The 64,054-nt window shown below is 48.5% G+C and overlaps 1 protein-coding gene across 1 annotated transcript; it reads right to left on the minus strand.

Moving 5' to 3' along the window:
- Window positions 1-46,203: 46,203 nt before the first annotated feature.
- TMX1 (thioredoxin related transmembrane protein 1) lies at window positions 46,204-57,308 on the minus strand. The gene is made up of 8 exons (XM_054972034.1): window positions 57,140-57,308; window positions 55,758-55,873; window positions 53,980-54,025; window positions 53,017-53,145; window positions 51,377-51,422; window positions 51,183-51,284; window positions 50,997-51,066; window positions 46,204-49,896 (listed from the first exon to the last, which is right to left on the minus strand). Exons 1-8 carry the CDS (start codon window positions 57,286-57,288, stop codon window positions 49,727-49,729), a joined length of 828 nt encoding a protein of 275 aa, XP_054828009.1. The 5' UTR covers window positions 57,289-57,308; the 3' UTR covers window positions 46,204-49,726.
- Between the last annotated feature and the right edge of the window lie 6,746 nt (window positions 57,309-64,054).

Genomic DNA, 64,054 nt, shown 5'->3' on the forward strand with positions numbered 1-64,054 from the left:
CAACAAAGAGGAATGAGCAAGAGCACCCCCATTGCATGGGGGGCTCAGACAAGACAACTCCCCAGGACTGTGCCCTTTGGCTCCCACTGTGGCAAAATTTATTGGCATCTAACACTGAGAAGATAAGGCAGAATATAAATATTTTAAATAAATAACTCCCATATTTGTGGACTGCAGGGTCCCCCTCCTTCCACGTCCACCTCTGTGCTGTCTTCTCTTTCACGATACCGCTGGCCCTGCCTGCCTATCTTCTTCCAGGCCTCAAGATCTCGCCCCCCCCCCCCCCGCCTCAAGCTGCCGTCTTGTACATCTCTGCTTGCTTCTGACTGGGGCAGAAGAGAGCAGCCAAGTTGATCAAAGAATGGAGCCCCTTCTGTGTGGAGCTGGAGTGTAATCCACTGGGGGACTTTCAATCCAAAGAAAAGATTACTTTGAAATGTTCCTAAAATCTATTATTCAATGCATGCAGAAAATTGAGAAAAAGAGAGTTTTTAAAATTAGTAGTAACCTTCCCAGTCTCCCTATGAACTTGATTGGCAGTAAACGTAGGACTGACTGAAGGAAGCCTGTCTCACAATGCATTCTGCATTTATGGAGTTGGCTTAGACAGCTATGAAAGAACACAACCTGGAAGCTGCCAGCTGCTGAGTCAGACCTGCCACTGGTCTCTCAAGGTCATTCCCGTCTACCTCGACTGCCAGGGGTTCTCCAGGATCTCAAACAGACACCCCCACAAGTGCTCCTTGCGTAGGTCTGCCTCCAAGGCAGCCCAGGCATGGCAGTGTTTGCAGTAAAGGCCTGAGAGCAGCTTTGCACACGTCCATTGCATGCTGTTGCCGTCGTCCCTTTTGTTGCAGTGACGGGGAGGGTGGCTGCTACTACTACAGATATTTTTTAAAAATTTTTAAAATATTTTTAAATGTATATCTCCATGTCTCGGGGCTAATAAGGCAGTACACATACACCATGGGAGGGAAATGAATATGGCAAAGGCATTCTTGGGAAGAGGAACACATCCCAGAAGGGGGGATATAACCAGGGCTTCTTTTCTGGAAAAAGAGGAGGTAGAACTCAGTGGGTTGGCCTTGGCGAAAATGGTCACATGGCTGGTGGCCCCGCCCCCTGATCTCCAGACAGAGGGGAGTTGAGATTGCCCTCAACTCCCCTCTGTCGGGAGATCAGGGGGCGGGGCCACCAGCCATGTGACCATTTTCAAAAGGTTCCGGAACAGTCCCACCGCGTTCCCGCTGAAAAAAAGCCCTGGATAGAACAGAGCTCTTTATCCTGAAGCCCTGCACAGGGAGGCCAATTCCAGACCTTCGAGCTCAGCGCCCCAGCAAGCCAGTCCGAAGGGGCTGCCTCGCTTTCCTCCCAAGGACGATGTGCTCGTTTTCATTGCTCAGAGATGATAGCGAGAAACGCAGCACAGGAGCCAGCCTCCTCAGGGGTGGGGCGGCATGACACGTTTTCTTCCCGGTCAGCGCTTGTTTGTGGCTGGCTCCCGCTGGGCACCTCCGAGTCACGGCACATCATTCTTTCATTAAGCTCACTTCTTTCATTAAAGTCGAAATTCCCTTGTGCACTTTGTGCCGCTAGAGAATGAGAAGATGTCCAAAGCAGCTCAGCACAAATTGTGGGCGGGATCTCTGCAGGCAGTTGTAGTTTTCAAACAAATGTCAGCCAAAAAGGGGGAAGGGGGTCACTGGGGAGGGGGTGTCAAGGGCTGCCTCCTCAGGACTCAAACAAAGATCGCACATCTTGTTTCACCCATGGTACGAGACTGCCGTTTGCCTCGTCGGATGTCCAGGGAAGGCAAGGGAAGTTTAACCCAGCTAACAACAAAACAGAGAGCCTAGATCCAAATGTCCAAACTAAGTCATTTCCAGGGCATTGAATTACAGTGGCCTGTGCCCTCAGAATAGGTTTGCCAACCTTTAGGTGGGGTCTGGAGGCCACCTACGGAGCACATGGCAGTTGTGGGGGTCAAACTGGCAGAGTGCTGATTCACAACCCAACCACTATGCTACAGCAGCTCTCAGTTGCCCTGGACAGAACAGCTGCTTTGGAGGGTGGAGTCTGGCGTTCCACCCCACTGAGGCCCCTCCCCTCCTCAAACTCTGCCCTTGCCAGGCCCCTCCTCCAAATCTCCTGGAGTTTCCTAACCTGGAGGTGGCGACCCTACCTCAGAAGGACCCTCCAGCATCTTGGAATTCAGTACCTTAAGAACATAAGAAGAATTCTGCTGGATCAGATAAGTGCTCTGCCTAGTCCAGCCTCCCATCTCACACAGTGGCCAACCAGCTGCTCTGGGGTAGAGTTGCCAACCTCCAGGTGGGGCCGGGCGATCTCCCAGAATTACAACTGGGCTGATTCCAGATGACTAACCTTAAGTCGCTTCATGCCGATATTTCGCATTTTCCCCGTCGCGATCCGGAAGAGGGCAGCATGAAGCGACTTAAGGTTAGTCATCTGGAATCGGCCCTGATCTCCAGACTACAGAAATCAGTTCTCCCAGAGAAAATGGCTGCTTTGGAGGGTGGGCTGTGTACCCTTACACCCTGATGAGTTTCCTCCCCTCCCAAACCCCACCCTTATCACACTCTACCCCCACATCTCCAGGAATTTCCCAACCTACAGTGGGCTGCCCCACTTTAGAGGACACAAAAGTCAAGGGCTTCCGATGATGTTGTCTCCTGGTTCTGGGATTCAGAGGTTCGCTGCCTCCGAATGCGAACACTGAGACTCATAATTGTATAAAGAAAGTTTTAACTTCCCCTCAAGTTCTCACTGCCGCCCAAATATCCTTGGGGTCAAAGGGACACCTAACATACTTACATCAGGGTGGAGGTGGGAGTATGATGCCATCATACATACATAACTTTGGTCACATCATGAGAAGACAAGATTCTCTGGAAAAGTCAATAGTGCTGGGAAAAGTAGAAGGCAGTAGGACAAGAGGAAGACCTAAAACGAGATGGTTTGACTCAATAAAAGAAGCCACGGCCTCCGGTTTGCAGGATCTGAGCAAGTCTGTTAATGATAGGACGTTTTGGAGGTCTTTCATTCATAGGGTCGCCATAGGTTGGAGGTGACTTGACAGCACATCACACACACACACACACACACACAACCTCCCCTCCCTTGCCTTGGCAGCAGCAGCAGCACAGACATTCAGAGATGGAGGCGACTAACCGCCTGGCCACAGCAAATGTCCGCTAGCCTCTCCAGGGACGGAAATGCAACAATAGGCTTGAAGCCACAGCGAATGCTCGAGGAGTAGACAGGAAAATGGCAGGTGAGAAGTACGAGGTGTGTGAAGTGACGCACTTTGGGACAAAATATTTCACACTCCACAGTGATCTGCTGTGGACTGCCTGCTAAGGAGATATTACAAGTGTGCTGTTTAGACCACTGAAAACATCGACTTTGTCTGCAGCAGTGGTAAAAAGGGCAAATTCCCATGCTACAGATTGTTAGGGTTGGAAGGTACCTCCAGGGTCATCTAGTCCAACCCCCTGCACAATGCAGGAAATTCACAAATACCTCCCCCCACCACACACACACACACACACACACACACACAGTGACCCCTGCTCCATGCCCAGAAGATGGCAAAACAGCATCCTTTTTCGTCCAGTGGCCCTCCAGGTGCCCCCAGAAGCAGGGAACAGAGGCCGGAGCCTCCACCTTGCCGTTGTCTCACAGAACCAGTCACGAGAGGGATACAGCTAGTAGCTAGTAGCCATTGCTATATCCTGTGGCAGTGAGATCCACAAAGGAATTATGTATTGTGTGAAAAAGTATTTGGGGAGGGGGCTACCCTGTAGCCAAAATTATAGAGCAGTGGAGAATTACAAGGGAGAGAAACAGACTGAGAAAAAAAGCCATGTCTCTCCGTACCTTTTCTCCTCTCCATTCAGAATTCTATCAATCCTTGCCGTGTGTCTTCCTAGGCACCCCCCTACCTGCCCCCCCCCCGCGCCCTCTGTCTAAATTAACTCTCGCCTTTCCCGAAGGAACATCCCATGCACTATGGAAATCACTGACATTCGCCGCCTTTCATGAGATCCTCGAGGAAGTTCTGCCTGCCACAATGGCGACCCTGCAGCCACTTGGGATTTGCACAAAATGAAAACTCTGAAACGGAGATAAGTGGCTTGCCTGACAATGCTCAGAAATGCATGAAATGAATGAGAAGAAGTGCTCTCATTGTTTCGTTATCTTGAGCTCAGGCTAAGTTGGCAAGGGAGAAAGGAAAGGAAGATTTTATGAAATTAAAAGAGAGGGTGTTTTTTTTCTCTCCAGTGCTTTAGATAAATATCACTCTCAAAAGGGACTTTTGAATAGCTTTGAATAAGAGAGCCAAAAGTGAAGTGAAGGCAAGACTCTTGGAGCAGGAAGATGGCACAATGTTGGCAGGCAGACCGCAGAACTGCCGGAAGAGCCCTGCCGGATCTGATTGAGGGTCCCTCTAATTCAGCCAGCTGCATACAGCCAAAAGGTCAACAAGCAAGAACACAGAGACCCAAGCCTCCTCTAGTGTTGCCCTCCCAGAACCCTCCCAAACGCCCACCCAAACCCCCACATTCAGAGATCCACTGTCACTGCTGAATGTGGAGACATAAAGGGACTGGAGTCCAGCAGCACCTTTAAGACTAATCAACATTATTGTAGCGTAAGTTTTTGAGAACCACAGCTCTCTTCGTCAGATGCACCATCAGACACTGCATTGTGTTCGTTTAATTGGTCTTTTTTTATATAATTTTTTTTATTGGGTAGGCTAACATAATTATTACATATAAAGTCAACTTCATCTTTTTCTCGCTATAGCAATTACTTTACAATTACCAATTAATGTATACATTCCCCACCCTCCCTCCCTCCCTCTCCCTTGACTCCCAACAGCACTAAAACCCTTTTAATTCTTAAGATATTCCTTCTATTATTTCTCCTTATTTTCAAAGGTAAAGTTCATACATATAGCTTGCCCCATTATCCTACACACTTCAATAGTTATCTATAGACCACAATTGGCCTTTTACGTCCCATTTATTTTCCAAGTATTCTTTGAGTTTTTCCCAATCCCTTAAAAATGCATTTGAACTCTGTTCCTTCAGTTTTCTGGTCAACTTGTCCATTTCCACCATATATAACAGTTTTTGTATCCATTCTTCAACTTCTGGTATCTCCTCTTGCTTCCAATATTGCGCATACAGTAGTCTAGCTGCTACGATCATATACCATAATAATGTTCTATCCGTTACATTTACATTTTCCATGTTAAGTTCTAACAAAAACATTTCAGGATTTTTTGGCAAGCTACCCTTCATAATTTTCAACATTTCTGTATACATCTTAGACCAAAATTGTTTCGCCTTATCACAAGTCCACCACATATGGTAGAAAGAGCCTTCATGTTGTTTACATTTCCAACATTTGTTTGACATAGCATTGCTCATATTTGCTAGTTTTTTCGGTGTTAAATACCATCTATACATCATCTTATATCCATTTTCTTTTAGATTCACACATGTAGATATTTTCATAGCATTGGTCTTAATGAAAGATTAAAAATGGCTTTTGTTTAGGATTTTTCTCTGGGCCAATGCAACCATCTACTTTTTCTTTCCCTTTTCCCTTTTTGGTTCCCTTTTTTGGTATAGTGGTTGCCCTCAAAACTTCTTCAAATTTCTCCCTGGTCTTTGGATTCATATGCTACATGGTCTCACTTCCAAAGAGGAACCCGTGAATTTCTTCCTTTTTTGATGTATTTCTTTGTACCTTGTTGATACTCACCTATAATAATAATAATAACAACAACAACATTCGATTTATATACCGCCCTTCAGGACAACTTAATGCCCACTCAGAGCGGTTTACAAAGTATGTTATTATTATCCCCACAACAACACACCCTGTGAGGTGGGTGCAGCTGAGAGAGCTCTGAGAGAGCCGTAACTAGCTCAAGGTCACCCAGCTGGCTTCAAATGGAGGAGCGGGGAATCAAACCTGGCTCTCTGGATTAGAGTTCCACGCTCTTAACCACTACACCAAACTGGCTCTATGAATTGATAAAGCATGCAAAAAGACTGTCTTGATGTGATTGTTCGTACAACTGTTTCAAAGGGTTTTTTTGTCCCTGCGCCTTGGAAGGATGACATACCCCAAGGGGTTCAGATTGCTCCTTACCACCAGCAATGTGGGAAGCAATAGAGGTGGCAGGTGGCACATGGCAGGGAAGGCCAGGGTTGGGTTCCCACTTCAGGGACTCTTGGTATACAAATAAAAGAAGAGCATATCAGTAGACATAAGCTTGTCCCAGCTGCTTTTCTGCAGTGTTTTATCAGTGTAAACATACACATTACACAGAAGGAAGGAAATGAACATGAATTGAAGGAACTTGTTAAACTGGGGTATTTCAGCAAGGAAGAAAGGAAATCCATCCTGTTCTCCTTTCAGCTCACTGCGCTTATGATTCTGACATGATATGTGATCTCTGAGCAGCAGAATGGCTGCACAGGGAAGGTTCTAATCCCAACCCAAACTCAGGTGCCACGAAGGTTTGCCATTAGCTTGTCTGCTCGTCTTCTATGTCGGCTGTTCTCTCTGGCAATTCGATTGTGTGTTGCCCTCTGGGAGATCGTGGCAATTCTAAAATGGTCATTGGTTTCAATTGCAGCCCAATATTTCGTCTCTTCGCCTGCAGAATTGACCTTGGCCCCAATGAGAGAAACGACATCTTCTAACTGTACCAGGAGCCTCTTCCAGAGCAGGTTGTGCCAAGTGTATTTTTCATTCCTGGCTAAGGCAGTTAAACAAACGTGTCTGGGGTGAAGGGACAGCACAGGAGAAGGGGGAGCAAATGAACTGCAGCGGCAGGTCAGCAAGAAGCCAGGAGTATTGCAGACAAATCTTTTCTAGAATCATGGCCTTGGCTGGGGTGGGACTTGTCTCTAAAAGAGCGCCTCTCTCTCTCTCTCCCTGTGCTCCACCATTTCAGCATCGCTCATCCAGACAGGGCTTTCTGCAGGTGCCACACTTTGCAAATGTCTGAACGCTTGCAGTCTGTATAGTGCCCCCCACCCACCCCCAATATGGCACAACCTCCCTGAAGAGGTCAGGCTTTCTGCAAATTGTGCAAAACCAAATTATTCAGGAAGTCTTTTAAACCCAAGCAATAGGTTTGTGCTGTATGGAAACGGTTCAAAGAGACATTTTCTTAAAGGAACAGAGATTGTAGACCGTACTGCTGTGCACTCGCTGTTACTGTCATTTATTGCGTGTGTGTGTGTTACGTACTAGAACTGTGAGCAGAACAGAGGAGGGAATCTGAGCCACGAGGCCTCCCTTCTTGGGAAACCAGAGAGGCAATTCATCAGTCTTGCACGCCTGCAAAATAGAGTCGTGGTTTCTTTCTGTTAATACGCCGGAGCGCCATTTGCACCTGAAAGTGGTTTCGATTGCATCCACTCCAAATAGTGCACGTTTTGTGTGCTCTCATACCATGAAATAGGGGGTTGCACAGCAATTCGGTGTGTGCTTGTGTGTGTGTGTTTCTGTCTTTTTGCAAGGGACGAAGGACATTTGGCTTGCCATTGGTAAGGTGATAAGTGCTATGCAACCGGGTGCCTGTGACAGTCACTCCAATAGCAATCCAAGTCTTTTCTGCAGGACGAATCCAGCTGTGCATGTGGGGAAATGGCACTAGGAGGAACTGGAGGGAAGACTTCTGCCCGCCCTGCCAATGGTGAGTTCTTTGTGTGTGTGTGGTGTGCCATCAAGTCGCCTCTGACCTATGGCGACCCTCTGAATGAAAGACCTCCAAAACATCCTATCTTCAACAGACTTGCTCAGATCCTGCAAACTGGAGGACGGGGCTTCTTTCATTGAGCCCAGTCATCTCCTTTGGGGTCTTCCTCTTTTCCTTCTGCCTCCTACTTTTCCTAGCATTATTGACTTTTCCAGAGATTTATTACATCATGTCAAATTGCTTATGTTTTCTTTCAGCTCTGTCTCACATTTCTGATTGTTTTCAAACTTCTGCAAGCCATACCCTATTGCATTATTTCTCGAATGTTCTGGCTGTTAATCATATCAAATAACACTGTATAATACGCCCCGAGTCTCAGAGGGGAAAGGCAGACTATATATAACTTAAAAAAATAAAAAAGTAATTTTTTGCTAACAAGTTACCTCACCAAAGACTCCTAGGTAAGCTTAGCATTCATGGGATAAGAGGACAGGTCCTGTTATGGATTAAAATTATTTAAACAACAGGAAGTAAAGAATAGGAATAAATGGATGAATCTTGCAATTGAGGAAAGTAAGCAGTGGGGTCCCAAAATTGGTGCTAATTAATTTGTTCATCAACCATGTGGAACTGGGGGTGCACAGTGTACCAAGTCTGAGGATGATATTCATTTATGCAGGATGGTGAAAACCAAAGTCGATTCTGAAGCTCTACAGGAGGTGTGTGGCAGCAACGTGACCAAGGAAGATCAGCGCTGGTAAGTGAAAGGAGATGCACAACTGGAATTAAAAAAGCCTAACTTTAAATATAAGAGCCCCGTGGCGCAGAGTGGTAAGCGGCAGTATTGCAGCCCAAGCTCTGCTCACATGACCTGAGTTCAATCCTGGTGGAAGCCGGGTTCAGGTAGCCGGCTCAAGGTTGACTCAGCCTTCTATCCTTCCGAAGTCAGTAAAATGAGTACCCCGTTTCCTGGGGGTAAAGTGTAGATGACTGGGGAAGGAAATGGCAAACCACGCCATAAAAAGTCTGCCAAGAAAACGCCGTGATGCGACATCCCCCCATGGGTCAGTAATGACTCGGTGCTTGCACAGGGGACTACCTTTACTTTTCTGCCTAACTTTACATATATTCTGTTACATTCTAAACTAGCTGACATCATTCTCAAAAGAGATCTTGGGGTTATAAGTGGGGATCAAAATGAAAATGTGGACGCTGTGTGCAGAACAAGTGAAAGAGGTGAGTTCCACACTAGGAATTGTGGAACAGGAAAAGGATTAAGAATGCAAAAGCCAGTATTATAATGCCCTTGTACAGAGCTATGGTGTGGCCTCATTTGGAATGCCATGAATAATTGCGTATCTCAAAAAGGACATTGGAGAGCTGGAAAAGGCACAACGGAGGGCAATCAAGATAATTAAGGGGTTAGAGGAACTTTCCTATGAGGAAACACTGGAGAGTTTGGGACATTTCAGTCTAGAAATAAAACAGCTAAAGAGGGGTATGATAGAGGTTAATTATGCACAAGGTGGAGAAAGCAGATAGAACTTTTTCTCCCTGACCCATAATACTAGAACTCGAGGTGGAGCAGGGAGGAAGTTGATGGGCAATAGATTCAGGACAAAAGGAAATACTTCTTTACTTAACGCATAATTAAACTGTGGCACCTTCAAGACAAACAGATTTATTCTCGTGGCATAAACCTTAACAGGCAAGAGACAACTTTCACAGATTCATGGTGTGATTCCTCAGTTGAAATACATGTGAGGCGAGGGTGTTGGCCACAATGGAAAAGCCCATTTGTCCATAGGAGGCGAACATCTTCAGATAAGCACAGAAGGAACTGCGGGGATTTCATTCAAAGTCAGCCAGCGTGGTACAAGTAAGATCTCAGGATGCCCCCAGAAAACAAAGGCAAGGGAAATGCCCTTAGAGAAGAGTAAAAAAACATCTTCTCAGACGTCTCTCCAGCACCAAACCAATTACTTCTGGATATTCTTTTTCCAAAGGAGTGACATACAGGAACCCAATCCTTGCTGACACCCAAGGAGAAAGGTAGGCCGTAGAGGCAGGCATGGACTGGAAAATGGACCAAAATTTTGCACGGATTGAGCCGGTTCAGCGTTCATGAACCAGCGGGTTGTGGGAGGCCGATTTTCCACGGACCCATGGACTTTTCACCAGTCCATAGGTTTGTGGTCCGTTAAAACCTCCCAGCACCACTGGCAAGAGGCGCAAGGAGCGCTTTAGCATTTAAATCCCCCCTGCTCCAGCTGACAGGTGGCCGCCAGTCAGCTGGAGCAAGGGGGAGTTAAAGCGCTCCTGGCGCCAGCTCAGACTGACGAACCAGTTGGTTGGCGAACCAGGCTGAACCGTGAAAGGTTCGTGGTCTGTGGTCCATAAAACACCATGGGCCACAGACCCACAGCATGTGGGTTTTTCCCGGTCCATGCCCACCTCTAGTAGGCAGCATTCCCAGAACCAGGCAGAGAGGCAAATTGAGGTGGGGGGAGCACAGGAAACTGTCTGAAGAGACTGGCTCTTGTGGCCACCTTGTTTTGATGCCATTCAGTCCCGTAATAAGGCCTCCTGAGTGGACGCGGGGAGCAGCCAGGGAGAGGGGATGTATGGATTTTCCTAGTCTCTGGGTTTGTGTCATTGTTGGCAGGAAAGCATGTTTCCTAGGACTTGAGCACCTGCGGCAAATGCCAGATACATACACACAGATCCCAAACTCAAATCCAATTGAATACCTTTATTGGCATAACAGCATAGACATGCACAGTCAGCAAGGATACAAAAACCATCCATTACCCCTGCACTTAAACCATTCCTCTCCTCTTAGACGCACAGTAAAGCAATTTAGCCACAGACTCAATTTTTCTCATGGTTATGGGTGGATAGTAAGAGGAGAGTCTTACCATCGTCAGAATGTCCTTCATAATTTTGGAGAATAATAATAACAACAACAACATTCGATTTATATACCGCCCTTCAGGACAACTTAATGCCCCCTCAGAGCCGGTTACAAACTATGTCATTATTATCCCCATGTGGCAAATCGGGGCCTTTCCTCCCACTGGTAGACCCCGCTCTGCCTACCCCTCCCTTTTTGCCTCTGACCAGGCACCTGAAGGGGCCGTCTCCCTCCCCTGTCTCTGGGTAGTTGCTGCCACCACTGTCCCTGAATGGGTTTCCTGTTATGTGGGACAGCCTCCTAACCTCCCTCTGGTTACGTCCCTGTGTATTCCTTGACCTCTCTCTCCCCTCCTAGCAGACCCAAGTGGTTGGGGATCTATGTGGAACAGAGGGTCTTCATTCCTCCATTAATCAACAACATTTATTTAAGCCCATAACTCCACCCAGACAAGTATGCAGTGAACGGAAGACAATATATAACCTAAGGGGGAAAAAACCAAAACCCCTAATATCTCTCCCTCCTTCTCTAGACTCATGCCCTAGCTAGATGTTGTATAGGGCAGGCATGATACTTGGTTACTGGGGGTTAACTCCAACCTACCCCTCCCCTCAGAGCCCTCCCTCCCTCTCCTCAGCCACCAACTGTCAGCTTCCAACCGCCCTCCACCAACTGACTCGCTCTCCCTCCAATCAAATTCCAATCCAGGACTGGCCCCTCCCTCCTGCAGCTCCTAGAGAGTTAAATTCACCCACAGAATGGCGTTTCTCCACACCCCACAACAAAACACCCTGTGAGGTGGGTGGGGCTGAGAGAGCTCTGAGAGAGCTGTGACTAGCCCACGGTCATCCAGCTGGCTTCAGGCGGAGGAGTGGGGAATCCAACCTGGCTCTCCAGATTAGATTCCCGCGCTCTTCCCCACTACACCAAACTGGATCTTTATTTAGAAGAGATTCTAAATAAATTGAGCGAATATCACAATACGATAAGCAGTACAGGAGAACGTGTTCAATGATTTCTATATCCCTCAAACCACAGGCACAAAACCAGGAGGAGCATGGAATTTTCTTAAGCCTCACATGCAATACTGCAGAAGGGAGGACGTTAAAACGAGCTGGCACGAATGCTCTCCGAAGGTGAGAGGAAGTCAGACAAGAAAAATGCTCTGCCAAAGAGCCGTTAGAGGAGATCCCCCATCTCAACGGGAAGCTGCTAGCAGAGGTCCCAAACTCACATCCACAGCTAGGGTCACACTGGCGCTTCCGGCACAAAGGGATTGGCCTCCCGAAAACCACATCCCTCTCCCTCTAGCAGGCTCTCTAGCAGGTGCACTTCCCGCATCACAGCCTCCCTTGGAGACGGTGGGCAGCCGCCGGTGGGGAACGCAAGCGAAGCAGAGCAAAGCTTCTCAGGGCAAAAGATGTTCCCTCGGCCCCCTGCGACATGCTGAAGGAGGCGGCCGTTATCACTCCCAGCGGCTTGCTATTGATAGATCTGTGCCATTCCCGCTATGCTCCAGGCAATTGTTAATGGGCACAGGTATATTTGTTACGACTCGCATGATGTGCCATGTTTTTTAAATGACTCCTGGAAGGTGGGGGGAGGAGAGCAATGGGAAGGGGAGCTGGGCCTGCCCCTGGTTCTGTGCCGCTTCGGACAGGAAATCGCAGGAGCCTGCCGAGGTTCTCTGGGGCGTCCGGAGAGCCTCACTCCCTCCTCGCCTGCCTCGTTCAGTTTCCCCCAGGGAGCCCTCCTGAAAACAACAGCAAAATGAATCCCTTTTTGCCCCTCTGTACTCTGTGCCCATCCTGCACACAGTAAATGTTTACGCACAAGAAACTTGAACAGCTTTTCTTCTCTCTCTGCCTTGGGGGATGAGGCGACCCGAACCCGCACCATGCAGGACCGCAGGTAAAGTTTTTGCCCTCTTTGCAAGACTGTACTTGGTGTTTTGAGGAAGAGAAGCCTGGAGACTGCCAGTGCCCAGTCAGTCTGTTTAAGTATTTGTAGTCCCCTTTTCCCTGGGCATTAATTTCCAAGTGGCTAACTCGGACTTGGTAGCAAGCACGTCGGCACTGGGGGCGAGGGGAGTGGAGCTGGTAAACCAGATAGGCCATTTCCTGGGCACCCGTCCTTTTGTTGGCACTGCTGCTTCTCTTCATGTACCCAGACTGCTACTCTCCGGGACTTCCTTCCGGCTAACTTTCTCATCCTGCTTCTTTGCCTAATCTCAGGCAGACAAGACGTGCTCTCAGCATCTCTCTCCACCCTCGCTTAGATAGTCCAAATGCTTGTTCTCCCTCTCCTTGTTATAGCATGCAGTTCCTTAACAACAAAGGACATCCGTTATTTTTAAGCCACCCGTCTCATGTGGACTGTGTTCCTTGGAGCGGCATTCCCCTCCCGCTGTGAAAGTAGCCTCTAAAGGAATCGCAGCCTAACCTTTATGAACTGACAGAATGAGGCACGAGGGTCTTGTTCTCGTCTGCTCGAGCCCTCAGTGCTAACAGGAGTGCAAGAAAACAAGAACAAAACAGAAAGGATGCCAGCAACAAGACGCCTTGCAAGAAGCGTGCCCTAAAGGACCCAATTCAGCCCTCCAAAACCACTCGAGCAGAGCCCCATTACCAGCATCACCTTGACAAGAGACCTGCTGACAAGCTGCGTGAAGCACAAAGCACAAGGCAGCCTGGCTCCTCTGCTAAGCTATTCCACTCAGTCACTGCAACGGCCAAAAGCAGAGGAAAAAGGGGAGCCATTGGTGAGAGAAGAAGGTGATGACGGGAGGCAGACTAAGAATAAGATAATAATAACATTCGATTTATATACCACCCTTCAGGACAACTTAACACCCACTCAGAGCGGTTTACAAAGTATGTCGTTATTATCCCCACAACAAAACACCCTGTGAGGTGGGTGGGGCTGAGAGAGCCCTGAGAGAGCTGTGACTGACCCAAGGTCACCCAGCTGGCTTCAAGCGGAGGAGTGGGGAATCAAACCCGGCTCTCCCGATTAGAGTCCTGCCACTCTTAACCGCTACACCAAACTGACACCAGACTCACATCCAGCGGTCCGTATCCTCCCGCGGCACTTGGTGTGGGGCTGTTCTTGAAAGCGCCTGGAATCTTCCGGCGGCCCACTCTGCAGCCACCTTTTTGCAACCAGCGTAATCTGCAGAATACGGGGGGGGGGGGTGCAGAATACATGGGGGGTGCTGTTTTCCCAGGCAGGGCTCCAAAGACATTAATGCAGAATTTGCCACCTTCTTATAACCCACAAATTTCTTGGTAACCACAAGGGTTAGTGCATGTTATTGTCTGCTAATTTTAGAGTCAGCGGCACTTGGCAAGAATAACTTTTTAAAGTGCATTGTCTTTATTCCCACTTAGAGCAAAAGCCCGTTTCGTAAATAAATTATTTCCTTAAGTTCCTCCCCCCCACCCTTTGAACATCCTGTTGTGCAGGCAGTCGGAAGTCCTAAGAGGGCATTTTCTTTAGGTGACTAGATAACAAGGTGTGAGTGATTGGGAGCAGGAGTAGGGGGCTGCCTTCAGCCAGAGGTGTGCTGGTTTAGTGTGCAGAGTTTGCCACTTCCGGGCAAACTGAGGAGTTTTAACCAGAAGTTTCCCCATTTTAAGAAGTGGCTGTCGTTCTTCCAATGGAAAATCACAAATCAAAAAGGCTGTTTTTTAAAAAAAAAATCTTCGGTGGGGGAAAGACACTGAAGGTAGCAGGCACAGAGCTTGCCTCCTTCTCCTATCCAAATTCTTGATCTCACTACCTTTTCTAGCTACCTGGTGGACAGAAATTCAGCCAGCAAGACTTCCCTCTGACTGCATTCCCAGGCCAGGAACGTGTGGCCTGTTCTTCTCTGCCTTCCCTACAAGTGTTAAAGGCCCAGGCCCCACCTTTAAAAAAGCCATCCCATTTATTTATCTGCCCAATGGGACTCAAAGCTACTTACAACATCATCCATGTGAGACAGTAAAGAGTCCAGTAGCACCTTTAAGACTAACCAACTTTATTGTAGCATAAGCTTCCAAGAGCCACAGTTCTCTTCGTCAGATGCATTGTCAGTTTTCAAGAACCACAGCTCTCCTTGTCAGATGCATCATCAGCTTTCGAGAACCACAGCTCTCTTCATCAGATGCATTGTCAGCATCTGATGAAGAGAGCTGTGGTTCTCAAAAGCTGACGATGCATCTAACGAAGAGAGCTGTGGTTCTCAAAAGGTTATGCTACAATCAAGTTGGTTAAAGTTGCTACTGGACTCTTTACTATTTTGCGACTACAGACTAACATGGCTAACTCCTCTGGATCTATGACTATGTGAGATAAGTGAGGCTGAGAGCAACTGGCCAAAAATCACTCGGCGTGCTTCTATGGGAGAGAGGGGATTTGAATGGAAGTTTTCTGGATCCTAGTCTGTTACTCCAGCCGCTATGCCGCACTCCAAGTCCATGCTATGTGTGCTCCTCACAGAGTCCTGCTTTCCCTCCCTACACCTACCATTTCTGAGGCCCACTGATAAAGAGGAAGCCACAGACAAGTTCAAACCAGCATCACATAGCCAATGCTCCACTTCAAGCACAGAAGCCATTGAGTTTAGGGCTTGTTTTTTTGGTGAGTTGGCTAGCCAGTTTGATGTAGTGGTTAAGAGCAGCAGGACTCTAATTTGGAGAGCCAGGCTTGGTTCCCCACTCCTCCACTTGAAGCCAGCTGGGTGACCTTGGGCCAGTCACAGCATCTAGGAGCTCTCTCAGCCCCACCCTCCTCACAGGGTGATTATCGTGAAGATAAATAACAACACACTTTGTAAACCACTCTGAGTGGGTGTTAAGTTGTCCTGAAGGGTGGTGTATAAATTGAATGTCATTAATGTTATTCCCCACAAGCCATTTCACCTGGAATGCACCTCACTTGTCCCTCCACTACCGGCAGAGAATCCAGATGACAGCCAGAGACACAGCAGGACATTCTTAGCTGTTTCCCAAACAGAAAGCGCAACGGCAGTGCAAGGCTGCCCCACGTGGACAACCAAAGTGCAGCTGCCCCTCGCCTCCCTTCCCAGCTCTTTTCTGCCCTGGCGTTCCTGGTTAATTATCGGTTCTTGGTGGTGGGAGGGGGGCACTTAAGGACTTCCCAGCCAAGGCACTGTCATTTTAAAAAACGTATATTGTGATTTCCTAATAGCACCATAACAAAAATTAAAAATCAGGTTTTTAATAAATACCCAACACATCAAGAACCAGTAAATAACAACTGATTGAGGATTCGGGAATTGCTGTGGGAAGCCCAGTGATTAATTAGGATGTAGAAACAACAAGAAAGAGAAAAAATGCAGAGAGAATTAGGATTTGATGAATGGGACTTCCTTGTGAGTAAACATTCAATAGGATCTTGGCTCATGGGGGACGGACAGGGCTACATTTTAAGTGGGAATACGGTCCTCTTTTAAGTGCTGCGTGGAACCCCCATTTCAATTCTGCTTGCAACAGATTGCATAAAATAACGAATGAGTAGCCACAAAGAATCCTAGTAGGAAAGCAGCCCAGGAGCCCCAAGGACACCCTTTGGGTAAAGAACTGGCCAACATCTGAGGAGATACTTCAGCACAGCATTCTTCCAGGCCCTGCGGAAGGGGCAGGCACATCTGGCTTACGGGCCACCACACCAGGAAGTCAAACCAGCCAATTTCCTTTCTCCGTACCATGATGGGAGGTGCTCGGGTGCCCCTTTTTCACGAACTTTGCCCTGAGCTGCTGCAGACTGGATTTAAATATAGACAAGCTGGATGTGTCCAGAGGAGGACAATGAAGAGGTTGAGGGGTCTGGAGACCAAGTCCTTTGAGGAAAGGTTGAAGGAGCTTGGAAAGTTTAGCCTGGAGAGGAGACGACTGAGAGGTGATAGGATAACCAGCTTCAAGAACTTGAAGGGCTGTCATATAGAGGAGGGCGTGGAGCTGTTTTCTGCTAGTCGAGAAGGTTGGAAAAGAACCAAGGGGTTGAAATTAAATCAAAAGAGGTTTTGGCTAAACATTAACTTCCTGACAGTGACAGCGGTCCCTCAGTGGAACAGACTTCCTCGGGAGATGGTGGGCTTTCCTTCTTTGGAGATTTTTAAGCAGAGGCTAGATGGCCATTTGACAGCAATGCTGAGTCTGTGAACCTGGGCAGAGCATGAGGGGGAGGGCAGGAAGGGTTGCATCAGGGCTTCGTTCTCGTGGCCCTTCTTACATGCCCAGGGTAAGGCCGATTGCCACCTTGGGGCCAGGAAGCAATTTTCCCCAGGCCAGTTTGGCTGGAGAATCTGATGATGTTTTTCCGTCTTCTGGGCATGGAGCAGGGGGGTCACTGGTTATGTAGTGGTTGGGGGGAGGTATTTGAGAATTTCCAGCTGTGTGCAGGGGGTTGGACTAGATGACCCTGGAGGTCCCTTCCAACCCTAGGATTCTATGAAATACCGCGCTGTCCTGCGGGACTTAGCTCTTGCAAGGCCGCACATTGGAAGTGGGCTGCCTAGCCATAAACCTATTTCCTATTTCCACAAGTTGCCTTCCAGTGGCCAAGACCCCCCAAAGAGTGCTTTTGTCCCAACCAGGGCCATACTTAAATTAAACTTGATGGGGTTGCTAACCTCCAGGTCGGGCCTGGAGACTTCCCCGAATTACAACTCATCTCCATGCTACAGAGCTCAGATTCCCCAAAGAAAATAGCTGCTTTGGAGGGTGAACTCTACAGCATCATGCCCCTCGGAGGTCCCCCCACCCTCTCCAGCCCCCAACGCCAAATCTCCAGGAATTTCACAGCCCAGAGTTGTCAACCCTACTTGATTTCTTCCTGTGGACTTGAACACATTTCCTGGCAGCAAAGCAAAATGGGAATTATGGAAGCTGCTCCGGGGTTAATTCAAACACACTCCAAATCGCATTCTGTGCATTGTTCCAGTGCTCTAGGCATCCAGTTATCACAGGAATAATAGTTGTTTCCATTTGGTCCTTAATAGGGTTAAATTGCAAAATGGTGTTTACATTGTTTGAAAGTTGAAATGTTAACTGTTATTCAATTATATAAACTAAATAAAAAAAAATTGCAAAATGGCGATTGGGGAGGGGGGACAAACGGTGAAGGAAACTCCATCAGGCTGTACTCCTTTCTCCCAGCAGCGTGCTGAAGCGGGAGGTGCAGCTCATTCGCAAAGTTACACTGACATTGAAATCCTTGCACCTTTAACAAACCATAGCTCCTTTAACTGAAAAGTGGCGGTTTTCATGGAATGCTACCCTGCTCATTATTGCATACGTCTCGGATTTAATTTGGCATGGGGCTCATCAACCTTGGGCCGAGGAGCCAAGGTTGGAAGGAAAAGATGCCAGGCGTGGAAAAGAGGGACCCTTGGGGGAAAGGGAAGGGTGGGCTTGTTTTGCACTGGAGGAACTGCCGGGGCCCTGGGAAGAGCCCGCCTTTCCTCTTGGCTACAAGAGATCCTTTGTGTGCTCTGCCCTCTACAGCCACACAAAACTGCCTTATAACAAGTCCCGCCACTGAAGTCTTCCACATTCGGCTATTAAATTGTCTCAGCTCCTGGTTCGCGTCCCGTGTTACTGTGGGTTTCTCACTACAGAGGCAGTCACGGGATGCCACCGCGAGCTTTGTCCGATTTCCCTCCCTGCGCAGATGTCGCGACTTTAATTTACAATCAGCCGCCTAGTCGGGCTCATCCTGATTAATTTTAGTATGGAAAGAATATCTCAGATTTCTCCCCCCTTCTTCTCTGCCTCCTTCATGATTGGTCGAGATGGAAAGTGACGCCCCAAACGAGCGTTGCAACGTTGAAGCGTAACCCCTGGTAACCTTCCTGCAGTTTTGCAGGGCGATATTGGAGTCGCCAGTCACTGCTTTTTATTTAAGGGACACAGGAGGAGCTGGCACAAAAGACCAGCAGGAACCGGGAAATTGATTTATTTTTTATGATTAAAAAGAGTCCAGTAGCACCTTTAAGACTAACCAACTTTATTGTAGCATGAACTTTTGATGCATCTGACGAAGAGAACTGTGATTCTCGAAAGCTTATGCTGCAATAAAGTTGGTTAGTCTTAAAGGTGCTATTGGACTCTTTTTGATTTTGCTACTACAGACTAACACGGCTAACTCCTCTGCATCTTTTTTATGATTGTATCCAAGATTTTTCATGTAGTTTTTGTAAAAATTTGTTAAGTTGTCTCAAGCTGTGTAGGCTTTCCCCAAACATAGTAATATGAATCCCAAGTTCAGACCTCAGTTATAAGCTTTCTCATAAGGAGCTCAGGGTCTCCCTTCTTTATTTTATCTTCTCAACAACCCTGCAAGGTCGGTGATGCTAATGGTGCATGCAACGAGCTCAAGGTCCCACAGGGAGCTTTTTAGCAAATTTGAACTTGGTGTTGCCAGGTGGTAGTGCAGCACTCTAACCACTATACCACAGAGCCCTGAAGGGTTCTTGCACGGGCAAATGAATTATATGAAGGGCATTACACGCTAAGGAAATGATTGATCTATTAACACGACTTTAAAGCCACACAAGGTCACAGGTCCAAAAAGGTGCTTAATCTAAAAAACAAACAAACACCAGAACAGGACCACAGCTGACGCCGTATTCTTCCTGCTGGGGCTTGGCACGGTTCACCAGAGAAGTTCGCCTTCTTCCAGGCTGTTACCTGTAGCAGGTCTGAAAGACAGGGGATCTGTTGGAGAAGAACAAGCTGAATTTCTCCTGCTGAGGACGTAATCCATTAGAGAAGGGGAAAGTGGGAAAGTTTAATCTAAAGCTAAGCTGTCATGTCGCTTTGTACTGCATCACGGCACAGGTCAAGACTCTGGCACAAATTAAAGACGGGCTCAGCAAAGACAGCTTTTACAGAAGTCACCTTAGCACAGCTTATTCTTGATTTAAAAGTGGGGGAGAATGTGCTCCGGCCAAAGGGCAAGGTTTGAAAAGGACTGCGCTGCCGTGCAATCCCTTTCCTATCGAATGCTCTTTGGGGAATTAAAAGTCCCCTGACCCAGAAGAGCCAAGCCTGAAGAGGCCCAATTCTGCTTCCACTGAAAGGGGCTCCTGGATGCTGCACGGCTTTCATTGAGACTCCTTGCCTTTGAAGGGATCGTTTCTCATTTGCTTGGGACAAAAGGCCGTCAGAAAAGTTTTGTCCTGGCCGACAGCGTCAGCCTCCACTCCCGGCTCAGAGTTTCAGCTCATGGTTGAGGGACAGAATCAGGTCACAAAGTCTCTTGTCGGGAGGGGAGAACAAAGATCCCGTGTTTGGTGTAATCCTCAGACTTGGAATTTGAGCAAACCCTCCAAATGATATATCAACTTCTCAGCGCCTCAAGTTCAAATCCTTGCTCAACATGGAAGCAGCACTTCCCCTCAGCCTCCACCCCCATCTCTAAAATGGGACTCATCCCAGTCAACAAGGCCTGGGGACGTGAATGCGATGGGGTTTTTTTTTCCCCCTGTCTACTGCTGGGCATATGCAGTGTGTACTCACTACCTGGCCTACCTGGCCCGCCTTGGAGAGGGGAGTGATTTTAGGTGCCAAATGACAAAGCTGGTGAATGACAATAGCAGGTGTGATTTGATAAGGTGGGATATGCAGAGTGGTGGGTGTGGAGAAATCAGCCTTGGCAATGGGACAGAAAGCCTAGGTCTCCATTCGATCCAGGTGGATGCATTGTCTTGAGCTTCGTTATCAGTTGTAATTCACCCCCCCCTTTTTTTTTACAGGGATGCTTTTCCCGCAGTCAGACAAAGTACAAATGGTGCATTGAAAGGGACAGCCGTGAGGCTTCTCTTCTGCTTTGGCTCCAGGATTCACAGCATTCACAGGTAGTGCAAACAGTGCCGGAGAGGCTGAAATGCAATTTGGGGTGTTCTGTGACAACCGTCTCTGCAGCTTCGGTTTCATCGGAGCATGCCAATCTGAATCTCCAGCCATGCCGGGCACTTGAAAGGCTTGCCTTTCAAGAGAGTCCCTCTTTTCCCTTAAAAATTCCAGTTTCCAACTTTAAAGGGGGGAAAACCAGTGGGGGTCGGTGGTGGCGGGGTCCATTTCTGAATCACTGCTCCACCTTTGTTTTATGTCGCTGTAGATCTCTCTGATTTTGATCATCAATTTTGCAATGAGGTGTTCATTTAGATCGGTTGCCATAGAAACTAGAGGAGCTATGTTCCCAATCCAAAAACACTCATCTCTCCTGCATTTCATTTTTGACATAAAATGGCTACCCTCATATATTTTACATTGTGCCACAAAACTGCATATCAATCAGTCATTTTACAGAGGAAAACCCCTGGCTACGTTCAGGTTTCAGAAGGCCCGGAATAGATCTTATGGATGATTATTCTGTGTGGCCCAGGGTGTTTTAAAAAATGTTCCAAAATACAAGTCACTTTGGGTTAGAATGAGATTTTTTTTAAAATGCTCAAGCTGCAGATAAATGATTTGGCTCACTCTCTTCAGCGAAAAAGACAGAGAGAGGAGTCAGGGTGGAAAGGACGGAAGGTACGGAGTGAAGGAGTAGAATGGTTTGTGAGTGATACAATTAGCAAAGCTAATTTTACACAAAACAATGTTCAGCAAGCAAATACCCCACAAAGTATTTTGGGTCTTAAACCTGTCCATTTCAATGTTAGTTTCAAAAACATCTTGTAGGTTTTAATTCTGTGGTGTGTGTTTTTTTTAACCTTTCATTTTAAAGAAAGGAACTCGCAGAAATTTGAGGGAGAAGTAACGTTTCCCAACTGGCCAGTTTTCCACTGGTGTGACCTTTTTGGCTAGCTGTTTTTTTTCCCCATGAGGGAAGCTGGTGTGGTACAGTCCTACCTCGTCCCATCTCAGAAGCTAAGCAGGGTCAAAACATGGATGGGGGGCCACCAGGGAAGGCTCTACAGAGAAAGGCAATGGCAAACCACCTCTGCTTCTCGCTGGCCTTGAAAGCCCTGTGCCTTAACGGCTCGTACAAACAAAAAAGGCTAAAATATTTAATTCAGAATGAAAAAGAGAGAAATGTCCAGAAGCAGCCCATGCACAGCTGAAGGAGCTCGGTATGTTTATAGTTTTTTACAGTCAGGAATAAGTAAAAGTTCAGGTTTTTTTTTAAATTATGGTTCCCTTCAAAATTGAACTGCTTCCAATCATTTGGAGAATCCCTTCTGATCTCACCAAGAATATTGAAGTCGATTCTCATGACGAGGTAAACAGACAACACTCGGGCGGACGGACTTGGTCACTCCTCCCTCCCCTCCCCTTTTGCCCCAAGGACATGGAATTTGGTTCTCAGACCAGAACAGGCCTCACCACTGGCCAGATTGCGGAATGCAGATGTATGCGTATGTGCTGTGTGAGGAGGGGTGTAGTTGTGAATTTCCTGCATTGTGCAGGGGGTTGGACTAGATGACCCTGGAGTCCCTTCCAACCCTAGGATTCTAAATACCGAGTTCTGGTTGCTTATCACAGATTCCTCAGGCCCTGGCATGTGGCAGCCAAATGCTCACAGTTGCGCTGCTGGATGGAAAGGCTTTGTTGGAGACATGATGCAATGACTCAAACGTGGGCCTATGTGGCATTCCGTGTGGTGGGCCTCCCGTTTCAATGGGGCTGCCTCGTCTAGCTGGGATCTGCTCAGGCATCATAGTGTGGGATAAGGAGGAGCGGAAGGCCTGGCTTCAGGTCAGGACACGGATCAGGTGACCTTTCTTACTTGCCATTGGTTAGCTCAAACCGCAAGAACCTGGCCCGAGTCACAGGCCGTGCTGCCTGCGGTTGACTAAGATGAGGGAAAGCCGCTTCCACTGGGGAGCTGAGAAGCCACAAGGAAAAATGTCACAACAACATGTGCCCTGCCCTCTCCATTCCAAATACTTCTGTTCCGCTCCCATCAGCTGCCTTCACAAGTCCGACGACCTTCGTTGGGCTCTCAAGATCAATTGAGAGCCACTTTTGTGTAGTGGTTAAGAGCAGCAGGACTCTAATCTGGAGAGCCGGGTTTGATTCCCCACTTGAAGCCAGGAAGCCAGTCACAGCTCCCTCAGAGCTCTCTCAGCCCCACCCACCTCACAGGGTGTTTGTTGTGATAATAATAACAACACACTTTGTAAACTGCTCTGAGCAGGCGTTAAGTTGTCTTGTGGGCCCTCCCCTGATATTCCTGGCAATTACTTTGTACTGTGCTCTAAAATGGTAGTAACCTCTGAATAAAGACCTTTAACTCATCCAGCCTAGTCTGATGAAGTGAAGCAGTCTCGGAGAATCCCCTGGCAGAGCTGGACAGGGACCACTGAAGGAAACAGACCCGTTTTATCTGGCAACTGGGACCAAACAAACAAAATCATGAGCAATTCCATTCCATTTGTTTTTTGTAGGTTTTATTGGTGCTTTCCGCTAGAGGTGGGATTACTCATACCTTTTGCAGGACTTCCAGAAATTATCCTTCCTGAGAAGAACCAAAGAAGTCCCTGAGAAGCTAACCCTGTCTGTCCTTCTGGATTTGTTCCCCAGAAAGCACTGCTATTCTCTACCTGCTCTTACAGATCTCTCCTTCAGGCCCCTTGAAACGAGGCGAGACGCTGGGAGATGCATGATCAGACCTTCCCAGGTTTTTGTTAAGCCCCACTAAGGTTGTACGGAGTAGTTTAACGCTTCCACCAAACATGATTTTGTCTACCAAAACTGTCCTCCTTGAGCAAATAGCCCAGGAAGAGAAAAAATGTGGCTAACAGCTGGGTAGGGACCTGTTTTTCCTTTAAGGCCAACAACTGTTCACCAAAAGTGATTTTGATAGGTGAAAACCACGGGGGGCAAGTGGAAAGATTAGACTCTCCTGTCCCCTCCTCATGTGGCTCTGATCCAAATCAGGCATGCACATGTCAGCAATTCAGCTTTTAAAAGCACCAGTAAATTCCCATCACAGATCTCTCCATGTCTCCCCAGTTTCTATCCTTAGCACATCACCCATTTTAGACAGACGAAGGAAGCCGAGATCAAAGTGGGTTACCTACATCCAATTTATTGGGTTGAAAAACATTACAAAAATGTTACATAAACAAGAAAAAAATGACTTTTAACATCACCCTGAAGTTATTCAAGAGTAAAGTTATGGCCAAGTAATAGGGATGATATTTTTAAAAGTCAGTTGATGTTTAAATAGAGTTTCTAATTCTGTTTAATGACATTGATAAAGAGGGATTTTCCCATTCCCCACAGCCTGCAGCAAGTATCATTTATTTGTCTGACTTACCAAAGTCTCAACTATTAGAGCCACAGTGTAACGGAACACAAACCTCTTTGTGCAAAATGTCACGAGGGAGACATTTCAAGATGGGTAGCTGTGTTAGTCTGTCTGTAGCATGAGAAAAGAGCAAGAATACAGTAGGACCTATAAGACTATTTGTAGTAGGGTATTTTGTGTGAGTCACAGATCACTGTTGGCTGAGGGAGACATTGCTAACAGCCTGTTATGTTACCCACGGACATCTCTAAACACCTGGAAAGGTTTAACGGGAGCTGCAGGCATCCCACTGCCCCTGCCCCTCTCCCAGTGACCGTCCATACTTCATCAAAGTATCCACAACTGGCAGAGGGCCAAAGGACCCAGAATGGTTGGATTGCCGGTGTGTCTTTCCCACTGGAATAATACTCTCGAGGAGGCAAAATCGTTCTTTGCATGCTAGGTTCATCTGCGTGGATTTCCTTGCAGGTGTATTTTGTCACAGGTAGTGCTGAAAGCCTGCCCTGTTATCTGCCACTAGAGAGACCCATTGCACTGTATGAGAAGAGCATGCCGTATGGATTGACTCATGAGGTGATCCCTTAAACCGCCCCTGAAGAAGTCCAGCCGACGAAACACCAAGCCCTGTTGCCGGCCCTGTGTTGGGCGGAAGGGTTCCTTGCCCTGGAGGGCAGACTGGCTTTCTGGCATCACCTGCAGAAGGAAACAGAATTAAGACTTTACTCGTTGTGACTTTTGTGGATACTTACCTTGAACGTTTACTTTTTGGTCTTCTCACATCTTCCTCTCAGCTGCTTTGAAAGAAAAAGGATAAAACAGATAGTAGATTTTGCAGCTGGCAATATCTGGTTTGGTGGTTTCATATTGTTTACATAGCATGATCTGTATTTATAAGCACTTTTATACTTATTTATGAATGTATTTAATTAGAACATTGATTACTTTAAATATATTAGAAAACACTTCTTATATCCCTGGCCGTCGTCACACGGGCTTTTATTTAGCGCTAAAATGGCGCTATTTCCCGGCAAACACCCACCTTATTCCAACACTGTAGCGATTTTCTCTCTTCTGCTTTGTGCTTGATAGTCACGCTATTTTGCGCCTCAGTGTGAATGCCTCACATCGATGTAGTTCGCCTCGCAACGCCCTATGCCCTCCCTTCAATCCCAGAATCCATTTCTTCCTGCGACTCCCCTTTTTAAAATTTTATTATGTCCTTATAACGCCGTAACGACATAACACAATGCAAACTTTCTGCTGAAGTAAAAATGACTCAGTCGCCATGGCAGAGTCTTCAGCGATGGGGATCACGTCAGACAGGGAGTTTTCTGCGGGCAAAGGGCTATTTATATAATTTCAAAGTTGGAAAAACAAAAGGGTCGAAATGTTTTGCTCTAACGGAATGTTTATATGCTGTTATTCCGTTATAGCAGAATTTAACGCCAGAATAATTTTTAAAAAGGAGGGGGGGGGGAGCTGCTTCTGCGCGGTTAGAGAGAACAGAACAGAGTGCTTCGGTGTGGACAGCTGGTGGTGCGAAGAGCCGTTAGGTGACCCAAATAAACGTTACTGTGCCGATAACAGGTAGGACGCCATATGCTGTAAATTTAACGGAAGAGATGCCCGTGTGACGACGGCCCCTATTTATTGCTTGACTGTTTTTCCTCCTCCTGTTGTGGTTTTCCACCCTTTTTTTGCTTTTGCCTCCCCCTTAGGCCTGAGGCCTGGTGTAGATTTTGGCTTGGCCTGGGGGGAGTGGAGGGGAAACAGGCCCCAGTCCCGGCCTGGCCAGAGAGCATAGGAGGCCCTGCACAGAGAAGGCGGGGCGGCCAGTCCCTGGAGCCAAGCCGGGGGGGAGGCTGGCGTGGGAGGCCAGCCTCCCCCCTGATCAAGATCAAACTTACGGGACAGGACAAATAACAGTACTTGTACACTTGCAAATAAAAGCAAATGCTACAAAATGCCCTTAGTCTTGAAGGCTCTCTCTGCTCCAAAAGGCAGAGCCTCTGGACCTTGAAGAAGAGGGGTGCGTGCAACACCACTTTGCTTCCCCTCTTGCAGCGCACTCCCAGATCAACAACATCTTGGTCATTCAGGACTCCTCCCTCTGCAGCTTCTCCTGTTGGAGCAAATTCACTTCAACTCGCAAGGTGTCGTGTTCACTGGATGCTCTGGAACGCGTTCCCAGAAACGGTGCATCGTCTGCCCTTCCTGACAAGCCTGAGACAGAGTCAATTCTTCCGCCTTTGGAGATGCCTTGAGCATGAGTCTACCGTGGCTTCCTGGTTGCTCCCTCTCCTCAGGGATCTGAGATAGATCAAGATGGGTAACCGTGTTAGTAGCAGTTATCCAGCAGAGGAATTTCCAAGGGAGATCAGAAAGAGAGACTGCTGAATTGCAACTGATAACGAAGCTCAAGACAATGCGTCCGCCTGGACTGAATCGAGACCTAGGCCTCCCTGTCTCATTACCAATGCTGATTTCTCCACACCCACTACCCCTCTGCGTACCCCACCCTATCCAATCACGCCTACCTTTGTCAGTCACCGGCGATTATTATTCAGGTTGTGTAATCCCTCCACTCTCCAAGATCTAAGGACAGATGGACTCACATTCTAGCTGTATCTGAAGAAGTGAGCTGTGACCCATGAAAACTCATACCCCAACACAAATTTTGTTAGTCTTAGCGGCGCTACTGGACTCTTGCTCTTTTCTGCTCCTCAGGGATCTGTGAGAGATCCCCTGGGCGTCTCCAGGAAATTGCAGTTCCCAGGATTGTTTGGGGAAAGCACCCCACCCCCCACCCCCCTCCATAGGCAGCTTCTTTGGCCCTGTGGAGAAGATGGAGGCTGAGACACGTAACCGTTTACTTCCAGGCTGTCCTGTCAAAAAGAACCACAAAGAGTTGTTTCAAATCTTCTTTGGATACAACACGCCCATCGCGGTCAGAAGATGACTGTATCTCTGAGCTGAAAGGGTCCAGGAGAGGTGGCCCGGCTCATACTTGTGGAGCGCGAAAAGCTCCAAGGATCATAAGGATGCACTGGAGAAGTCCCATCTGGCGTGCCAGACTGTTAATTGCAAGATGTTAAGGTCACGGGAATAAACTGGAGATCACAAAACTTTCCTATACCAAAATGTTGCAAATGCTGTTCCTCAAAGCCCTTGACTGATCGGTAGCCCTTCAGAGAGTTCCTCCGGCTTGTTTATTCAGAATTTGAAACACCGCTGGAGCCCCCGAGCGTTTACAAAATGCAGTGCAGTCTTTCCATCTGCAGCAGCCTGTTGGTTGCTCCTGTCCCTGTAAACAAGTACAAGAGATTAATAACTACGCTTACATACCGCTCTTCTAGACAGATCAGTGGCCCACTCAGAGTGGTGAACAAGTCAGTGTTGTTATTATCCTCACAATACAGCTGAGGAACTGGGCCGAGAGGGGTGGCTGACCCAAGGCCACCTGCTGAGCTCATGGCAGTGGTGGGAGTCAAACCAGCAGAGTGCTGATACACAGCCCAACCACTTAACCGCAAGATGACCCTGAAAAGGACCCGCCTGTCCCTTGACAGCATTCATTCCATGTGTTGGTATTGCCCAGAAGTGATGGAGTGAGTGCAAATAACGCTGCAGAATAAACGCTGTGCTGATTAGAGAGGCAAAAAGTTTTATTTGAGGAAGTTACATACTTGAGAGTAAAGAGGAGAGAGAGATTCCTTGCTGTCTGACTACATCTTGCAGAGAGAGAGAAGAAGTGTGGCAGGAGAGAGAAGAAGCAGGATATTGCCCTGTTTAGCCCAATAGGAGACAAGGAAATGACCCCCAGGAAACAAGAGATGTGCTGCCCTCACTGTCTTAAGTGATCCTTGCTGCCCCCTGCATGGTAGGCTCTTCTTCCTTCTTGCTGCTGCAGGACACCAGACACTGCAATTTCCAACAAGAAGAACCAGGTGACCCTGAAGGGGCGATGGGCATTATCCCGGGCGTGCAAAAAAAGGCCTTGAGAACTGAGCACCAGCTCATCCTTTCCTGCCCTCCCTCTCACGATCTGCCTGCGTTCACACGAGGTTCACATGGGTGTGAAAGGCCTAGAAGGCTGGTTTATTTATTGACTTCATTTATGACCCGCCTTCCTCCCCAGCGAGGACCCCAAGCTGCTTACATCATTCCTCCATTTTACCCCCACAACAACCCTGTGAGGTTGGATAGGCTGAGAGGGCGTGGCAGGCCAAGGAAGCTCCCAAGGCTAAGTGGGGATTCGAACCTCGTTCCCCCACATCCTAGTCAAACACTCCACTTGGCTTTCTTGCTCGGCTGGGCTGGCAGTGCTGGAGGGCATCCAGTCACCAAGGGCTGGGGTGGGCGCCCCCCCCCAAGCAGGGACTAGGAATATCATGCCCCCCCCCACTGGGAGCTGACCCCCCTTCAGCACGCAGGCTGTCTTTCCGCGGCTTCCAGGAGTCCCGGACTCTTCTTGAGCCCGACACACCAGCACACACACACACACCACACATCCTCACAGCACTCCTATGCAGGTTTGCCAGCTCCAGGTTGGGAAATTCACAGAGATTTGGGGCTGGAGCCTGGAGAGGATGGAGTTTGGGGAGGGGAGGGACTTCAGGGGGTCCCACCACTCTCCAAAGTAGCCATGTTCTTCAGGGGAACTGAACTTTGTTGCCTGGAGATCAGTTGTAATTCCAGGAGATCTCCGTCTTATCACCCGGAGGTAGAGCAAGATGTGGGTCCAGAAGTGCCTTAGAGACCAACTAGCTTTCCAGGGAATCTAGTTGGTCTATAAGGTGCTATTGGACCCGAATCTTGCTCTTCTATGACAGACCAACACAGCTACGCACCTGAAACAACATGAAGGTTGGTAGCCCCACTCCTATGTTGCAGATCAAATTGCAGGGAATTTGCTAGACTTTGGTATCTCAGGGCCAAGCTACAAGTGACGAATGACACTTGAACGGCAAGTGTATTTCTCCCTGTTCACTTGCCCTCCACTCAATCCACTTGCCGTTCAAGTGTCATTCGTCATGTGTAGCTTGGCCCTCAGTGAGCTCTGTGGCAGAGGAGAGATTTGAACTCCGTTCTCTACTCAATGAGATTTGAACCCAGTTCTCTACTCAACGAGAGCCATGACAAGAGAGTTGCCAGCCTCCACTTTCAAAATGCTGTTTATCGTTGACCGTTCGTTAACCTTCGTTATTTTTTTCTTGGCTTGCCTCCCCTGCTGGCCTGTGTGGAAAGGGAACGATCCACTCCCCTGACGTTAAAATGTCACCACTTGGCGCTGTGCATCAGACACAGCCTGGCAGGCGCTGTTCCCTGGAGTTTGGGGGCAGCCAAGCCATGGGGCTCTCTCTGCCTGTGCGTGGGGGGGGGCGGCGGCGGCTGCCCCCCTGAACACCCGTTGCTTGGCCAGCTCCTTCGTGAGGGCAGGGTCCTGTCTCACTCAGGGCCTCCATGGAGAAACAAAAGGGGATGGTTGTGGTGGCAGGCCCTGCGAACGCCAATGCTGCCTCCGGCTCCAGACAGGCCCTTAGCTTTCTTCCTCCTCCGTGGAGCAGTGGGGACCTGGAAGCACACAGTCCCAAAGCGCCCCCTAGCAGAAAGGAGAGAAGTAGCCAAGGCACAGAGGAAGCACAGAGTGGCCAGGGGGCGGAAGCCCCCCCCCCCATAGAGAGACACCTGCAAAGTTGCTGCCTGCCAAAACATGGGGATGGGGTCTGTAACACTCCTATGCAAAACCTAAAAGCGTTCAAGAGAAGCCCAGTCAGATTGGAAAGCCCCAGGACGTGGCTGCTGCTATTAGGCCCTATAAGAGGGCTGTCTGCGTGCATGCCCCAGGTTGGGGGGGGGGGTTGGCATTAGAGCCTCTCTCTATCCATTGCAGCCAGGATGGCATTTTATGAGAGACTGTTGCCAAGCTGCAATTTCCCCCAGAAGTCAGGAATAACATGAAAATAACTGCGTGTAAGGCGTGGTGGTGGTAAACGCCCATATAATCAAACACCCCCATTGTGAGATGCCCGGATCAGAGAAAACTGGCTCTCTGGCATGCGGCGAGGGGGCTCCGTCGCAGGTGTGTCCCTGCTTCACAAAGAATCTATACCAAGTTTTTTTTTTAAAAAAAAAATCTTCCTAAAGGAGAAAATCCTGCCCTCTTTTATACCCCCCTGAATATTTAAGTAGTTTTCAAAGTATCATAATTGTGCACACCACTTTCCTTCTCCAAAATGTTCCTCAAAGGAACAAATGAGTTCCTCTAACACCCTCCGAGGGACACAAATGTTTTGAGTTGTTTTGGACACCATTTTTTCTTTTACCGACAACTGGAGCGAATGAATGACCACGTTTGGCAAATGCTGCCCCCCACAATCTACTTGGGCAGGGCTGGGCTGATTAACAGAAACACTCCTGTCCTTATGATGATGATAATGATGATGATGATGATGATATAGTTGGAGCCAGGGAACATGGGGCAAAAAGGGTCATTCTCGGAAAATTGTGGGTGGTAACCTGAGGAGGGCAGAAAGTAGAGTCACCAGGTCCATGTTGGGAAATTCCTGGAAATTTGGGGGGGGAGGTTTGGGAGGGGGGGTTGGGAAGGGGAGGGACCCCAGCTGGGTATGATGCTATATAATCCACCTTCCCACTCAAGCCATTTTCTCCAGGGGAACTGATTTTTGTCACCTGGGGACCAGTTGCAATTCTGGGAGGTCTCCAGCCACCACCTGGAGACTGGCAACCCTAGCAGCGAGCTCAGAATAAAGTTCACTTTGGCAGCAGCTCTGTCCTCCTCTGTAGCTTGGAGCCCAGTTGTAGCTCCAAGACAACTCCAGGCCTAGGGTTGCCAGGTCTGGGTTGAGAAATTCCTGGAGATTTGGGTGGGGCTTGGAGAGGGTGGGGTCTGGGAAGGGGAGGGACCCCAATGGGGTATAATACCATAGAGAGCGCCCTCCAAAGCAGCCATTTTCTCCAGGGGAACTGACGTCCGTCACCTGGAGAACAGTTGTAATCCCGGGAGATCTCCAGCCACCACCTGGAGCGTGAAATCGATAACAGCAAGGAGCAGCCCTCAGAAAGTCAAAACGACACAGCAAACTAGCAGAGGGAAACCACAATAACGGGACGAATCAATTGTATAACAAAAGTGTGTTCAAAACACCTTTTCAAGTGCACAGTGCTACAAAGTTATGAAAGAGCCAGACATCAACATGAACGAAGTATTAAGTCTGAACCATGTCCAACATCAAACGGTCAGCAGACATAATTAATAAAGCAGCGGTAATCTAGTAAGATTTCCATGTCAGTTACACAAAGGGAAGGAGTAAAGCGGCGTCCGCGTTTCGGCATATACAACATTCCAGCAACGGAGATAAGTATACAGAAGAAAGGAAGCAACCGCTAGTAAACATTTCTTTCTTTCTCTTTCTCTTCTCTTTCTCTTTCTTCTTTCTCTTTCTCATCTTCTGGTGTCGTTAAAGGGAACGAATGCCCACGATGACTCAACAAAATGAGGAGCCCGCAACTTACTTGTTTCGTACATTTACTTCCCCAGGAGTTGCTTAACATTAGCACCCGAGTCCAAATGGCCACCATGAAGCTCTCTGGTGGTACATCATAAGCTGCAATAAATCAGCCCCCACATAAATGTACACTGGGCTGCCCCCCCCCCGCCCCCGCCCAGCATCCCTTCCTGCAGGAAACGGGAGGTCAGCTGTGCCACTGCAGGGCCTCTGGGCAAGGGGCCAAGCCCTGGCCCTCTGGGGCTCCTTCGCAACCTGCTGGTGCTGCAGGGAGTGCCAGAGATCCAGGCTTTCCTCCCATGTGCAGGGAGTGGGGTAGAAGAGAGCTGTGGCCGGGAGCCAGGTGTGCTTCTTGTGTCCAGAGCTGAGCAAAGCTAGCTGAGAAGAGGCCCACTTGGCCTCTCTTTCCCTGTAAAGCGCTTACCAAGCCTGTGATAGAACAAATTGGCCAGCGCAAATAAACGGCTTCCTCTTTGTGAGAGGCCTTGGAGAGCAAGCGAGACAACAAAGCGCTGGCGAGATAAGCATTAATCTCCCCTTCATGCATGCCAAGTACAGAAGGGCTTTCCTAACCCCCGCCGCAGAGGTCAGCTGCCGCTGTTGTTGTGCTCAGCTGAACTAACCACATTCAACAGACAGGTTAATCCCGTCTGGAGGAGAACTGCTGCTGAACGAGCAAGTGCCTGGGCTCCAGGAGGTGCGAAGGGGCTCTTCTTTAGCCGGCAGGGGGCAGTACGGGAGGGGCCTGCTTGGGAGCAGAGGCAGGAAACCAGCTGGCCTTGCCCTGCCCAGAACATGCCGGGAGAATTGCACCCCTGGCCAAGAGGTGAAGGAGGCCAGAAGCCAGCAAGCGCCCTGCAAGGTTGGGGCAGGAAAGCAACACGCAGAGACCTCATAGCAGCATCAAGCGTGTTGTTGCAGGCGATGTTATGAGTTCCTGTGACGTTAGATGACTGTTAAAACGGTTACCCACCTTGGACCCCAGACTGTTAATCTGTTAACCGCCTTGGGCTCCAGTTGCCAGCAGAATGGTTGGCTGGGCTTATAAAACTGGCTCAGTAAATAGTGCCTGGTGGTGCCATGTGCTACCAAGTGGCCCTACCAAGCACATCCGGCCCCATCCTCTGTTTCCTGCCACCATTTGGTTTTCTTTTGCTGTGGGAGGCATCAAGCAGATCAGACAAGAGATCCAAGCCCGCCCACCCCCAGCTGCCAAATTAAACCCCCAAAAGGATGTGTAGCATTTCTGTCTTCATGCCCGTGCCCCTGTAGCATCCGGATCCTGCCCAAACCTTCAGGTTCCCTGTTCAAGGTGGCAGCCGACTCAGTTGGTGTGGACTTAAGGAGCAACACAGCTGGCAAGGAAGGGAGGAGCAATTTCCAGCCAGAAGGCAGCAGAAAAAGTTCTGTCACTCTGAGGGCCGAGCGACAAGTGACCAATGACACTTGCCTGGCAAGTGAACAGACTCACGTGTACTCCTCCCTGTTCACTTGCCATTCACTTGTTCTCCACTCAAGCAGAGAGCAAGTGAATGGCAAGTGAACAGGGAGGAATACACGTGAGGGCCAAGCTACACATGACGAATGACACTTGAAAAGCAAGTGTATTTCTCCCTGTTCACTTGCCCTCCACTCAATCCACTTGCCGTTCAAGTGTCATTCGTCACTTGTAGCTTGGCCCTGAGTCTGTTCACTTGCCAGGCAAGTGTCATTCATCACTTGTAGCTTGGCCCTGAGTCTGTTCACTTGCCAGGCAAGTGTCATTCGTCACTTGTAGCTTGGCTCTCTGTCTCCACAAGCCCTTCTCCCATGGCGTCCTCCAGGGGGGAAAGCACAGGGGAGGTAAGCTTGGGGGCTGAAGACAGAGTGGGCTTGAAGAATCCACACTGGAGGAATGGAGATTATCTATCTTTTGGACTTATGTAGAGGCCAGGCAGGCAAAGCAGGAAGGGAAGGCGCTGAGAGCTCAGAAGGGGAAGGGCCAGAGGCTCAGGGCCAAGCTACAAGTGACGAATGACACTTGAACAGCAAGTGTATTTCTCCCTGTTCACTTGCCCTCCACTCAATCCACTTGCCATTCAAGTGTCATTTGCCATGTGTAGCTTGGCCCTCAGAGTGGCTGCAGAAATCCACGCCCTCTCCAGCTAAAATGGGAGGCTGGGGTAGCTGTTGCCAGTCAAGGTACATGACCCTGGACACCACGATCCAGCTCTGCTCCAGAGATTGGTATTAAAGGCCATGGCGCTTGAGCTGTCCCTTGATGCATCGTCCCAAGCCATGGGAGTAATTTCTAGAAGGCAGAACTCTGGGAATTCCTCAGATGGCTTTATTGAGCACTATCTTCTTTGGCTGCAAAAGCGAGCTCCCTGAGGCAGGGCCTACCGGACCGACACCAGGGCCCAGCCCCATGCATAGCTCACACTCCCTTCCCCATCCTTGCCTCTTGTAGGAAACCCAGGCGGCGGCAGCTGCGCCGGCTTGCTGAACTGGGCCTTGCTGCTGGAGTAGCGCAAGGACAAGAACCAAACCACAGTCTTCCCGGAGTTTTCAGTCAAAGATACTACAAAATATTACGACTACATACATTTTATATAAAGTGCAACAAGCGCTCGATTTCATAACGATAAATACATGTCATATAAGTAGCAATTATACCAGTCAATATCGTAAAGTCATTCAATACAATTGTATCCAAAATGGTGGGAGCAACACGCAGCGCATCCATTATTCTATGTCCGCATTTTCCCTGCAGAAGTTGCAACATTTGTCCTTTCACTATGAAAACTTCTGAGGTCATTAATCCCATCACAAATAAACCTTTATATTCATCTTTTTCTACCTGTAAGACGTCCTTTGTTGTTTATTTGATCCAGTGTAGCTGTCCTTTGATAGATAGATAGATAGATAGATAGATAGATAGATAGATAGATAGATAGATAGATAGATAGATAGATAGATAGATAGATAGATAGATAGATAGATAGATAGATAGATAGATAGATAGATAGATAGATAGATAGATAGATAGAGATAGAGATAGAGATAGAGATAGAGATAGAGATAGAGATAGAGATATATAGGAAGCACTAGCTGCCCACTTAAAAGTTCAGATTCAAGAGCATTTATCCCGGATTAAACATAGAATAATGGATGCACCCCTTGTTGAACATTTTTCTTAATACCATAGTGGGCACAAAGACTTTAGGGTTTCAGTTTTAGAGGTGTTGGATACAACTAAATACACTAATGCCCAACAGAAATGGTTACAATTGGAGTCTCAGTGGATTTACCGGTTCAACAGTTTAGCACCTTATGGCCTTAACAGCTCTTTAGATTTCTCTTGTTACTTATGAGCTACCGTTCCTTTAAATTCAAGTATATAAGTCACTTTTGAGCAAAGAGCCACCCAAGGCATTCAGACTGACTGAAAATACCAACATGGGGGTGTGATATTAAGTAAAGCATTTGCTGTAAGTAGATGGGACTTTGATGTTAAATATAATTTATATAAGATTGGTGTGTATGGTACCGTACCTTGTAATATTGTTTTGCTGTATAATAGATACGAAAGATAGGTCTGTGAAGAAGTGATATCACGAAACGGGATGGGATAACATATGCCGGCAAACCCCGTAGGCGTGGCACCTCTGCATCTTTGTCATCCTTCAAGCAACTTTACAGCTTTACATTACCGTTTCAGAAATGGTTGGACTCGTTATCTTTGAGTGCCTGAGCGCACCTATATGAATGAATTGCCCTTATAGTATTCTTGTATGCTGCTCCCACCATTTTGGATACAATTGTAGTGAATGATTTTACGATATTGACTGGTATAATTACTACTTATGACTAGGGATGTGCGTTTCGGCATTCAGAATGCCGAAAGAATGCCGAAACAAAAGTGTTTCGGCTTCTTTCGGGGAATGCCGAAACGTTTCGGGGAATGCCGAAACGTTTCGGGTAGCCGAAAGAAAAAAGCCGAAACGTTTCGGGATTCTTTCGGCTTTCTTTCGGCTTTTCTATGGGAAAATGCCTCCGTCTTCCAGGACGTCTGGAGGAGGCATTTTCCCACCGAATAAGCCCAAAATTGGTGGGGACCTTCCTCTAACCCTTCTCTAACAACCACCCAAGTTTCAGACAGATTGGACTTTGGGGGGCCATGTTATGGCCCCCCAAAGCAGGTCCCCCCATCCTCCCATAAGAAAGCGAAGGAGCAGCATATTGTTAGCATGCTGCTGCTGATCTTTCTTCATTATTTCCTATGGGGAAAAAATGAAGAGGCAGGCTTCCTTTGCCAGGGGTGGCATTTTGCATGCAAAATGCCCCCCAGCCCTCAGGGGCCCTTCTCCCACCCCTCCTCCCACCCCCCACCAAGGCTCAGCCTGCTCCCACTTGGGGGGGCCATTTCATGGCCTCCCCAAGTAGGTGCTCTAATCTCTACCACTGACAGCTGGGGGAGGCTTGTGTTGCCAGGGGTGGCATTTTGCATGCAAAATGCCCCCCAACCCTCTGGGGCCCTTCTCCCACCCCTCCTCCCACCCCCCACCAAGGCTCAGCCTGCTCCCACTTGGGGGGGGCATTTCATGGCCTCCCCAAGTAGATGCTCTGCTCTCATCTCTACCACTGACAGCTGGGGGAGGCTTGTGTTGCCAGGGGTGGCATTTTGCATGCAAAATGCCCCCCAGCCCTCTGGGGCCCTTCTCCCACCCTTCCTCCCACCCCCCACCAAGGCTCAGACTGCTCCCACTTGGGGGGGCCATTTCATGGCCTCCCCAAGTAGGTCCTCTCAGCCCCTAAAGTCCACCCCTTACAGCCCCACACAAACCCAATTCCCCCCCAGCTGCCACACACAGACCCAAATCCCCACATTAGCCCCTCACAGACCCAAATCCACCCCCACCTGCCCCACACCCATAACCCCAGGAACAGGCTGGCAAAGGCCAGCCCTCTCCCTTTGTTCCCTATGCTGGGAACTTCTAAACTCTCTTTCCCTAGGCAATTCTGCACAGCCCAGGGGTGCCACAATGGTGGGCACACTTCTGAGTGCCAGCTGGCCCCTGTGAAAGAGCACCTGAACCACAGACACCCTCCCTCAAATTCCCCCACCACCTACAGAGATGGCTGGCCAGCCAGCCCCATTGTTCCCTATGATGGGAACCAACTGCACAACAAAGAATAAAACAAGAACAACACAAAATAAAGTTTTAAAAAAATTATATTCTCCCTTCCAAAGTACAAGTAGGCAAAGCATTATGACACATTACACCAGCAGTCCCCCACACAGAAAAATTAAAACAAAACTCACTTCACATCAGAGAATCACAAAGCACAATTCCTGTTAAAAACACTTTATTTCTTGAACAGCTTTAGGTTACACAGCAGGGGGGAACACCAAAGGGCATGGCAGCACTATCTTACACAAAAATAACACAACTCACTTAACATCAGAGAATCAGAAAAACACAATTCCTGGCAAAAACACTTTATTTCTTGAACAGCTTTAGGTTACACAGTAGGAGGGCACAACAGGGCATGATAGCAATGTACTGCAAAAAATAATACAACCCACTTCACCGTTTTTGACAGCAATTGTGTTTGTGTGATTCTCTGATGTGAAGTGAGTTGTGTTATTTTTGTGTAGTACACTACTTTCCTGCTCTGTGGTGCCTTCCTAAAGCAGTTACAGAAATAAAGTGCTTTTGACAGCAATTTTTTGGGGTGATTCTTTAATGTGAAGCGAGTTGTGTTATTTTTGTGTAAGATAGTGCTGCCATGCCCTTTGGTGTTCCCCCCTGCTGTGTAACCTAAAGCTGTTCAAGAAATAAAGTGTTTTTGACAGGAATCATGCTTTGTGATTCTCTGATGTTAAGTGAGTTTTGTTTTAATTTTTCTGTGTGGGGGACTGCTGGTGTAATGTGTCATAATGCTTTGCCTACTTGTACTTTGGAAGGGAGAATATATTTTTTTTAAAACTTTATTTTGTGTTGTTCTTGTTTTATTCTTTGTTGTGCAGTTGGTTCCCATCATAGGGAACAATGGGGCTGGCTGGCCAGCCATCTCTGTAGGTGGTGGGGGAATTTGAGGGAGGGTGTCTGTGGTTCAGGTGCTCTTTCACAGGGACCAGCTGGCACTCAGAAGTGTGCCCACCATTGTGGCACCCCTGGGCTGTGCAGAATTGCCCAGGGAAAGAGAGTTTAGAAGTTCCCAGCATAGGGAACAAAGGGAGAGGGCTGGCCTTTGCCAGCCTGTTCCTGGGGTTATGGGTGTGGGGCAGGTGGGGTGGATTTGGGTCTGTGAGGGGCTAATGTGGGGATTTGGGTCTGTGTGTGGCAGCTGGGGGGAATTGGGTTTGTGTGGGGCTGTAAGGGGTGGACTTTAGGGGCTGAGAGGACCTACTTGGGGAGGCCATGAAATGGCCCCCCCAAGTGGGAGCAGTCTGAGCCTTGGTGGGGGGTGGGAGGAAGGGTGGGAGAAGGGCCCCAGAGGGCTGGGGGGCATTTTGCATGCAAAATGCCACCCCTGGCAACACAAGCCTCCCCCAGCTGTCAGTGGTAGAGATGAGAGCAGAGCATCTACTTGGGGAGGCCATGAAATGCCCCCCCAAGTGGGAGCAGGCTGAGCCTTGGTGGGGGGTGGGAGGAGGGGTGGGAGAAGGGCCCCAGAGGGTTGGGGGGCATTTTGCATGCAAAATGCCACCCCTGGCAAAGGAAGCCTGCCTCTTCATTTTTTCCCCATAGGAAATAATGAAGAAAGATCAGCAGCAGCATGCTAACAATATGCTGCTCCTTCACTTTCTTATGGGAGGATGGGGGGACCTGCTTTGGGGGGCCATAACATGGCCCCCCAAAGTCCAATCTGTCTGAAACTTGGGTGGTTGTTAGAGAAGGGTTAGAGGAAGGTCCCCACCAATTATGGGCTTATTCGGTGGGAAAATGCCTCCTCCAGGCGTCCTGAAAGACGGAGGCATTCCCCCCCCCAAAAAACCCGAAAGAATGCCGAAAGAATGCCGAAAGAATCCCGAGTCCCGAATCCCGAAAGAGATTCTTGTTTCGGCTTTCGGCTTTAACGGTAGAGAATCTTGTTTCGGGTAATCCCGAAACAAGAAAGCCGAAAGTTTTTTCCTTGCACACCCCTACTTATGACATGTATTTATTGTTATGAAATTGAGCACTTTTTGCACTTTATATAAAATTTATTTAGTCATAATATTTTGTAATATCTTTGACTGAAAACTCCAGGAAGATTGTGGTTTGGTTCTTGTTCTAAGTCTCCGGAGCAGCCCTCTTAGTGTTTCACGGAGCAGTGCAAGGAGCTGTTACTGCTGCAGCAGCTCTTGGAAAAGCCCAGTCGCGTTTGGCTGCAGAGTTTTGCTGCCACTTGCTGGCCAGGCACAGGCAAGCCAACTTCTGTTGCGGGGTAGAGGGAGGCCCAGTCAGCCTGCCAGGAATCTCAGGCCGGGATTCTGCTTTGTGCATTTCTTGGCCTCCTTCCCAACCATGTCCCCGTAGAACTCACAAGGCCGCTGAGAACTCACTCTGGGCGAAAAGGTTAGCTAGCGCTTTCTTCCTCTGCAGGCAGGGCCCCCAGGACTGGTGCCACGGAAGGACACCCTCAAGAGGAGATGATAAATTCTTAAAAGACAAGATGGAAGCTCCCTTTGTTTGGGCTCTGACTTGTGGCATCTCCAAGCCGTGAAGGTCTGACTTTTACATCAGCACTTCATTTTGACCATGTGTTGCAGGAGAAATCCCAGAACCAGAGAATGGAGGTAATGAGAGACTTCCAAATCAGTGTAATGCCAAGAAGGGGAGGTGAAACTGACAGAGCCTTTGGGAGGCGAAGAGGAAATCAACAAAACCTGCATCCAACCAAGAGAGCTGTGATTCTCGAAAGCTTATGCTACAATAAAGTTGGTTAGTCTTAAAGGTGCTACTGGACTCTTTTTTTTTTTAACAAAACCTCTGAGGACCGATCTTTGCTGGCTGGGTACAGAGGGGATATTGACAAAGCCTTCCGATCTGTCTTTTAAAACTTGGCTTCCCATCGACCATTGCGACTCCCATCACGTGTGCGTCCTCGTGCAATTCATCTCTTGTAGTTTAGCTCTTAGCCACAACAGTTTTAGGCTATGTTTAGTATGTTACAGCCCCTCCCTTCCATAAATTTGCTCAGCCTGCTGCTTGTACAGACCACAACTACTCGTTTTGTTGAACTTTCTGATACTTTGAATGCTTATAGCCTGGTCCCTATAGACACACCACAACTACTCGGTCCTGCTTCGCTTTTCAAAGAGTGGTAAAAGGGAGGGACAGCACGGTGGAGTGCGCAAGCCCTTGTGCCGGTGCGAACTAGTGAGCGGGAGGCAGAGCAACTAGGCAGGACCTCTAAACAGCAACTCCGAAAGTGCTAGACGTACACCCCAACAGGAGAAGAGCAAGACCTGAGCCCAGTGGCACCTTAAAGTCCAACAAGATTGCCGGGGCACAAGCATTCGAGACTCAAGCGTCTTTCATCAGATGAGAGTAGGAATAAAAGATGCTCTTCGGATTTGCGGGTTGCAGCAGTCACTACCCAGAGAGAAGGCGGTTCACACCTAGGATTAAAGGAAAAGGGTGCTGTGGGCTGGGTGGAGAACTGGGATGGGCGCAAGGGCTTTCCGAGCTCCCAGAGCCCAGAGGAGCAGCGCTCATCATGAGTCCATTTCCTTCAGACAAGCTAAGCCTCCCTCCCCTTGAGAGACATTCTGCTGTGCTGTGCCCACACCAGTTCCTAAGGCCAGAATGGTGAGGATGGAGCCCAGATCTGGCTGGAGGGTCCCTGAAGCAAAGAGAACGGAGGCTGCCTGTGTGTGTGTGTGGGGGCCCTCGAGCATATCCTACACCAGCCACCTTGGCCTATTTATTTATGTTTCTTATAGTCTGCCTTTCTCGCTGAGACTCGAGATGGATTGCACATTGCAAGTTATGATCTGCAGATGGGACATCCAATGCAGTGAGGTTTGGAAAGCGTAAGATTTGAAAACAAGCAGAAATCTGATTCCGAGCTAAAACGACGCTGAACAACCATAAGCAATTAAACGACACAAACGATGCAGAAATTACCTGGTAGAAAGCATTCTTCCAGTAACAAACGGTAGTATAGCCTACAGTCCCTATCCCTTTAACCCGTGCTTCTCTCTGAACTATTTCCTTACAGGACAGCCCTATGACCAGTCTAAAAAAGCCCTCTTGAATAATTCAGTTTTGCATAGATTGCAAAAAGCCCAGAGAGTGGATGCGTTCCTGACCTCTTGAGGAAGGCCATTCCTTAAGGAGGGGGGGCTTCTCATTTTGCCCATGTGCAGGGTGGCACCCGCTGAAGGCCCTGTTCAGATGAGCAAAGCTGTTGCGGTGGAGCAAAGGGAGAGAGGCGCTCCCCTAGATATAAGGAACCAAGGCTGTGAAGGGCCTTGTATGTGATAGCCAAAACGTAGGAATGGAGTAACCGCAGAATGGGAGTGATAAGATTCTATATGCATTCACTACCAACTCCTGATAATAGTAGTAGTAGTAGTAGTAGTAGTAGTAGTAGTAATAGTAATAATAATAGTAATAACAACACAACATTCGATTTATATGCCATCCCTCAGGACAAAATTAACACCCACTCAGAGCAGTTTACAAAATACGTTGTCGTCATCAAGCCCTCTTGAATAATTCAGTTTTGCCGAGATTGCAGAAAGCCAGAAGAGTAACAACTTCCCTGACCTCTTGAGGGGGCGCCATTCCACAAGGTGGGGGGTCATTCTGCAACAACTGGAGTCTCTGAGTGGCCTTTGAGGAGAGACCGATGTAGAGCGCGTTACTTTGAATATTTATTTATCTTAATCCCACTTTTCTCCTACAACGCAAGACACAAAGCAGCTTACAACAAACCAAAAAAGAAGCAACAATCTTAAAAGAAAATCGCAATACAATCATGCAATATAAAACCGCAGCCAGGCGGGCAGGCTGAAGAGCTGAAGCAACACAACCCCTGGGGGATGGTCTCGCGGGGTAAGCAGCAGCATTTACAGCAGTGCCGCCTTGATGTGACCATGGCCTGGATCCAGGTGGCCACACCGGCCATAGCAAGGCAGAGGCCCACCTGCTGGGCTAGATTCGATTGCAAGAGGCCCTTTTTGCAGCGGCGTTTACTTGCTCCTCTAGCAGCAATGATGGATCCTGTGAAACCCCTCGGCTAGGGATCAAGTCAGCAAGGGTCAACTGGGAACCCCCCGGGAAGCAAACGGCCCTCCACGATCTCTGCCTTCTCAACTAGCATCCCTTCTGTCTTGTCTGGGTCCAGGCTCAGGTTTTTTTTCGCTTTCAGCCATTTCACCACAGGGGTCAGGCCGTGACTGAGAAGACCTCTATTGCGTCACCAGGGACCTGGAGATTGAGATACAGAGCTGTGCGTCACCAGCATATTGATAACTTCCCATTCCAAATCTACGATTTCTCCTAAAGACTTTAAATAGATAAATTTCTCCTAAAGACTTTAAATAATATGGGGGATGAAATTTTGCCCTCTGGAGCCCCCAAGGTAATTCCCACCCTGAAGATAGCTGGTCTCCAGCAGCAGCCCTTTGAGTGTGTTCCATGAGAAATAATTTACACCAGGGAAAGGCACGTCCCCAATACCTCCTCATGCCTCCAAATGCCTCAACAGGATGGCACGGATCAAGATGGGTAGCCGTGTTAGTCTGTCAGTAGCCGTGGAAAAGAGCAAGAGTCCAGTAGCACCTATAAGACTACCAATATTGGTGGTAGGTGATGAATTTTTGTGAGCCACAGCTCACTTCTTCAGATACATCTAGAATGTGAGTACATCTGTCCTTGTATCTTGGAGAGTGATTACAGAAGCCAAATGACAATAGCTGGTGAATGACAATGGCAGTCGTGATTGGATAGGGCGGGGTATGCAGAGGGTTGGTGGGTGTGAAGAAATCCACATTGGTCACAAGACAGGAAGCCTAGGTCTCAATTCAGTCCAGGTGGACGCCTTGTCTTGAGCTTCGTTATCAGTTGCAATTCAGCAGTCTGTCTTTCTAATCTCCCTTTGAAATTCCTTTGCAGGAGAATTGCTACTTTTATCAACTGAATGTCCTGGAATGTTAAAATGTCCCCCCACTGGTTTTTGAATGTTTTGGTTCCTGATGTCAGACTTATGTCCATTGGCATTGGTCAACTGTCAAAGGCTGCAGATGGATCCAGAAGGAACAAGGAAGCCTGGCCCTTCATCTATATTCAGATGGTCATCAACCATCTCCATTCCATAGCCAAGCCTGAAACTAGATTGGAAAGGGCTTAGAGCCCAACAGCTATCCAATAAGACTTGGAGCTGGACTGGTACCGACTGGGCAATATAGCTAACCTTTCAGGCAAAGTGGGTCAACAGCCCATCGCGAGAGTGTGCAATATTCTGTGAGCTTAGCAAGGGGTGCCTTTCCCCCACCCCTGTGAGTTTGACCCTGATCTGTGTCAATGCTGTGTGCCATTCATTGCACCACAGCACATCCGTTGCAACTTCATGTGTAATTTACAGTCGTGACCGTGATCACATTTCTCTTCTCGCACAATGCTGCCGAAACTGCAGCCCGCCTCCTGGCATGCCTCAGGGCCAGGAGAGCCAACGCTGCAGGGCCACTGCCATCTCCACAGGCCTGAAAGCCTCGGGAACCCATCAGAAAAAGAGCCCGTAATCTAGGATGGAGGACACAACAGACGCTGTGAGGAAACTCAGGCAGAAAGCCGAACATGAAAAGGGAAGGGCCGTGCCTCCGACATGCAGCCAGGCGGCCGGGTTTCTGAGCTGCCACCTTCGCACATCAGCAACGGGCCACACTTGCTCTTCTGTCCTTGTTTGCAATGAGTAACTGGAGAGGCTTTGGACATACCTTTCTCAGTCGTTCTAATGCAGCTTGTCCCAGAGATCCCGGCTGACAAAAGAAAGCACTTCTTGACACAACACAGAACCCACATGATGGCATGAAGCGGTTTTCCGCTGCCCAAGAAGGTCGGACCGGAACCAGCAGGTTGAAATTAAATCAAGAGAGTTTTCGGCTAAACATTAGGAAGAACTTCCTGGCAGTGAGAGCGGTCCCTCAGTGGAACAGGCTTCCTCGGGAGGTGGGGGGCTCTCCTTCCTTGGAGGTTTTTAAGCAGAGGCCAGATGGCCACCTGACAGCAATGTGGATTCTGTGAACCTGGGCAGAGCATGAGAGGGAGGGGGGCAGGAAGGGTTACATCAGTGCTTAGTTCTCGCGACCCCTTCTTACATGCCCAGGGAAATGTCAATTGCCACTTTGAAGCAATTTCCCAAGGCCAGTTTGGTTAGGGATGCTGACGGTGTTTTGTCATCTTCTGGACATCTTCAGGGTTCACTGTGTGTGTGTGTGGGGGGGGGGAAGTAGTTGTGAATGTCCTGCATTGTGAAAGGGGTTGGACTAGATGACCCTGGAGGTACCTTTCCAACCCTGTGATTCTACATCTGGAATTCCCAAGCAGCATAGCAAGGTCACATGTGCAGCACAGACAGCACCTCAAAAGGTACAAAATCAAAAAGAGTCCAGTAGCACCTTTAAGACTAACCAATTTTATTGTAGCATAAGCTTTCGAGAATCAAGTTCTCTTCGTCAGGTATCATGCATCTGATGAAGAGAACTTGATTCTCGAAAGCTTATGCTACAATAAAATTGGTTAGTCTTAAAGGTGCTACTGGACTCTTTTTGATTTTGCTACTACAGACTAACACGGCTAAATCCTCTGGATCAAAAGGTACAGACACCTGAAACTCAGCTGGCCTTCATGTGCAGAGTGGGAGCTGCCCTCCTGTGGCCAAAAGCCCCCACGGTTAACTGCTAAGGGAAGCAGAACTCTGGACCAGACTGACTGGGCCAGGTGTTGCTTTTCAGCCTGGTATGATTTTCTATTGTTTTTTTTTGCTCTCTTTTAAAAGGCCATTTTTATCTCCTGCGCTGCCTTGATTCTCTTTGATATGTATTTCGAGGCCCCCTTCTGATTCTCTCAGCAAAGCCTGATCTGCTGAATTCTGATGCCAGCAGAAAAGACCCCTGCCCACACAAAGCCCCGTTGCAGGACTGCCCCAGAAACAAGACGTGGCAGCCCACAGGGCAGGCATTTATTCTAAACGCCAGTTCTGATGATAATTTTTATGTTTATGTCTGTAAACCCATCCAATAAATTTTAAAAAAAAATAAACGCCAGTTCTAGGAGCCACTGCGGCAGCTTCTGCACTGTCCTTCCCGGCCCACACAGGAACACCCCGTTGGGAGGAAAGAGGGGGGAGGAGAAAGCCTGGGGCAGACCTTCACTTCAGAAGGCACCAGGCAGGCCTCCCATTGGAAAAACGGCCGTGGACATGCTGTTTCAACCTTTGCATGCTCCCACCTTTAGGGAACTCGGCTTGTAAGCCACTGGGCTGAGGAAACTAAAGGAGGAAGACATGCAGCAGAGGGAAGTATGCTCCGAGATGCCAAAAAAGTAGGGGGTCAGGTACATTTTCATCCCCTACCCTCCTTGTGCCCTACTCTAGATAGCCCAGGAGAGCCTGATCTCATCAGATCTCAGAAGCTAAGCAGGGTCGGCCTTGGTTAGTAATTGAGAGACCTCCAGCAAAGCCCAGGGTTGCAGAGGCAGGCAATGGCAAACCACCTCTGTTAGTCTCTTGCCTTGAAAACCTCACCAGGGGTTGCCATAAGTCAGCTAGGATTTGAGGACAGGATTTCATTTCACCCCTCCCCCCCCCCCGTGCACCCAGGTCAGTTTGATTCTTCCTCCCCTCTTTTATCCTTCCAGCAACCCTGTGAGGTAGACTGAGCTAGAATGACACAGGCCTCTAGCATCAGTCAACCTACCAGCCTCAGGTGGCACAACTGACAGGGCACCGCAGGGATGAACGCACGCTGCTTCCCCCACACAAAAAGCTGCTGTGCATCAGCGCGGATGACTGGAGCAAGTGGATTTCCAGAGACACAGAAAAGGCGGCCACCAGCAGGTCATCCGGCTGGTCGTGTATCTCAAGCAAAGAAACTTGGGCGTGGGGGGGGGGGGGGATTGATCACACTCTGATCACAACGCATAACACAGAGAGTGCTTCAGTTCCGCTGCAATTTGCTATTGGGGGGGTGGGGTGGGCAGGGGGGGTGGCTGGAATCTGGCTTCAGGCAGAGAAGCAGCTTCTGAGACAGATGGACTGGTGCCCTGACGTGCCAAAAGTCAGGCGGATTTGAACTCAAGGCCTGAATATCCTGACCCCCATAACCCTCTCACCCCTAAGCAAGGCCCCCACTGTGCCATCACATATATGCGCCGCCCCCCCCTCCACCCTTAAGCTGTACTTTTCAGCTCTTTCAATTATTTTGTTGGCTGCTGTCGTGTCTGCACCCATCCCTGCCATTTATGTATTCTCTGATCTATTGATCTCATGCCTTGCACGTAGAATTGTGCTCTGTCCATATATACTTGTGCTTTGTAATGTAGTCACATGATCAAGTACCGAGGTTGACCTGCCTGAAAACGGAAGTGCCCTCCTCCCAGAACGAGCAACTGTTCTCTCTGGAAGTATGCCCATTGACCTTGCAGCTGTACTGTAACTACTCACAGGGGAAAGAGTTTGAAGCCACACCTGTTTTAAACAACTGAGTGGGGACTCTGAAATTTCCACCCCCAAGACACACGTTCTGCACAAAGAAATGATTCCAGACACAAATCGGCTTTATTGCTTGGAAACGTCTCACAGGTCAGACGCAGGTCTTTAGGCCCTTGAAATGCAGATACAGAGAAACTTGAATGCTAAGCTGCCTGGGATGGGGAGGCAGGAGCTCCTCTGAAGACCCCTCCTCAAAAATGCCCACCGGATCCAACCTTGGAGTGCGGCCTTTCCAGATCATGTGATCAGGAGGAGCTCCACGTCCTCTCCCCTGGAATGGCAAAGCGTCCGGGCTCAAAGCTGCTCCTCCCTTTTCCTTACAGAAACGTTAACCTGGGCTGGGCATGCAGGCATCCTCCTCTCCAACAGGAGCCAGAGGAGGCGGAACAGGCTGTACCACGTCAGAGCTGGGGGTCTACAATGGCCCCCCTTCTGTGACACACTCTGCCCCTGGAAACCAAATGCACCAGGGAACGAGGTGGGCTAAAGCCTCTTTTCTGTGACCCCACCCCAATTCCTTTGGTTTATTCAGAAAGATGGGAGGTCTTCAAAACAGCTTTCTCCACCCCCAGTCTTGAGATGGCAGAGCCCACTCTACTCCGCCTGTAGATCTCAGGCCCTTACAAAACTACTTAGAAGATGGAACTCAAGGTCTGGTCCAAACAGCACAGGATGTCCATTTAGCAGATAACTAAACCCAAGAATTCTCTGCTTAGGGCTTGGGCAGGGGTGGGGTGGGGGTGGGGAGACGCCGCACCAGAAAACGGAAGACTTCCAAGGCCCCTCTCTGCCATGCAGTCAGCAATCCAACCTGCAGGCCAGCAGTTCCACGCCTCTCTTTCCAAGACCACAGCAATTCACATTTCTGTCACGGAAAAGCTGAACCTTCCCTGCTTCTTCACACAGCCAAAGCAAAGCAGGTATGAGCCTACTAGGCCCTCCGTCAGCACAAGAGAACTTGTCTAGTCAAAGGGGAACAAAGAGAAACGCAAGAAGGAACCTCTCAACCACCGGCTGAGCTTCATTACAACGCTGAGAGCAAACACAACACCCCTGCAAGCCTGCTTTCCAACAAACTTGCTTAAAAACCACCAGGCAAACCCAAAAACATGCCGTTATCAACTTACAAGGACAGCAAAATTAAATCATTTGTAATCACAATAAAGAGTTTAGGCAATTGATTTAAAAGTTTGTGTTTATAATGAATCATTTCCAAAATCCAGAAGACACATCCCTTTACGTTGAACTGTTACCTTTATTTGAAAAAAACCGCATTGCTGCATTTGCATGTTGTTTACTATACGAACTCTGGGCAAGCACAGTCACTTTGTACAGGCGCCAGCACTTTGAAATTACTATTGTAGCTATATACAGACTCGTGTTTGAGCAATTCAGTCACCAGCGCTTCGCTTTCTAGAAATTTGTGTCTGTTATCTTCTCTGCATTGCTAGTTTGGTTTTGTTATAAAATCGGTAAATGCTTTCAAGTACTTCTTTAATGCCTGAATGACCACTTGCTCCCAGTGTGTTATGGCTGTGTGCATTTTTGGAAACAATGAGTTATAAACACACACTTAAATCAATTGTATAAACTCTTGATTGTGATTACAAATGGTTTAATTTTGCTGTCCTAGTAAGCTGATCACGGCGCATGTGTTGGTTTCCTGTTGCTTTCCGTGATTCTCTCCTTCATGCCTAAAAACCACTAGGCTGCAAGAGGGGCAAACACGGCAACACAGAGAGAGGCGAATGCCTGCCAGCCCTGTGGCCTGCCCACCCCGCTGGGAAGCCTCATACAGCACCAGCAGCTGGGCCGCTCCCTGCCTTCTACGTCCTCCTGAAGAGAGCTGGCAGCGTCTGTTCTGCAGGGCAGGCAATACGAGAGGGAAAAGATGTCAGAGCGCCCAGCCCGAGAGGGCAACGTGCACTGTAGGTCTTGAGTGGGGGCACAAGATCTTGTCATCCGCCCACGGTCAGATGAAGCAAGCAACTTGCAAAGAAGAACCTCCCACATCCAATTTTGCAGTGGAATGTAACGAACAGCAATACCAAAGCAGGTTCCAAGGTATTGGGGGAATCTCACCAGATCACGGACCACGCTGGCCATTCTTGGTCTCTGCTGCTGTGAGCCAACCTATTTGCTAAATTCACTTTCCAGCATCTAGTCTCGACAGCTCATCTAAACTTAGCAAAAGGGTTGCCAAGGGAGGCGAATTTGGCTGCTGTGTCAAAAACTAGCCTTACAGCCCACCCAGCCCGACCTTCTTTTAAATTCTGTAGCAACATGCAGTGCGTGGATGCAGAGAAGAAAGGTGAAATTACACCAAAACTGCCCCCACTGCTGATCCCAAGGATCAAATGCGAGTACTGGAAAGTGGTCAGTCCCAGATGGGCAGCTTTTCACAGGAGACGGCTGTGGCTGAGAAAGGGAAGTGTGCAACCGTCGGCCCTGGAAAGCAGAGCACAACAGACACATACGGAAATGCACACGGGGTTCAACACTGCTGGACTTCAAGCCCTGGCTGAAGGAAACTGCTGCAGAAGCCAACGTGCTCCAAAGCACGAAAGGGAAGAATCCCGGTACAAAAAGGCACCTGGGAAGAGAGATCAGCACCGTGCCAACAGCACCCGGTCCTTCACTTTCAAGATACTGTAAACAACAACAAACGAACACTATGCAGGTTCGAAGGTGACTGAACTGCAGACTTCACATCCAGCCACATCCGGTCATCCCGCAGTAACACTGCCTGGCCCCATGCCCAGCCAGTGGCACCAAACGGCAGAAGATGGAATTTGGGACACAGCCCCTCTCTGCTTTGTGGGGTCTGAAATCGAGAGATACAGCCTGGGACAGAAGCGGCACGTTGCACAAAGGGAGCCATCTGATGCTTACAGGCAGGCAATGCAAACAAGCCACAGGAGGAAACATGACAGCTGCTTCAGACATGTTGAAAGGCTCGCACGGGACCCCGCGGATTTGGGACATAGTCCTTTGAACAGGAGCCCCTGCCCCACCTGCTAGCAAAACTCATCTCAGTTTCAAAAGCAGTTTGTCACATGTGTGTGTGTGTGGGGGGGGGAGGCTGTCGTTCAAGAGCCACAAGGCCAAAGACCCTCCCCCTTGGGCATCCCCTTTGGCCGGTTTGGTCAGAGCCTTCTACAACACTACAGGCTTGGTAACATTAGAGAATGCAAAGGGAGGGACATCTGCCGGATTTCCATCCCACAGGCACAAGGGGGAGGTTTTCGTTTTGTTTTTACAGAGAAGTCCAGGCTGCAGCTTGGAAACAGGGCCACTGGCTGAGCTGCCCGGCAGGGGTCACGGGGAACAACTCCTCTGGAGACACCACGTTCTAGATACAGGCCCCTTTTACAAACCGCCCCTGGCTGAGCCCAGCGCTTCCAGAGCGACCACGTCAAATAGCAGACTTTAATCCAACGAGTGCCTCTAAGAGGCTTTCCAAGCAGAAGGGTTTCCCCGGACTGTTGCGTCTCTCAGTTCTCCTGGGGAGGAGGGACCCTCCCCCCGCACATCTGACCAACCACTGTACAGTGACGCGGGAGAGCGGGTGGGCTGCTACGACTTCTCCACTTCTGCGGCAGGGGCGACGGCTCGCTGCCGCACTGCATTCGGCACAGGGGTGGGGGCCTCTCGGTGCTTCAGGTCAGCATCCAAAGCGTCGCCCTCGTCTGGCTCGACCTCTTCACCCAGCTGCTTCCAGAGCTCAGCAGACTCAGGAAACTTTTCTTTAAAAAAAGGAAGGAAGGAAGGAAGGAAGGAAGGAGGAGCCATCACTGCTGTGAAGCCGAGCTTTCCTAAGCCCCAGGGATTTGGGGCAGATCTGGACCTACGAGACCAGCGTCAACACCACAGGTGTTTCCAACTCTAGGCGACAACGGCTAAGCACCGGGGCCGCACCTGGGCTAGCCTCTCTTCTTCTCTGCTCACTGAAACAGGTATCAGAATACTAAACCTACCAGCAAAAGCACTTGAGAGTGTTCCAAGCATGTCAACCCCTTTCCCCTTCCAACACCCCAGCAAAAAGGGATGCTGCCATTAGGCCCAGGCACGAGGCAGAGGACACTGGCCAGCACAGGCAGGGGGCAAGCCACGGAGTCTCCCTGCTACCAGTTCCGCCCTCCTCCACTTTGAGTAAGGTGGGCCTCTGGGGCCGTGATCACTGCCTTCCCCCCCCAACCCCCCCCCCCAGGTCTGCAACCCTCTCTCCCCAAAGGAACAGGCAAGATGCAAACTCCCACTGTTTAGATTTACCCACAAACATGGAAGGAAACCCGGCCCCCTCCATTGCCATCAAGGCAAGCCCCCATGCCAGAACACTCCACCTTGGGGGCCTCCCCACAAAGACATCGGCCGGGCACAGAACAGGCCCTGGGGGAAGAGGGGGAAGGAAGGCAGGCATTGCACCCCCTCAACCAGCGGGGCCACCTCAGGCCACCCCTTCTGCAGAGCCCTGATGCTCCTATTACCTCAAGATATACGGTCTCCAGCAGAGGATGGGACTTTCGGAAACTGCCTCTCAGCAAAAAAAGTCTCCAATTTTCCACTTTGCTCTGGCTCATTGGAAAAGCAATGATGCTTACAGAAGGCTAAAGAAGCCCTAAGCTGGGGGGGGGGGGGGTGGAATAGCTTCTCTATCAACGGAGTGCTGGATTGCCATCCTAGCAGATAGTAAGACACCAGAGACCACGAATGCATGTGCACTCCCCCACCCCACCCCCAAGAATCTGATGCTAATTCTTAGTAGCATCTCGAATCAGCCTCCCAAACAGAGGCTGGTTTGGGCTCCCCATCAACGCCATTCGAAACTCGAGATAAATGAGCTTACTTTGGTAAGTGTACGGAGGGGGCCTGGGCCTTTTGGAGGGACAAAGGCAATCGGCCAGGAACACCATCAGCTGAAAAGAGAAAGCACAGCAACTCTCCCTTGCGACGAGGCACAAAAGCATCGCGGCACCGTCATGCTTGAACAAGGCCAACCCCACCCTCACTGCCCACGGACGGGACCACTTACGAGCCCCAGCAGCAGTCCCGAGAACAAGGTGGCAAAGGCGAAGATGGCGTAGGACCCCCAGGCCGGCATGCCGAGGTTCTCCGTCAGATAGTTGTGGCAGTGCTACAAGACAGGGAAGCAGAGGAGAGGAGTCCGTCTGGGGAAAACTCAAGGAGTGCTGAGGCCAGGGGAGGAGGGGGACGTGCGGCACATACCCTGATCCACATGGACAGCTGGAACAGCGCCGACATGCTGCTCATCCTGCAACAGAGGGAAGGAGACCGCATGCAGAGAGCCCGCCGGCTGATGAAACAAAAGCCCCCAAGAGCCCTTCCCCGCCACCGGGGTACCCGTCAGCCCTGAAGGGGTCTGCATGGCAGGCCCTGCTACTTAGTGTGCCAATCTCCCTCATCAGGCTACGGGGCACGGCTGGACATGCCACCCTCAAGGACTGCAGCACCAAGCGGGGGCAGCTTGCAAGTGTCAATCCGCAGTCAATGCAAGAGAGAACAGGGGGGCATTCCTCACCAGCGCAAGGCAACAGCCCTGCCCTGCCTCCACTTCCTTCTTACGGGGAGGGGCTGCGGCTCAAGGCAGAAGGTCCCCCCCCTCAACCCCCAGCATCTCCAGGTAACAGGACCAGGCAGGCAGTGACAGGAAAGACCTCCACCCAAAGCCCGGGAGAAGGTGCCGATCTATGCAGTGCAAGGCCGCGTCAGGGGTTTGCTGGGCAGCCAGCCACAGAGGAAGCCCAGCCAGAAGAACGCTGCCCTGTCCAACAGAAAGGACGGAGGAACGTCCTCCTTAGGGCAGATGAGTCTGCATGTCTGGACACTCAAACCCAGAGGAGTTAGCCGTGTTAGTCTGTAGTTGCAAAATAGCAAGGAGGTCTTGACTAACCAACTTTATTGTAGCATAAGCTTTCAAGCACCACAGCTCTCTTCGTCAGATGCAACTTTATTGTAGCAGAAGCTTTCGAGAACCACAGCTCTCTTCGTCAGATGCATCCAACTGATGAAGAGATGCAACTGATGAAGAGAGCTGTGGTTCTCGAAAGTTTATGCTACAATAAAGTTGGTTAGTCTTAAAGGTGCTACTGGTCTCTGTACTATTTTGGACACATAAAGCAGCCTTCTCCTGATCTGGACCCTTGGTTCATCAGACTGGTAGCAGCAGTTTCGGATCTCAGGTGGAATTCTTTCCCATCACCTGCTGCCTGGTCCTTTGCCGCTGGAAGGTGCCCTAACCCAGGAGCTGCTGCATGGCAAACACATGCTCTCCCACTGATGCCTCATGATGCCTCCTTAGGATGGAAGAAACACCCGTGATGCAGTCAACGCATTCAAGAATTCAGTGGTTCTAGTCCTTAAGGCAGGATACATGGCAGTCAGTGAAAGCTGTGCTTGCTTTTGTGAACTTGCACTGTCTGAGGACTCTACAGCCAAGCTGCACGATCTGCAGTCCCAAGCGAGACACATCCACTGTTGGTCTTTATCACCACGATGCTTCACTCCTTCCCACCCACCTCTACAGGAATCTCCTTCCAGAAGATACAGGCCTCCACCTGCTAAAGAAGTATTTATTCCCTGTGCTACTTCAGAACTGCTAAGGATTTAAAAATGCCCTAGCTGCTTTCAACAACTGTCTCTCCACCACACAAAACTTCACACAAAACATATCCTATAAATGCAGGGGCGCTTGTACCAACACAAACCCCTTGAGGGTTACAGGATGGGGACTTAAGAGCATTGGCTCCTTTGCTCCATAAAATGACAGTATTCACCTCAGGGATTCCAGCTTTGGTATCACCTGATTGTTACACAAGCCTATCAACAAGAAAAAGAAGAGCACTTACAGGAACGAAGATGGACCAAGCCAAGAAGAAACAGGCTCGATGGACTTCCATTCTTGGTCACTGATGAAATTGATGAAGTCCGTTTTAGTCCGTGGACCCTGGTACCGCCTAAATTCTCCATCTTTGCAACTGTTCAGAAGAAGAGCAACCAGTCAATAACTTTTGATTCCTGGCTCAGTACTTGACAATCTCAAGGAGTTAAAAACTCCCATATATTTTGCTTGTTCGCTTTAAAGCAGTACCACAATCAGCAAGGACAATTAAGAGAGTTTGGGGTAGTGGTTAAGAGTGGCAGGACTCTAATCTGGAGAACTGGGTTTGATTCCCCACTCCTCCGCTTGAAGCCAGCTGGGGGACCGTGGGTCAGTCACAGCTCTCTCAGAGCTCTCTCACCTCCACCCACCTCACAGAGTGATTGTTGTGGGGATAACAACAACACACTTTGTAAACTGTTCTGAGTGGGCATTTAGTTGTCTTGAAGGGCAGTATATAAATCAAATGTTGTTGCTGTTATTATTAAACACTATCCCTCCTGACTCCACAGTTCCTGTTTTCCAAACTTCAAGCCCTCTTCCTCCAAATTTAAGCAGAAAGAACTACAGTTCAGTTGCACTCTGCCAATCACACACGCTCACAGCTTTCCTAAAAGACAGTTTTAAATTCGAAGGCAGCAAAACGGGCAGCAATGGAAAATAAACATGCTTGGTTCTAAACAACAGACCTTTGTGCCTGAGCAACTGGTCCCCAAGGGTTTCTCCAATCCTGATCATGTTATTTATTTCACAAAATTTGTATCTTCCCTTTCTGCCCATGTAAGGGCCACCAATGCAGCCAAGAAATTAACACGCACATAATACAAGCACATTTTAAAAACATTAAAACCAGCAAAAGCACAGCCCATCAGAACTCCACCACATCCATCCCATCCTCTAACTACATCATCTTACAGTGTGAAATACTTACTGGTAGATGGTCGGGAGTGCTGTTATGATAAATCGTCCGCTCAGTCCTGAACAAACACAGTGAGGAAACACCAGTTTGAAAAAGCGGATTCCCTCTGGGTTATCTCCCAAGAACACAGATGGGCGCTTTAGGCATACGAAGGCTCTTCTTCCTACACGCCCATGCTTTCGTGTGACCCTCGAACCCCGCTGTAGCTCAAGCCCTCTCCACGAGGTCACGTTCTCCAGCTGACTCTTCACATTCACAGCACTCAGACCCCAAACTATCCTTAATTTCGTTATGTTTACAGTCCATGTTTCTCACTGAGACTCAAGGCAGATTACGCAGTCTAAATCTGTGTGCTTAACAGGATAAGATTTTTAGCAGGGCTTGCTCTCCAAACGCCTCCCACTTCTTAGGCAGACAGTTTTTAGAGATTATACTTCCAGATGGCGCTGAATAATCCACTAACCTGACCACTCCAACCTTAAGGCAGCATCTTTTAAAAGCAGAAGATCAGAGATTTGAAACAGGGTGGATTCAAGGCAACAAGCAGTTCTACAAGCTGAAAAGTGGGTTAAATATGTCCCCAAGTTATTTATTACCCTCGTTATTGCCTACATATGTTACATACAAATGGCAAATAGTTTGCTACCTTCAATTAAAAAAACCTTGGCAGAGTCTTGCGTTTATTCCAAATGCTTTATGTTATATCAAGATTATTACCTTGATCTTGGAAAAAAAGACCAAAACCATTGTCCCCATACTGTCAATGGAGAGCTGAGTACGGTTTGCCAAAGCCACAACCCTGTAAACCCACTAGAGAGAAGATTTGAACCAGGTATTTCCCAGTTTACAGCTTACACAAAAAGCCACTTTTTATTGCACTTGTTTTCTGTCTACAGAACTCCTGCATGGAGCTGAGGATTCCGCATGCCGCTGGTGAGGCCATTGACAACTATGAGCCTGTGCAACTGCGGCGAAACGGGGCCTCTCCCTTCTTTTTTGCCTTAACTGGAAGTCCCCGCTCTGCCCACCCCTCCCTTTCTGCCTCTGGCCAGGCACCTGGAGGGGCCGTCGCCCTTCCCTGTCTCCGGGTATTCGCTGCCACCACTGTCCCTGGTTGGGGTCCTGGTTAGGGGGGACAGCCTCCTAACCCACCCACCCTCTGCTAGTGGGCCCAAGGGGTTGGGGGACTATTGTGGAACAGAAGAGCTTTCTTCCTTCATAAATTCCAAAATTCATGTATTGAACTGCTAACTATACGCAGGTAAATAAACAGTGAACGGAAGGACTAATAAAACGTAAACAGAAACCCCTACTATATCTCCCTCTGCTTCTCTATACTCATGCCCTAATTAGGTGTTGTGTAGGGCAGGGACGATACGTTGTTATCTGGGGTTTAACTCCAACCTACAGCTCCCCTCCCTCAACTGTCAACCTCCTCACCAACCGACTCTCTCCCTCTCAAATCACATTCTACTCCGGAACTTCAGCCCATAGAAAGTTAACTCCACAAACAAGAGCATTTCTCCACAGCAACATTATCCCTTGGCTTCACACGACAGCAAGAGCAGACAAGCTGTTTGTCAGGGAAGCTCATCTTCCACGGCTGCTCTTTTCATTAAGGATTAATTGAAAAGCTTCTGAAGGGGCAGGACAACTCTGAAAGCCACACTTCATTCTTGCTCAGGGAAAACGGCAGGACTACAGGTCAGGGTACAGGGATGGAGATCACCTAAGTCTTACGTGACCTACTTTACACACTTCTCTCCCTTACGGGCACCATTACTACCCACCTGGCTGCTCCGTCACATCCACTTTTGCAACATTAACTTCGAGATCCTCTCCCCACTCAGCGAAGCTTTCCCATTCGGGCTGTAAATTCTGGCAAGCAGGACACCAAGGAGCGTAGCTAGAGAAAGAAACTTGTATCAGTGACTGCTTGGTTTTAACACAACCAGCACCCTAATAATAGTAATAGTAATAATAATAATAATAATAGGCCTCTGGTGGAAACTTGTATCAGTTCAGCAAGGCCAATCAACAATAACACGTGATCTTTATTTATTATTGATTGTGTTGTGTGAAATTTGAATAATAATGATAATAATAAAGATAAAAATGATGGTGATGATGATGATGCTAATACAGAGCACCTGGAATCCATTTTGCTTCCTTCACAGACACACTTCAGGATTCAAGTCTGGTGGCACCTTAGAGACCAACAAGATTTTCAGAGTGTGAGCTTTTGGGAGACAGAGCTCCCTTCTTCAGGTATCTGACTCTCAAAAGATTCACCCTGCAAATCTTGTTGGACTCTTAAGGTGCCACTGGACTTAGATTCTGCTGTTCTACTGCAGACCAACACGGCTACCAACATAAAACTACTTTTGATTGCGTGTTTCCAAGCCTTCTCCAAGAAGATCTGGACCCTGTTCCAAACAGCATGTGCTGCATTGGCTTGCCTTTGGGTAGCATAGGCTCCTCTTCTTGCCCGCTTCCCGGAGATGCCATGAGCAGATCAAGACTAACGGGCTCAGCTTGGGGGGGAGGGTGCGGCAGAGATATTGTTTAGCTGACAAAAAGCTCCATCTTGCTATCCGGAGTCCAAGCTGGGTTATTAGAAAAGGGGGGAGAGCTTGCAGTTATCCCTCTCTGCACCCTGCACAATTGGACGTATCTTTTCAATGATTGACATCAACTAGGTTATATCGCCTCCTTTTTGCAACTGCACAGATTTTGGCATCGGTTTGAAAAGTGGTTGTGAGAACTGGCCGAATACCTTGTTGGTTTCATAGGCTGGCAGCCTGAAGGCACACTGGGATACTAAGCTGTAAGTACAACTCAACAATTTAGAACGGATTAGAACAGTCAGTATAGAACAGTCACTCCCTAACAAGAAGAACAATAGATTCATATATTGGTATATAAGTGCATTTGTTATTATTATAGTGAAAGACTCGTATCCAAGCAGAGTTAAATCCTTGGCTCAGCCTCCAGCTCCGAGGGCAGGAGGAGACAGGGGGTTCGGGGGAGGAGCCTGAGAGGGGCTGGCCCCAGTGCGATGCCACAGAACAGCTGTGATTCCGGGAGATCTCCCGGTCCCGGCTGGAGGTTGGCAAGCCCAGGCCGGACAACCGTTTCCCCCCCCCCCCCCGAGGCAGCGCGGGCGACTCACAACTCCACCATCCACTCCCCGCGCAGCAGCTCCCGCCACGTCCCGTCGCTCAGCGCCCGCACTTGGCTGCGCCCCGCCAGAGCCGGCCCGGCCGCCGCCAGGAGCAGCGGCAGCAGCAGCAGCGCCGGACCCGCCGCGGAGGCCGCCATCTTGGCCACTTCCGCCTTCCCCGGCGCCTCTGCGCATGTCCGGAAAAAGAGCGGGGCAGCACGAGAGAGAGCGGCACCAGGGCGCCCCCCAACCGCGTCTTCGCCTCCGCCCGGTCTTCTCGCTGGCTCTGCGCCTGCGCAAAAAGACGACGGGTCGCGCCCTTGGCGGGAAAAGCCACAGTTGGCTGTTGTGCGGGTTTGGCGCGCATGCGCCACTTAAGATTTCGTTACCAATCTCCAGGTGGGGGCTGGAGATCTCCCGGATTGCTTTTCACTCAGATAGGAGTGCTGTAATGGAAGAAAGGGGACTCAGAGGGCTGCATCGGTGGAGGGTCAGGGGCCGTAGACTGTACCACTAAGTGCTGTTGTGCGCTGTCTGTTGCTTTGGGCATGTCCTCATAGAGTTGCCCATGTGTTAGCTGGAGATCTCCCGGAATTGCAACTGGCGTCCAGGCCACAGATATTAGTGCCCCTGGAAAAAATGGCTGCTTTGGAGTGTGGTCTCTATGGCATTATAGCACACTGAGGCCCCTCTCCTCCCCAAACCTCACCCTCTTCAGGCTCCACCCCCAAAATCTCCAGGAATTTCTCAGCCTGGAGCTGGCAACTCTACCTCCTGGGGAGCTTTGTGCTGTTTAATGTGACAGTCTTAGAATTGCTTTCCCTCTGTTTCAGCATTCCTTCAACTCGGTCTTGGATTTCTGATTCTCAATCTTTGCAAAGTTGGATTTTGTCTCCTATTAAGTTGTTTATTGAAATGCCCTTGAAATTGACGATGCTGATTCTCCCTATGTAATCCGCCTTGAGTCTCAGTGAGAAAGGTGGACTATAAATGATGGAAATAAATAAATCAGTTTGAACAGTGTCAAAAAGACATAGATGGTTAACGAAACTTCATAACAAAACTTCCGCAGATTACAACATACTTACATAAGCAACATAATCTGTAAGGCAACATAGTGGTGAAGTCTCTGGTCCCTAACTCATTAGTGAAGCACCTGAGACCCCATCCCTACAATACAGCCCTCCCATTTGAGTAAAAAGCCTTTTTGAATAGTTCGGTTTTGCATTGTTTACGGAAAGCCAGGAGAGCGGGGGCTGTCTTGACCGCCTCAGGCAGGTCCATGCCATTTTACCCCGCTGAGGTCCGTCCCCCTCCCCCACAAACCCCAGGCTGCACGCCCAAATCTCCAGGAATTTCCCAACCCACGCCAAACCTCTCAAGGCTGCTGCCAGGGGGCAGAGTTCTGTAAGATGGTCCACAAAACGACTCAACAGATAATTAAGATTTCATTGCCTTTGAAACCAGAACTCTTTTTATTAAACCACATGGTGGTTCCACTTAATAAAAACCAAAAACATTTGATTCTGAATATAATCACAGCAGCCAGGATACTATATGCGAAACTTTGGGAAACGACAGCCATTCCAACGCGAGAAAATCTGATTGAAAGGATTCTTGAGACAGCTGAAATGGATAAATTGTCGAGTTTATTGAAAGAGATGGAAAATACAATATATAATGACATTTGGGATTCATTTTATAGCTGGATACAGAGGAAAATCTGAAGAAAGCTAGCTCTTAGTTAGGATGAAGACTTTTATGGACATTATTTAAAATGAATGGAAAAATTTGCAAATAAGTGGCTGATCTGCAGAACAGATTGATGTGACAAGAAATAGATTGAACTGTGCAATGTAGTAGAGTGATATAACATGAACTTCTTTCCCCCATCCCTGTTTATTCTGTATTCCCCTTTTCTTAGTAAAAAAATAAAATAAAAAACCTATTATAAAAAAAAATGCTGCTGCCAGGGCTTGACTTAGCCCCAGTCAACCATGAAATGGGCCTGGGGGGGGGGGGGCGGGTAGTGTGTGCCTCACTTGAGGTGACAGAAGAACCTGGACAAGAGAGAATCTGCATTAAAGCACCCTAAAGCACCCACTGAGAGGCCTTCCCTCCCGCCCTCCCAGTGGCAGGGCCTTCCATGGCTGCAAGCACTTGCTAAAATAAGCTCTGGGTGCAGAAAACAGAGGTCTCGAAAGGGCACCCAATAGCCTCTGTTGTCTGTTTACTGCTCAGGGGCAGCCCAATAGCTGGAGTTCTCTTTGCGCTGAGCAAGACAACCCCGATGCGTGCATTTCCTGGAAACGACCGGTTTGCTTTCATGTGTCAATCCACCACAGCTTAATCCTAGTCCTTGAGCAAAGAAGGTTGCTCTTTATTTTTCTTCCACTTTGCATCAAGTACGGCATGTGCTTGACTGTTCGAAGTTAATAAAATGAAAGCATATGGGAAAATGGGATGTTTTCGGTCTTTGATCCCTCTGCACGGCACTTGCCTGTTTGCAGAGAGAGGTGCTTTAAGTGGCTTTGTTACATTTTCGTTGTGATATAAATAGAGAATCTTTCACTACCACCCTGAACATACCAGGCAGCCTTAAGCAGGGCCTTATGCATGCAGATCATGTTCTCTGGCACCAAGCTACGTGCCTTCAAGGCTGATCACTTACGCAAAGGAGGGGGTGTGTGTGCATGCGCCTACTATATACACAGTTTGTCTTACATAGCTCTATAATCTAATTTAAAGCATTAATATTCTCAGCTCCTTGTTTTCATAGCCTCCAGTTTACTGGCAACATTGAAATAAAAAGGTCAGCCAAATTACAAGAGAACCAGGGTTTCTGAGATGTGGTATTTATACAGCTTTCTTGGCTCCTATGAAGATAAGAATTGGCATTTGAGTGATTAACGTTGACATTTATTTGATGAAGGTTTAATTATCTTCTTCCTTACCCAGGCACACTCAGGATTCTGGAGTTTGAGAAGAATTTTCGCAGACATTAAGATCTTTCCAATAATTTTAAGCAAGTATTTTCAAAAAAGCAACAAACGCAGGAATTATGTTAACAGATGCGCTGATGAAAATGTAAAAATCTCTCATGATTTTTATTACTTTTCCACTTAATTATCAATTTGAATCTCTTTATTTTCTCCAAGCACCAAGGTTCTTTTGCTCATATTTGGGGGGGGGGGCTAATTTTCAACTGAATTTTTTGATGATTTTTAATTAACCCGAATAATAGGGGAAAGAAGGGTAAACTGACACTTAATGGGGGGCACTGACACCTGTGCAACACCCATAATGTCAGTAGGGGTCCCCCTAGAGATGGTCCCAAAACACAGATTTTGGGTGGTACTTGGTGAGGGGGGGGGGGAGTCATGCAGAAGGCGATGGAACTGGGGGGGAAATGCATTCCACGAATAGATCAGTTTGTGGTTCTTTGGCTCCAACCCTGCAGGTTGGAAGTGAACTTAGAACGTGGGAATTTCCTTCCTTCATAATGCAAGTAAATAATCCAGAAATGCCTCTGGAATGATTTTAAGTAAATGGGTGCCTGTGTCTTTAAATGCTTGGTGTGAGCTAGGTGAAGAGTGGGGTGAAGGAGACGGATGAATGAATGATACGATTGATTGATGACTGAGAGTGGGCGGAAGTGCTGAAGTGTTTACCAGAGAAATATGACCTGTGTGGAGCCTGAACTGAGCCTGTTTGTGAAAGGACACTCAGTCAGGGAAAGGGAGGCCAGCTGTGGGCTGCCTGAGCAGGTTTCATATTTCTGAGAATAAGAGTCAGGGAAAGAGAGGCCAGCTGTGTGCTGCCTATATTTGAAGTATTTGTGAGAGAACTATTGAGTCTAGTGAAAGAGGCTAACTGTGTGTGAAGCCTTATAGGAGATCTGTGTGAATGAGAGTAAATGAAGCAACTTTAAGAACCGAGAACCACTTTTATGAAACCAATACGCTTCTTAACTAAATAAAAGTTTGTTTTGTTATATCCCAGTGTAGCTATCATTGTTATATCCCATTCCTATCCTCAGGGCCACATAGAACCACGAAGGAGCCTGACGCTTAGGAACGTTACCAAAGGGAAAACTTAAATAAAATATATTGGAATATAATATTCCTGGTGGCAGCAAACTACCCAGAGGGTGTCAAGGGAAAGACTAAAGGCAAAATCTACCCCCAGAGGAAGTAAAGGTCATAACAGCCACTATTAGAATTTCCAGTTATTCTTGGATGGCAAACTGTGGTTGTAGAAACAGCTCCAGTCCAAGAAAGACTCACAGAAAACGAGAGGATCTCTTGGAATTCACCTTTGCTTAAACAGGCTGCCACACTTCTTACTGCACTAACGTTGTAGAAATAGAGTTGCCAACTCCAACTTGGCAGATTCCTGGAGATTTGGGAATTCCAGGAGAACTCCAGGCCTCCCTTATACAGGAGGGGTCCACCTCCTCTCCTCCCGATTCTGAGCACTGATCACAGCCACTTCAGCAACCAGGCAGGTGGGACGTGTTCCGTTTGTTTGAGAGCCAGTTTGGTGCAGTGATTAAGAGCGGCAGGACTCTAATCTGGAGAGCCAGGTTTGATTCCCCACTCCTCCGTTTGAAGCCAGCTGGGTGACCTTGGGTCAGTCACAGCTCTCTCAGAGCTCTCTCAGCCCCACCCACCTCACAGAGTGTTTGTTGTTGTGGGGATAATAACACACTTCAAATGTTGTTGTTGTGAGACTGAAAGCTCTTCCCTTCCCAAATGCCAAGGCTTTCCAATCCCTGCATTCGTTCTGGCGTGTACCCATAAGTCATGTATTCCAGACTCATCTTACATAAAAATTAAGTTTATTAGCTTAAGGGGTGTTTGCAAAAAGTATGAAGCACTCTTACGCAGGCAACAGACATTAAAATAAGAATACCTTACAGTCGCTGCATAATAAAATCTGCCTCTCTAAAAAACCTGAGAGCTAGCTACCTAGGCATCTCCGTTTAGCACCCAATTGTTGCTGGTATCACCTGTCCATTAGAATGCGAGCCCTCTCCCATTCCTGGCTGGCTCGGCATAGGGGCATGCGGGGGCGATAAAGAGCATGCCGCTTTCAGCTTCTCTCTGACATGCTTGCCTCACGGTCTGAGCTTGGTTGAAGAACGCTAGCTGGCCAACTGTCCGTCTGTCTTACTCTAGGTGAACTGAGAAGTCATCTTTTTCAGGACTCAGTGAAACACCCGGCAACTCAAGAACCAAACAGGGCTAAGCTGTTAATTGGCATTTCAGCAGTGTGAAAAACTAGGGAGTCAACACAGCCTCTGGAGGACTTGCCAACTGCTCCGCAGTACTTCTAATCAGGTCTGCAACTCCCTTGTGGTTATGTTGTTGGCTTTGTTTTAGTTCATAGCTGGTTTTACGTAGCCTGTTTAATATTTCTTATTGCAAGCTGTTTTAATTCACTGTACTGCCTTCCTCACTGAGACTCAAGGTGGATCACACAGTGTAAAAAAAAATGTAATTAAAGAGTCCAGAAGCACCTTTAAGACTAACCAACTTTATTGTAGCATAAGCTTTCGAGAACCACAGCTCTCTTCATCAAATGCATGGAGGGTATGAAGAAACTGACAGATATAAGGGCGGGGGGGGGAGGGCCATGTAAATGCAAATCAGTTACAAAAAAGTCATGAAAGAGGTGGAATGCACAATCCAGGCTGGGTGGGACCCCTTCCCTCCATTGCAGAATCTGAATGGAACTCCTGAAGGCAGTTACTTCTGGTAATGAGATAACCATGCAGAGTTTCTATTCAATCCAGGTCTGACTGAGTCAAATTTACGCACGGCTAACTCCTCTGGATCTATGTTCATGGAGAAAAGTGTGATATAAGAATTTAAAATACAGTAAATGCCTACCAAATGAATTAACCTCCAAATATGACAACTGGCTTTCCCCTGGGAGCCTCCCCCACACCTATGTTCACCAGCCAAGGTGGGAAGTGTTGGGAAATTTGGGGGAGCCCTCTGTGTCCTAGTTAAAATCCATTGATCTAGATTATGTATTGTTTGTGAATGAATCTTTTCTGCACCTTTTTTGTTTAACGTTCTTGTCCTTACAATTAACAATACCAATGAAAAGGCCTCATTACACACCAAAGTCTGTTTTAGTCCCGGCCTTGGGCATGGGCGCGTTACGTTATGAAACTATCGGTGCCCTGCAGAATGTTATTATAGTGGCCTTTTTAAATGCTCGTCATGACCTGTCAATCCACCACATTGAGGAAATCATGTAACTTTGATTTGATTATTTGAAAAACTGACTGTTTATAAATCTGTATGAGATCCTCTGTACTGTAAACAATACTGTCTTGCATTTATACTTTTCCAGCAATACAACAACTTAATGTAATGCACCCTGCAGTAACAGTGTGTGCATCAGACTCATTTGAGAACTTCTCCTAATAAACTTTTTCTGCTTCCAAGATCATCAAGTTTGAAGCCTTGATTTATTATTCAGACAAGGAGAGAAGGGGGACCTCGTAACTGGCAAACAGAGGTAATAAAAGTCCCCCCCCACAACAGAAAGTAGGTAGGTACGTTCCCCAGAAATGTCCCACTGGCCTGTTGCGATAGGATAACGGCTCAGATGGACCCTGACCCACCATCTCTTACTGCGTGAAACAGATCTCAGCCCCAAAGCCACGAGCAACTTCACAAGGGCACCATAAGCATAAAGATAAGCTGGGCAAAGAAATACCTGTTACATATGACGATGAGCAATAATAAAGAGGGAGAAGGAAGAGGAGTCGAAGAAAGAAAGCTGCCCCAAGCTTTGACAGACAAAGAACAAAAAGAGAAAGGACACTCCACACTTCCACAGATTTATTTAGTAAACATTGCACAATCAAATGAAATACTTCCACAATGATAAGAGCATTATCACATT

The sequence above is a fragment of the Eublepharis macularius genome, chromosome 2 (assembly GCF_028583425.1).
Source record: "Eublepharis macularius isolate TG4126 chromosome 2, MPM_Emac_v1.0, whole genome shotgun sequence".
In the NCBI taxonomy this organism is placed as follows: Eukaryota; Metazoa; Chordata; class Lepidosauria; order Squamata; family Eublepharidae; genus Eublepharis; species Eublepharis macularius.

Excerpts from the sequence above, each read along its gene's own strand:
- TMX1 (XM_054972034.1), bottom strand. The coding sequence starts at position 57,288 with ATGGCGGCCTCCGCGGCGGGTCCGGCGCTGCTGCTGCTGCCGCTGCTC. Across the intron at positions 55,874-57,139 it reads GGGGAGTGGATGGTGGAGTT|CTACGCTCCTTGGTGTCCTG; the intron begins GTGAGTCGCCCG and ends TTCTTTCTCTAG. Across the intron at positions 49,897-50,996 it reads CCCTCCGTACACTTACCAAA|AAAAGTTTCCTGAGTCTGCT; the intron begins GTAAGCTCATTT and ends CTTTTTTTAAAG.